Source organism: Rana temporaria, chromosome 11 (assembly GCF_905171775.1).
Source record: "Rana temporaria chromosome 11, aRanTem1.1, whole genome shotgun sequence".
In the NCBI taxonomy this organism is placed as follows: Eukaryota; Metazoa; Chordata; class Amphibia; order Anura; family Ranidae; genus Rana; species Rana temporaria.
Genome location: NC_053499.1, coordinates 153,305,746 through 153,367,772, shown reverse-complemented (window position 1 = coordinate 153,367,772; position 62,027 = coordinate 153,305,746). Strand labels below are relative to the sequence as shown.

At 47.4% G+C, this 62,027-nt stretch overlaps 1 protein-coding gene across 1 annotated transcript; it reads right to left on the bottom strand.

The window, feature by feature from the left end:
- Positions 1-2,458: 2,458 nt before the first annotated feature.
- On the bottom strand, positions 2,459-57,782 carry LOC120917891 (ninjurin-2-like). The gene is made up of 5 exons (XM_040329479.1): positions 57,707-57,782; positions 57,416-57,534; positions 47,321-47,473; positions 24,206-24,306; positions 2,459-2,905 (listed from the first exon to the last, which is right to left on the bottom strand). The coding sequence occupies exons 2-5, from the start codon at positions 57,530-57,532 to the stop codon at positions 2,755-2,757; spliced, it is 522 nt and encodes a 173-aa protein (XP_040185413.1). The 5' UTR covers positions 57,533-57,534; positions 57,707-57,782; the 3' UTR covers positions 2,459-2,754.
- Positions 57,783-62,027: the final 4,245 nt, after the last annotated feature.

Below are 62,027 nucleotides of genomic sequence, written 5' to 3'. Positions count from 1 at the left end.
CCACTGTATTGTGAAAGAGGATGTTACGCCGAGTAAATGAATACCTAACCTGGCTGTTACGCTTTAAAAATAGGTGACGTTATAGGTGACCTATAGGGGTAGATTCAGAGAGAAGATACGATGGCGTATCTCCAGCTACGCCGTCGTATCTCTGAGTCCGGCCGGTCGTATCTATGCGCCTGATTCATAGAATCAGTTACGCATAGATTTCCCTAAGATCCGACCGGCGTAAGTGTTTTACACCGTCGTATCTTAGGCTGCATATTTACGCTGGCCGCTAGGTGGCGCTTCCATAGATTTACGCGAGGAATATGAAAATGAGCTAGATACGCCGATTCAGAAACGTACGTCCGGCCGGCGCATTTTTTTTACGTCGTTTACGTTAGGCTTTTTTCGGCGTATAGTTACCCCTGCTATATGAGGCGTATCCTATGTTAAGTATGGCCGTCGTTCCCGCGTCAAGTTTTGAAAATGTAACGTCGTTTGCGTAAGTCGTTCGCAAATAGGGCTGGACGTAATTTACGTTCACGTCGAAAGCAATGACGATTTGCGGCGGAATTTCGAGCATGCGCACTGGGATTTTTTCACGAACGGCGCATGCGCCGTTCGTAAAAAACTTCAAATACGCAGGGTCACAGTTAATATACATAAAACACGCTCACATCATCCACATTTGAATTAGGCGTGCTTACGCCGACACAGATACGTTACGCCGCCGTAACTAAGGGCGCAAGTTGTTTCTGAATACAGAATTTTTTATTTTTTATTTTTATTTACACAGTCTCTTTAAAAAAAAAATCTGATCATGTTTATTGCTGTCACAAGGAATGTAAACATCCCTTGTGACACTAATAAGCGGTGACAGGTACTCTTTACTTCCGCGTACCCGGGCATGACGTCATAACATTGTGCCCGGACCTCCGACGGTCATAGAGATGACCGGTGACCAGGTGGTCACCGGAAATCTCTATCGTCGTGAGCCGGCCGATTCGTTCTCCGGGCCCCCAATGGCAGGGGAGAGCCCGGAGAAGCACCGAATGGCGGCGGGAGGGGGGGGGGTAGACTGCCCCTCTTGTTGCCTATAAGAACGATCAAGCGGCGGAACTGCTGCTATGATCATTCTTATGGTGCGCAGATTCGCCGGCTGAGAAGAAGGATAGATATCGCCACCTCAATACCAGGACGTCATATGACGGCGTGCGGTATTGAGGTGGTTAAACAAATTTATTTAAATAATGAATCAAAACAAAACAAAAACATTTTTTTCGTTGTGCACATGTCTAGTTGCAGTCACAAAGTGATTAAAGTGTTACTAAACCCAGGACCCTGCATTCGCTATATCTGGTCTCCCACAGTACACAGTACAAGGAAATGCAATTATTTTAGTAAATATAAAAACTACTAAATACCTTTTCTCATCAGCAGTATATAGCAGTCTTGTGACTTCTATCAGTGTCTGGTTAAAGCTTGTAGGAGGAGTTTTCATTCTGACTGTCCTATGAGGCTGCAGACATGGGCGTCCACTCCATAGGGCAAGGGGGGGGGGCAATTGACCCCCCATGGAAAATCGAGAAGATGTTGAAGAGTCTTGTGGCTGTGGGCTGTCTGAGCAGTCCCGGGCCGGATGTCACACAGACACAGCGAGCAGAGTGAAGCCACCTCCACCTCCAGTGTTTTTGCGTACACACGGAACCTGCTGTGCCCATGCCATGGTGATGGCTGATCTGAGGTACTGAATGGGATGGGGGGGGGGTCCGTCTGTGCTGAAGGGGGGGGTTTGTGCTGAATGGGGGTCCATCTATGCTGAAGGGGGGGTCTGTGCTTAATGGGGGACTGTGCTGAAGGGGGAGTCCATCTGTGCTGAATGGAGGGGTATGTGCAGAATGGGGGGTCTGTGCTGAAGGGGGGTCTGTGCTGAAGGGGGGGTCTATCTGTGCTGAAGGGGGGTCTGTACATTCTTTATGCTATATTTATATGGGCATTGAGTAAAGCTGAATTATCTCAAGAGCTATTTCGCACTGCCAGCTGGCTGCGCTACCATCATTTTAGCTGCGCTATTTGGTCACTAGCAGGGTGCTTTTAACCCCTGCTAGCATTTAAAGAAAGGGTTAAATGTGTATTGCCGCTGCGGAAGCGCCCCCCCCCCCCTGAAAAAAATTCCGTGGACGCCCATGGCTGCAGGACCCCTGACTCTCTGTCTGGACAGTGTTGATTGGCCCTGTGCTGATCACATACACCTTCCCAAGAGGGGAAAAAAAAAAACTCTCTAGCAATACACATCAAACTGAACATGTGCAGAGTGCCCCCAAGGCTCTGTTCTAGCAGAAAATGGATTGGGGACAGTGGAAAAAGGGGAGGATCAGAGAAGACAGGATCAAACAGCCTGTTTGCACAATGCAGAGGATTAACCCCTTAGGTTCCACAGTGAGTATAACAAGCGTATATAGACTGATTTTACTGTTGTAAACAGTCCTTTAAACTAGAAGTAGGAGCACAATTCTACAGTATTTTAAGATATGTTACTTATGTTACATTGTAGCAAAATTCATAATTATTCTGTTTAATGTCTTTCACGTCTTTGCCGTAGTCAGCACCGCGTCCATCTTGAGCCAGCAACTGCTTATCCCGCTCCTATTTTTATTTTTCCAGCAGCGACTTGATCTCAGCGTGAGGCCCGTAATTGTACTCGGCGAGGATTGTCCAAGACACTTCAGCCTTCCCGCAGACGTCTACGGCTCTCTGCGCGGCGCTCCGTTAACACTCGGCGGCGGCGGCTTCCAGGGTGAGAAAGCTGCGATCCTCAGGGGTCGAGTGAAGAGGAGAGAACCAGAACGCAGTGATGAACACATTGACAGCTGTGATAATGAGGATTAGCCCCGTCACAATGTTATTCAGAAGGTGCACTCTACAAGGAGGGAAAAGAGAGGCCGGATCAATGATCAAAGGCGCGGAGCAGAGAGAAAAACACGCTCTCTTCTCTAATTGTGATGATAACACAAGCCCCAGAGACAAGGAACTCACACTTATAAGCAAAAACAAGAAGCCTAATTGTGTCTAAGTTGGCAGTTTAGCAGTCAGGAAATAAATAAGTTTAGCCCGTCATTCCTGTGGAGGCTTTAACCACTTAAGGACCGGACCAATATGCAGCTAGATGACCCAAGGGGTTTTTACAATTCGGCACTGCGTCGCTTTAACAGACAATTGCGCGGTCGTGCGACGTGGCTCCCAAACAAAATTGACGTCCTTTTTTCCCCACAAATAGAGATTTCTTTTGGTGGTATTTGATCACCTCTGCGGTTTTTATTTTTTGCGCTATAAACAAAAATAGAGCGACAATTTTGAAAAAAATGCAACATTTTTTACTTTTTGCTGTAATAAATATCTCCCAAAAACATATCTAAAACATTTTTTTTTCCTCAGTTTAGGCCGATACGTATTCGTCTACCTATTTTTGGTAAAAAAAATCGCAATAAGCGTTTATCGATTGGTTTGCGCAAAATGTATAGCGTTTACAAAATAGGGGATAGTTTTATTGCATTTTTATTAATTTTTTTTTTTTTTACTACTAATGGCGGCGATCAGCGTTTTTTTTCGTGACTGCGACATTATGGCGGACACTTCGGACAATTTTGACACATTTTTGGGACCATTGTCATTTTCACAGCAAAAAATGCATTTAAATTGCATTCTTTATTTTGAAAATGACAGTTGCAGTTTGGGAGTTAACCACAGGGGGGCGCTGAACGTGTTTGGCTTCACCTAGTGTGAGTTTACAACAGTAGGGGGTGTGGCTGTAGGACTGACGTCATCGATTGTGTCTCCCCTATAAAGGGGATGACACGATCGATGCGCCGCCACAGTGAAGCACGGGGAAGCCGTGTTTACATACGGCTCTCCCCGTTCTTCAGCTCCAGGGAGCGATTATAAACGAATAGCCGCGCCGTCGTCCCGGATCGCTCCCCGAGGGGATCCGACCGCCGCATGTAGCGGGGGGGGGGGGGTCCCCCGATCGGACCCCCGATCCACGTCTAGGCAGGCACGTACAGGTACGTTGATGTGCCTGTCCGTGCCATTCTGCCAACGTATATCTACATGCGGCGGTCGGGAAGTGGTTAAGAAAAATTCCAACAGTCTGATAAAAGACGATTTCCTAGTCAACTGTCTTCACCAGAAATCAGGGCTCAATTGAACTACTGTCCTTTGTGGCAGGAGGCATGGGAAATAATCGGAGTGGCCAACATACCTGACGACATACTTGGGCAACAGCGGCCTAGGCCTACAGACCGCCAATGAATGGGAGGGTGACGCAACATTTTTGTCAATTAACAAAAAAATTTGCATAGCCCAGTGAAAATGCATGTATGTTTGTTCTGGCAAATTAGGCAAAAAAAATAACAAAAAAATTACGTAAATAGGCTATATCCAGAGCTGGTTGAATGTAAATCATTGATTAAAACCAGAAGATACTGCATTTGGCCACTAGATAGAGCTAGGTATTATAGTAAATTAATATGATACTTAGCTCCAGCTAGTGGCTAAACTTGGTATTTTTCATAAGTTTGCCCTCCCCTGGCATAGACTGATATTTTACAATTTTTTTTTATTAAAAATTCTTTATTTTTTTATAAAGAAATTTCATTCTGTGTAAAAGAGACAAAAAAACAAACATCCAGAGCTGTTCAGGTCCAGGTCCCCGCCCCATTTGAATTAGGCGGGCTTGCGCCGGACGGCTTTACGCTACGCTGCCGCAAGTTTACAGGCAAGTGCTTTGTGAATCAGGCACTTACGCTGAAAACTTGCGGCGGTGTAACATAAACGGGATACGTTACGCCGCGGCGCAGGTTCCTGAATCTGGCCCTATGAGATTAGAGCATGCAGCACAGACAAACATAAAAAAAATGGGTGGAACTCCACTTTAAAACCATTCGGGGGAAAGAATTGAGGAAAAGCATCTTGCTTAGTATGAAGATACTCTAAACATCTATACAGTGTGGACAGGAGGACCCAAGACACACAATTAACAAGCAAAGACTCTACACCAAGGTTTATGACCCCCTTAGAGTCCAACACAAAGGGGGAAAGAGTTGAGTCGGAATCCTTCGCCACGTATTGATCTAATCGGAGTTCTCCTATTCTGGAGTCGAGTCACATTCACAAAGAGCCCCCCCGGCCTCCTCTCCTAATGTCCCTACATCCTCAGGCACAACTGTGATCGCCCCATCCTAGGAATAGAACAAAGCCTAAAACATTAAGCCCATCGTGTTCCTCCACCCCGCAGATTTATACCAAACTCCTGAGGTTTATCCTTTCTAATCTTGATCTGTTTTTCCCGACCCTTTGCACACTAATGCTCGGAGACCAGCTGCTTTCATTCAACCTACAATACGGAGTTAAGCCTGAAACCGGTCAATGAAGAAGACTCATTACCCTGATATACGGGAAGGAGAAAAACGCAAAGTGCCCCATTGGCTGGGAAAGAAAAATAGGTTGTCTTGCGTGAGGAAAAATAGGTTGTCTTGCGTGAGGAAAGACGGTCACATTTGGTAATTACTCTCCCGCATTATTAAAGGCCGTACACCTTACAAAGCACCGGCCGTTACTCTTATTTAGGATTTAATTGCCCCTTGCATGGTGATAAGACCTTCATATACACATATTTTATAACTCCGTATTGTACCTTGCTCCGGCTCGCCAACAAATAACGATGGAAAAAAAAAAGAAAAGAAAAACTAGTAACAAATCTTCTGATGGTCTAATCTTTTCTTTGGCGAGCTTTACATTTACCGTTTGAGCCATGTACTAAATATTTCTAAGTATCTCTAAATCTGAGGACTCTTAATGTCCGCCGGAGTTTTGGTTCCCTGCAGGGAATGCAGACGGGCGGATTTGCTTTGAGATATCAACTTAGGGCCAGATTTACAGCGGACTTACGATGGCGTATCTCCACGTACGCCGTCGTAAGTCCGAATGTGAGCCGTCGTATCTATGCGCCTGATTCTTAGAATCAGTTCCGCATAGATTTGGCCAAGATACGAGCGGCGTAAGTCTCCTACGTCGTCGTATCTTGGGTGCAATATTTACGCTGGCCGCAAGGGGCGCTTCCGTAGATTTACGCGTCGAATATGTAAATTAGTGAGATACGCCGATTCACGAACGTACTTGCGGCCGCTACGCCGTTTACGCAAGGCTTACGTCTGGCGTAAAGTTACCCCTGCTATATGAGGCGTAGGTAATGCAAGGTATGGACGTCGGCAAGCGTATCTTTTTACGTCGTTTACGTAAGTCGTACGTGAATGGGGCTGTGCATAGGTTACGCTCACGTCACAGGCATTGGGCCTGGCGTATCTTATGGAGTGAAATCGACGTGATACTGAGCATGCGCGTGGTCTCCTTCCTGCGAGATGCAGGAAGGAGACCAAGCTGCTCATGGTCTAGATGGGGTAAGTGTGGGGCTAGTGGGCAGACGAGCGAGTGTGGGGGGGGGAGTTTGACTGAATGATTGACCGAATGGGGGGGGGGGCGGCTGGTGTCTTTTTTGCCGCCCCCAACTCCAAAAAAATGGAGCACCAGACACATAGACACCACCACATAGACATACTAGGACCAATTTAGACAGGAGCCAATTAACCTACCAGCAGGGGCGGACTGACCATTGAGGCACTCGGGGGCACTGCCCGAGGGCCCCATGCCAGTAGGGGGCCCCATCAGGGTTGCCAGGCTCAGTAAAACCAGGGACAATATGTAAAAATCTGTGTTTTTTTTACACCTGTCCCTGATATGTCTGAAACCGACATGCTTTTGATGTGAAAATCCCGAGATTTTAGCTGCCCCGCCTCTGCACTGCCTCCTGGCGTGGTGGCCATCTGTAAGCCCAGGGGCCCCATAATCTTCTATTGCCCGGGGGCCCCATGAGTTGTCAGTCTGCCCCTGCCTACCAGAATGTATTTGGGTGGAAACCCACGTAAGCATAGGGAGAACATGCAAACTGCATGCAGGCAGTGCCATGGTTGGGATTCAATGACCCCAGTGCTAAAGCAAGAGTGCTAACCACTAAGCCACTATGCTTTTCCTCTAACTGTGTCCTCATGTATGCCGCTGCCTATGTACTGCATATGGAATATTCAGCTTTAGAAAAAGAGGTTGTTGCAGAACAGCAAAACGTTAACATGCAGAGAACTCAATGGAGACACCTCTTTCTTACGCCTGTGCCATGAATCACCAATGCGGGGAAGCTGCACGTGGGTGGTCTGTCACCTTGATTGATAAGCTCTGCACTGCAAGCTCTGAGAGCCCAGTAAATGAAACGAAGAGCGAGCATTGCAAAGTCGATCTCAGCTACAGTGTACAAAGTTATATTGGAGATATTTATGGGATATAATAAGATGAATCAGTCCATCGTCAAGCAGCATGATCATTCAGCCTGCACAAGACGACGAGTCTCCGACAGCTGAAAGTCAACAGCACATGATGGAACGTATACAGGAGCACGAGTTCTTAATGCAGAGCAATTAGGTCGATGACCTCATCTGCTGAGCAGAACCGGAGAGTTGTGTAACAGTTATGTTTTAAGCCATTTTACATTTTAGGTAATATTCTGTAGATACAGTTTGCAGTACACGGTAGACATGTGCATGATGAAAAAATGTGTATTGTTTTGTTTTGATTCGTTAATTTAGTTACCGTATTTATCGGCGTATAACACGTGCCGGCGTATAACACGTGCCGGCGTATAACACGCACTCCAACTTTAAGAGGGAATTTTAGCAGCAATGTACAGCAAGCAATGGTAGTGTCCGAGATCCAGGGAGCACAATAGGTTAAGGTCTCAGGACTCAGAGAGCAGCTCCTATGTTCAAGGAGATACACAGTACCTTACAGGGGCGGACTGACCATTGAGTCACTCGGGCACTGCCCGAGGGCCCCATGCCACTAGGGGGCCCCATCCGGGTTGCCAGGCTCAGTAAAACCAGGGACAGTATGTAAAAATCTGTGTTTTTTTAGATCTGTCCCTGATATGTCCGAAAATGACATGCTTTTAATGTGAATATCCCAAGATTTTAGCTGCCCGCCTCTGCACTACCTCCTGGCGTGGTGGCCATCTGTAAGCCAGAGGGGCCCCATAATCTTCTATTGCCCGGGGGCCCCATGAGTTGTCAGTCCGCCCCTGGTACCTTAGGGCTTCTAGCTGTCAGCACTCGATGGTGGAGGGGAGGGAGCTGGAACTCTCAGATGCAGGCAGCGCTGACTGGGACTGTAGCGCGGCTTGGGGCTTCTATCCCCAAATGTTCAGCAGTCTGTGGTGAAGGGGAGGGTGAGTAAACCCTTAAACGTTGGCAGCGCTGGCCGAGACTGTAGCACGGCTAGGATGGGAACAAACACACGCCCACGCCATCTCCATTCCTCTATGGCGGGTGACGTCACACGTCTGTGACGCTGGCTGCCGTCGGAGGAGACAGGCAGCGCTATGGATGGACAGTGCCGTCATCTCCTCTCCACTCGGCTCTCACTCGGCTGTCACGTCACACGCGTACAGTCCCGCCTCCGCCATCGGCATTAGACCATCTCCTGTGATAAACAGAACACTGGTCCAATGCTGGTGGCGGAGGCGCGACTGTGAGTGTGTGACGTGACAGCCGAGTGAGAGCCGAGAGGAGATGACGGCTTGGTGATTTCTGGCGGGCGGGCGTCACCCTCCTTCCCCTCCGAGGTATGCTATCGGCGTATAACACGCACCCGCGATTTTCCCCTGATTTTATTGGCAAAAAAGTGCGTTCGGAATTTTAGAATTTACCAATTTTTTCGATTCGAAAACATTCGAATCGATACATTTTCGAATCGGTAGAAAATGAAAATGTTAGATTGTTTTTGGTTTGAATGCAGCAAACAAAAGAAACATCTTCGTCAAATGATTACAATGACTCTTAAAAACACCTTTTGGCTTTACAAAAACAGCATTATTTCCAAATGGTACTCTAATCACACAGGGTCTTTGACTTCAGCAATATGTGTAGTTTAAATTTCAACTGGAGTTCAATGTAAAATTCGATTCAAATTTCAGTCCAAATTTCCGTAATTCTGAATATTTCGTTATGTTATTTGGTGAATTCGGTAAAAATTGTTTATATTGTAATTTGGGTATTTGGACATATACAAATCTCCGAATAACGAAAATGTTGTCCAAACAATAATTCGGAGCGAAACAAACTGCACATGTCTAATACATGGCGTGGTTGAGTGTACATGCAATGATGGCGGTACGTCACACCTACTGTACATGGCACCCAGTGCCGCAGTATCTGCAGAGGGGGACCGATGCCACAACATACTGTGTAGGGTGTGCCTTGTGGCAGGAAGGGGTTACAATGCATTATGAGGGGGCACATTATGGCATAGTGCTAGTGTGGGGGGCAGAAACGTAACTAGAACCGTTAGGGCCCCGATGAAAGAAACTATGAAGGGCCCCCTTAACCGCTGAGGCCTTCTCCATTGGTCCAGGCTCCGTTCCCTCTCACACTAGGGTGACCACATTTCCAAACTACCATTCAGGGACACCCTCCCTTTCCAAAAATCAGCTTGTGCTGTAACGAATCACAGCACAGTGATTGGACACCAGAGGCGGGATTTATGATTTCTCCAATCACAAACAGGGGGCGGGGATTGTGCTCCTCCAGGCTTTCCAGGCCAGGACAAGTACTGTCATTGAGTAAAGCAGTGATGTGGCGGCATTTTTTGGGGGCATCAGATTGGCCCGGGGGGGGGGGGGGGTAGCTGTGTCAGTTTAATTCCGGGACACTGTATTGTCCTGGAATGAATGTGCCCTGGACAGACCTGCAAAATGTGGGACTGTCCCGGGACATGTGGTCACCCTAGGTCAAACCTGAGTGTGAGAGTGGGATTAATGGTGATCTGGGTAATAAAAAATTTGATTAAATAGTGGGTAAACATCCAACAACTGGGAATGGTTCTACGGAAAATGATAATTCCTATTGTTTAGGTGGGGTTTATTTTAAGATTCACAGTTGTTTTTACACAATCTAACAGCAGAAACCTATTTCTTGGGTTTATAAAAAATCTGTAGAAATATACACATCCATTGCGCTGGTATATTCCTAAACAATAGTCTCTTCTTTTGGCTCCTTGTCTACAAGAATTAAAAGTATCCTTAAAAAAAAAATGCGCCTTCACTGTTCATATTGAAAGTCGGTATGATTGGCATCCGGTGATGAAGAGATCACTGAGCTACAAGACTCAACTCAATATGACAAATATATGAAGGCTGTTATTGACCCGTCACCCGCAGAAGACTTCACTTCAGGATTGATGAAACGAATCAGGACAAGTTTAGTCCTAGAGGGCTCTAGACACACCGAGATCTCAGACCCACATTTATTTATGTAAATTTTCCTCATTAAGCTTTCAACTGAACTAATTACATGGTAATGGGATGACCACCCTGCTAAAGAAAGCTGCACGGAAGGTTAATATCAGACCCAGATGGCCAAAGGGGAACCTCCGCGGCACCATCAACCTTATCGCTCCTGATGATGGCTCAAGTCACCGGGGGGGGGGGGGGGGGGGGGTAAGTTTGAAGAGCATTTTTTTTTTTGAGATTAATGCCAAAGCTCTGAACAACAAGCTAAACATTTCAGGGTCTCATGTATCAACTAACTTCTATAAGGAACCAGGCATGTACTGGCCATTGGGACTACTGGGAGTTTCACGGTGGGCCGATGGCTCAGTGGGCTGGTCATGTGTAGTTCTGGAGCCGCTCCTCTCTGACAGTGAGTAAGCGCAATTTCACTCCCGTCAGGAGGAGCAGCTTCCGTCACTTGCTGGAGGGAGGATTAGGCTTTCTGCTCCCTCCAGCCAGCAGACTTTCCTTCTTCTCTCCCCTTATCACTTGTCACTTATCACATGACTGGGGAGAGTAAGAAAAGAAGCTGCCTTCAGAATTGTGAGTACACGTGGGAGGGTGAGGAGAGGGGGGACACTCTGAAGTAAGGGGCTGCTGATAGGACACTCTGATGTAAGGGGCTGCTGATGAGGACACTCTGATGTAAGGGGGTGCTGATGGGACACTCTGATGTAAGGGGGCTGGTGATGGGACACTCTGATGTAAGGGGCTGGTGATGAGGACACTCTGATGTAAGGGGGCTGCTGATGGGACACTCTGATGTAAGAGGCTGGTGATGGGACACTCTGATGTAAGGGGCTGCTGATGAGGACACTCTGATGTAAGGGGGCTGCTGATGGGACTCTCTGATGTAAGGGGGAGCTGATGGGACTCTCTGATGTAAGGGGGAGCTGATGGGACACTCTGATGTAAGGGGCAGCTGATGGGACACTCTGATGTAAGGGGCTGCTGATGGGACACTCTGATGTAAGGGGGTGCTGATGGGACACTCTGATGTAAGGGGCTGCTGATGAGGACACTCTGATGTAAGGGGGCTGGTGATGGGACACTCTGATGTAAGGGGCTGCTGATGGGACACTCTGATGTAAGGGGCTGCTGATGAGGACATTCTGATGTAAGGGTGCTGGTGATGGGACACTCTGATGTAAGGGGGCGCTGATGGGGGCACTCTGATGTAAGGGGGCTGCTGATGGGACACTCTGATGTAAGGGGGCTGGTGATGGGACACTCTGATGTAAGGGGGCTGGTGATGGGACACTCTGATGTAAGGGGGCTGCTGATGGGACACTCTGATGTAAGGGGGCTGGTGATGGGACACTCTGATGTAAGGGGGCTGGTGATGGGACACTCTGATGTAAGGGGGTGCTGATGGGACACTCTGATGTAAGGGGGCTGGTGATGGGACACTCTGATGTAAGGGGGCTGGTGATGGGACACTCTGATGTAAGGGGGTGCTGATGGGACACTCTGATGTAAGCGGGTGCTGATGGGACACTCTGATGTAAGGGGGTGCTGATGGGACACTCTGATGTAAGGGGGCTGGTGATGGGACACTCTGATGTAAGGGGGCTGGTGATGGGACATTCTCATGTAAGGGGCTGGTGATGGGACACTCTGATGCAAGGGGGCTGGTGATGGGACACTCTGATGTAAGAGGCTGGTGATGGGACACTTTGATGTAAGGAGCTGCTGATGGGACACTCTGATGTAAGGGGGCTGCTGATGGGACACTCTGATGTAAGGGGGCTGCTGATGGGACACTCTGATGTAAGGAGGCTGGCAGAGGTGGCTCTAGCCTTTGGGAGGCCTTAGGCAAAACTTGGCATGGGGCCCCACTCACACCCAAGATGGGGAAAAATAATTCAAGGACATGAGCCTCTTCCCCACAACCCTGGCCGGTGGTTGTGGGGGTCTGTGGGCAGGGGGCTTATCGGAATCTGGAAGTCCCCTTTAACAAGGCGGCCCCCAGATCCTGCTCTTTAATAACGAAGGGTCGGGGGCCACCCGGTGATGTCACTGGGTGAACCCGCCCCTTGTGACGACATTGACTGAAGGCATGCTGGGTTATTGACGTCACAAGGGGTGGTGTCACATGTCTGTTAGGGATGCTGGCGGCCCCCGCTCCTGAGTCGGGGCTAGTAATGCTGCCTGAGCACAGCAGCATTAAGGTCATCTGTCCCTCAAAACTGGGGTAATGCATTGGGCAAATAAGGTGGACGCGAGGCCCCTGTGAGTTCGAGGCCTAAGGCAAACGCCTAATTTGCCTAATTAAAGAGCCGCCTCTGGGCGCTGGTGATGGGACACTCTGATGTAAGGGGGCTGGTGATGGGACACTCTGATGTAAGGGGGCTTGTGATGGGACACTCTGATGTAAGGGGGTGCTGATGGGGACACTCTAAAGTAAGGGGCTGCTTATGGGACACTCTAATGTAAGGGGCTGCTGATGGGACTCTCTGATGTAAGGGGCTGCTGATGAGGTCACTCTGATGTAAGGGGGCCGGTGATGGGACACTCTGATGTAAGGGGCTGCTGATGAGGACACTCTGATGTAAGGGGCTGGTGATGGGACACTCTGATGTAAGGGGCTGCTTATGGGACACTCTGATGTAAGGGGCTGCTGATGGGACTCTCTGATGTAAGGGGCTGCTGATGAGGTCACTCTGATGTAAGGGGGCCGGTGATGGGACACTCTGATGTAAGGGGCTGCTGATGAGGACACTCTGATGTAAGGGGCTGCTGATGAGGACACTCTGATGTAAGGGGGTGCTGATGGGACACTCTGATGTAAGGGGGTGCTGATGAGGACACTCTGATGTAAGGGGAAGGTGATGAGGACACTCTGATGTAAGGGGGTGCTGATGGGACACTCTGATGTAAGGGGCTGCTGATGGGACACTCTGATGTAAGGGGGCCGGTGATGGGACACTCTGATGTAAGGGGGTGCTGATGAGGACACTCTGATGTAAGGGGCTGCTGATGAGGACACTCTGATGTAAGGGGGTGCTGATGGGACACTCTGATGTAAGGGGGTGCTGATGAGGACACTCTGATGTAAGGGGAAGGTGATGGGACACTCTGATGTAAGGGGCTGGTGATGAGGACACTCTGATGTAAGGGGAAGGTGATGGGACACTCTGATGTAAGAGGGCTGGTCCATGTAGCTTTAGGTACGAGGTCCAATCCTGTATATGGTCTCTGGGATTGGTTTGGTCTGCACTCTGTATTTCCTCCCCCGTTTATTATTCAGAGTACAGAGCTGAGTGATATGTTGCCACTTTAAAAATCTGTAATAATAAGTTCATCTGCACTGAACTTATGTCATGCTGTACTAAGCCGTACTATTGCCCTGATATTGCCAAGATAATTAGCTTCTTCCTGCCAGAGGGCAAAACCATTGAGTAGAAAAGAATCTATAAAACAATTATATATATATATATAGAAAGAAAAAAGCAAAAGCGCACCGGAGATGTAAAATGTAAAAAACGACCTCTGCGAAATGACCGCGTGGCTACATTGCCGGCGTCCTGTAGAGAGAAGGAACACACGCTGGGTCTTTAATTCACTGATACCTGTGAAAACGGTTTGCCTTGGGAAGTTGTTTATCGTTGTGTTTGATACAAGGTAACAAGCTAGGGAATGATACTGTCTATGCAAAACAAGAAAGATTTGAATATTCTCAGGAAGGTTTCGACAACGCGGAATGAAAGCGCTCTAGGTGGTCAAAAAAGCAAGCCTCGGAAATCTCTGCGAATCTCGCTTCCTACTTGCCAATCTTCTGCAGTTGGAAGATATACAAAAGCGGGGAAGGGAATGACTCATTTGATCAAATTAGCTGCCATCAACCGTCGCCGACTCGGGATATATTTAAAGCTGAACTCCGGGCACAAAAACTTGATTTAAAAAATATATTCTTCAATAGCCAAAGGGAATTTAAATCAGCTTTGTGTGCTCTAAATGCCTTGGCAAATCCAGATATTACCTGGTAACATCAGTGCCGAACCTGACCTCCCAGGGGCCCTAAGCAAAATTACATGTCACATTACAGTTAAAGCGGGGGTTCACCCTAAAAAATTTTTTTTTTCTACCATGTCATCCAGCATACTAGCGCGAGCTACAGTATGCCTCTATTTTATTTTTTTGCGCCGTACTCACAGTTTAATCCCGTAGTTAAGTTTCAGACTCCCCGCAAGGAGTAGGCGTTCCTACGCAGAGGGGAACATGATTGACGGCCAGCTATGGCGTGTCAGGCTTCCCGAAAATAGCCAAAATAGGACTTGGCTCTTCACGGCGCCTGCACAGTCAGCTCCTAGTCTGTGCGCAGGCGCCGTATAGCGCCGTGAAGAGCCGAGTCCTACTCCGGCTATTTTCGGGAAGCATGACGCGCCATAGCCGGCCGTCAATCATGTTCCCCTCTGCATAGGAATGCCCATACCCCGCGGGGAGTCTGAAACGTAACTACGGGATTAAACTGTGAGTACGGCGCAAAAAATAAATAAATAAAGGCATACTGTAGCTCACGCTAGTATGCTGGATTTCATGGTAGAAACTTGTTATTTAGGGTGAACCACCGCTTTAAGAAGCGGGGGGACTGCCAAAAAATGGCATGTCGGGGAGGGAGGGGGTGTTCTGCTGTCGGAAATGACATCTTGCATTAAAGTGAGAAGCGGCGGGTGCTGACTTCTTACCTCTTCTCCCATGCGGCCAGCGAGTTGAGAAGCAGGGTGAGGGGCCGAAAATGACTTTTCACCAGACGGGCCTCTAGTAATTTGGGGGGCCCTCCGCAGCTTTGCGGGGCCCTAAGCGGCTTGCATATTGAGCCTTTAGGGCGGATCGGCCCTGGGTAACATCATCACTGTGTTGTACATAGCCTGTGCAGAAAGCAGAGCTTAGAGGGGGGAGGGGCTAGCTGGCTCCACCTACTACAAGCTTCCTGCAGAAAACTACAGGAGACAAGACCAGTCACCCTGCGCAAGGAGAGAAAGCAGAGCTGTGGGAAGGGCCCAGCAGGATCCGCCCACTACAAGCTGCCTGCAGAAAACTATAGGAGGGGCGGAGACAAGACCAGTCACCCTGCACAAGAAGAGAGCAGAGCTGTGGGAGGGGCCCAGCAGGATCCGCCCACTACAAGCTGCCTGCAGAAAATTACAGGCGCTGTGATTGGCCACCTGAGAAAGGAGGGAAGAAGACATGGAGGACGGGCAGGAGACCGCCGCTGACCCGCTGTGAGACAGGTAAGTGCCGGGCAGCATCTGATGGGGCACAGTAGCAGCAATTGATGGGAACACTGGCAGCATCTGATGGGGCACATTAGCGGAAATTGATGGGCACACTGGCAGCATCTGATGGGGTACAGTAGCGGCAATTGATGGGAACACTTGCAGCATCTGATGGGGCACAGTAGCGGCAATTGATGGGCACACTGGCAGCATCTGATGGGGCACAGTAGCGGCAATTGATGGGCACACTGGCAGCATCTGATGGGGCACAGTAGTGGCAATTGATGGGCACACTGGCATCATCTGATTGGGCACAGTCACAGCAATTGATAAGCACACTGGCAGCATCCAATGGGGCACAGTAGCGGCAATTGATGGGCACACTGGCATCATCTGATGGGGCACAGTAACGGCAATTGATGGGCACACTGGCGTCATCTGATGGGGCACAGTAGCGGCAATTGATGGGCACAGTAGCGGCAATTGATGGGCACACTGGCAGCATCTTATGGGGCACAGTAGCGGCAATTGATGAGCACACTTGCAGCATCTGATGGGGCACAGTAGCGGCAATTGATGGGAACACTGGCAGCATCTGATGGGGCACAGTAGCGGCAATTGTTGGGCACACTGACATCATCTGATTGGGCACAGTAGCGGAAATTGATGGGCACACTGGCGTCATCTGATGGGGCACAGTAGCGGCAATTGATGGGCACACTGGCAGCATCTTATGGGGCACAGTAGCGGCAATTGATGGGCACACTGGCAGCATCTTATGGGGCACAGTAGCGGCAATTGATGAGCACACTTGCAGCATCTGATGGGGCACAGTAGCGGCAATTGATGGGAACACTGGCAGCATCTGATGGGGCACAGTAGCGGCAATTGTTGGGCACACTGACATCATCTGATTGGGCACAGTAGCGGAAATTGATGGGCACACTGGCGTCATCTGATGGGGCACAGTAGCGGCAATTGATGGGCACACTGGCAGCATCTTATGGGGCACAGTAGCGGCAATTGATGGGCACACTGGCAGCATCTGATGGGTTACAGTAGCGACACTTGATGGGCACACTTGTAGCATCTGATGGGGCACAGTAGCGGCAATTGATGGGCACACTGGCAGCATCTGATGGGGCACAGTAGTGGAAATTGATGGGCACACTGGCAGGGGGGGGCTGTTTGCAGGGGGGGCATACAACATTTTGCTATGGGGCCCTGTGATTTCTAGTTACGCCCCTGATTGGCAGATATGCAGCATGAACAAACTCTAACATAGGTGGACCGTTACTCTGATACTTCTCACTGAAATAAAAATTTAGCAGCAACAAGCGGCCGTTGTATGGGGCCTGTATCACGCTAAACGCGATTATCTTTCTGCGATGAATCTCCTATTTAATTACTCGCCGTTCTTTGCAAATCTAGCATGCCATCTGTCCAGGCGCTCGCTTTTTTGATGGCTAGAGCGGCCTTTCATTTCCACTGTACTTTGCCAAAACGCCACGGCATAAGTTAATGAATAAATAAACAATTACTAAGAAATTGTCAGGGCAGATCAGTCAGGGGCTCTTTAGGCAAAAACCAAATGCCTTTTAACTGGCACTGCGCTGTGCTATAATGGCTGCCTGAGAGCGGTCGCTCGATATTGCTGCAGTAAAAAGGATAAACAGGAATAATTGTCATTTAAAGGGTTAGTCCAGCCAGACGTGATATGTTAGTCATAGGTGGACCCTGGCGGAATGGGTAACTCGGTGGATCTTAATGTATCTTCCATATTCAATTTGGGAGATCTTACTGCTTCAATTCCTGACTTGTTCCTGTTCAGCTGGAAGTTTTGTGTGTCCCGCTCACCAATGTGTGTTCCCAGCTCTGCCTGTAACATTAATCATAATAGAAAATAGAAAGAAATCCAGCAGGGACGGTAGGGACCCCTCATAATGGGCACAGCAGGTGGGCAGACCTGGGAGCCTAGCCCAGGGATGGTGGGAACTCCTGATAATGGGAACAGCAGATGTGCAGACCCAGGAACTTAGCAGAGGGATGGTGGGGACCCTTCATAATGGGTCCAGCAGGTGTGCAGACCCGGGAACTCAGCGTGGAAATGTTGGAAACCCCTCTTAACCACTTAAGACCCAGACCTTTAGGCAGCTAAAGGACCTGGCCAGTTTTTGCGATTCGGCACTGCGTCGCTTTAACTGACAATTGCGTGGTCGTGCGACGTGGCTCCCAAACAAGCGATTTTTTTCATGACTGCGACATTATGGCGGACACTTCGGACAATTTTGACACATTTTTGGGACCATTGTCATTTTCACAGCAAAAAATGCATTAAAAATGCATTGTTTGTTGTGAAAATGACAATTGCAGTTTGGGAGTTAACCACAAGGGGGCGCTGAAGGGGTTAAGTGTGACCTCATTTGTGTTTCTAACTGTAGGGGGTGTGGCTGTAGGTGTGACGACATTGTTTGTGTTTCCCTTTAAAAGGGAACACACGATCGATGATGGCGCCACAGTGAAGAACGGGGAAGCTGTGCAGACCTGGGAACTCAGCACAGGGATGGTGGGAACCAGGGCCATCTTAATAGCATCATGGGCCCCTGGGAAAAGTAATGCTCTGGGGCCCCTACAATGATGACAGTGCAGGTAAACAGACATCAAGTAGGTAGGCGGCAGACTGCCTCCCCTGTTTATCTATCACTCTCAGTGCCATCATGGGCCCTCAATTCCGGGGCAGCATGGGCTCAAGGACCAGCTGCTTTGGGGAAAGTGCAGGGGCCCCCCCAATGCAGCTGGGGCCCATGGGCAGGGCCCAGGTGTGCCCTCTCATTAAGACAGCCCTGGTAGGAACACCTCATAATGGGTCCAGCAGGTGTGCAGACCTGGGAACTCAGCACAGGAATGATGGGAACACCTCATAATGGGTCCAGCAGGTGTGCAGAACTGGGAACTCAGCACAGGGATGGTGGGAACTCCTCATAAAGGGAACAGTAGGTGTGCAGACCCAGGAACTAAGTGTTGCTAACACACAGCAGAGTGAATAAGGAACGCACAGCGTTGCGCCCACCACTGTAATTCAGGCGCCCGGCGCTCGAAAAGGGCTCCTGAATAGGGGGTGTCAGCAGCGACCAATTAGAGAGCGGTGACAGGAGAGGGGGGCGGCGCACCTGCGCCCCTGACTCGCAGTAATGTGCACCTACCATGATGTATAAATCCTGAAGCATACCTTTAACTCGTCATCAGCAATTGCTCCTTAGTTATCAGAAACAATTGGCTGTATCGCTATATCGTTGTCTCGGCAGCTTCAGAGGAATGTATATAGTTATCCGTCAGCTCGTTAGCCTTGTCACAAATGACTCCTTGATTGATGGTTTAATTGGCTGCTGGCACTGGTAATTGGTTAATGAGCTTGGTATTGGGCTGTAATTAGGAATTCTATATATAGGTAATTGTGGCGTTGCCGTATCCTGTTGACCGGAGAAAGCTAACAAGTCATTGCGATTCCAGGTCAGGAAAGGTGCAATTATTCATCGGCTGTGCAGCAATGTTTATGAGTAATTGGGGCGAGCAGCAGAATTTTCATTGTAAATTCCCTCGGTGGCCTAAACCAAACAATGCCGCAGAGAGAAAGGGAAACAATCTTCTCCACCAAACACAGCTAGCTCTTAGCGAGAGCAAATAAATACATATTATATATGTCAACGATTTTTTTACTTGTTTAGCTACATTGACGCCCCCTGCCAACTTGCAGCATGCCTCTGAATTTGCTAGCAAATTTGACTTTAACAGGACGGGGGATCAGCAGAATTGGGACAGAGAGTAAGTGTAACTTATAGTTTACTAAACAGGTGCAAAAGTATAAGCAATAGTGGGAGAACACTGCCGGGCAAGTCTTCAGGAGCAACCGGATCAGCCAAGAGGGCTGGTAAGTGACACACAGTAAGAAGTACTGGGAGGCACACCTGGGAGGACTGGGATAGAGCAGTCTGAGATGGGTGCAGAGCCAGTCAGGAGGACTGTGGTGGCACAGGCAGTGGAAAGGGGCAGCTGCACCCAGGAGGGCTAGCAGGGCCTGAAGAGGTGGTACTGGGAGCAGTAGCCACATGAAGGATAGCTAGCACTAGGACTACCTTACCTTTTATTTTGCTACACCATAGGGGCTCGTGGTTCCTGCCTGCAAAGGGCATTTACTTGGGTCTGATTAACATGCTAATGTTAATATGCTAATGACATTTATTAAATATGTAGCACCCCCCTAGCTTTGCTAGAGTGCTAAAGGTGAGATTTTTGTTTACAGCAGGTCAATTTATGCAGGCAGCCAAGTGTTTTTTCCTTGGTTGGGCAGGGATCCCGGGAGAGCTGGATGACTCACAGGCAGTATCACTGAGACCTCCCCCCTATTTCTAGAATGTACTGGAACCTTCTAGAAAGATGGAAGGGGAAGTGAGGTGAAGCTGCCTGGAGTATTCTGAGGGCCCTGACCAATCCCATATCCCATGCTTGGGTTGGCAGGGGGCAGGCCCCCTTAAATACTCAGGGTCAGCCCAGCTGGAGAGGTGAGTTTGGGTGGAAGCTGGAGATGGAGTGTTAGGCTGTCATGGTCTTTGAGGGAGCTCCCCATTTGGGGGAGGGCGACCTTGGGCCTGAGCTCGGTGGTGGACAGGCCCCAACTTTGGTTGGCAGGGGGCAGGCCCCCTCAAATGCTCATGGTCAGCCCAGCTGGGGAGGAGTTGTGTTCGGGTGGAAGTTTGAGATTGAGTGTTAGGCTGTCGTGGTCTTTAAGGGAGCTCCCCAGTCTAAGGGGGAGGGTTACCTTGGGCCTGGGCTTGGGTGCCGACAGGACATGGGACCCTCTTTGAGACACACAGAGGTGTCCAGGCCAGAAGGCACTGGGGGCAAGGAGAGGACAGCGGGAGAACACTGCCGGGCAAGTCTCCAGGAGCAACAGGAACAGCCAAGAAGGCTGGTAAGTGACAAACAGTCAGAAGTACTGGGAGGCACGCCTGAGAGGACTGAGATGGAACAGTCTAGGATGGGTGCAGAACCAGTCAGGATGAATGTGGTGGCATGAGCAGTGGAAAAGGGCAGCTGCAGGTAGGAGGGCTGGCATGGTCTGAAGAGGTGGTACTGAGAGCAGTAGACACATGTATGATAGCTAGCACTAGGACTACCTTTAATTTTGCTACAACATAGGGGCCCGTGGTCCCTGCCTGCAAAGGGCATTTGCTTAGGTCTGACTGAGCCAGTGTCAGATCCTCACATCAGTACTAGCTGGTCCTGGGAGTGATAGTCTGCAAGTAAGTGCTGGAGGTTGAGGAGAAGATATTGTATCAACCAGAGTCTTTATAGTTCCTTACCAAGTTTCATCAAGTGAGCATCCCATATACACACTATCCCCATCCAAGTTCTAGTCCCCTAATTAAAAAAAACAAATACAAAAAACAAAGTTGCAAGGACTACTTCTTGACTCTTTGTGACTGGAAATTTGTGTGTCTGGCTGTGCAGGGTGGGAGACAAACTACATTCACCAGCGGCCCCTACGGGGGTAACGCTACAAATAAAACCATCATCCCTGGGTCAGGTGGAGTCAGAGAAGGTATGGAAATATCATTCTTGATGGGTGGGTGCCAGTTTGGAGAGGTGGGCATTCCAATGCAGGCTGTATTTGCATGCAGACCACCCTAGGTAATGCCCACATGGGGATGCTAAGTAGAATTGATCTGATTAGCTACTATCATATATACAGGTAATTCCTACGGATTTAGATTTGGCTTGCCATTGTGATCTCAACCAATCCGGGATAAATGCAAAAAAATTGTATATGTTTATAAAAATTGTATTACCTTGTCATTTTGATTTTTGTGTGTTGTTCTAAGAAGATTTTTTTCCGATTTTAGTGCCTGATAAATATATTCTCCTGAGGAAGCTACTACTCGTGGCGAAACATGTAGAGAAACATTCAGTTTGCATTTTTTTCAACTGTATTGTATAATTGGACTTTCAAATTCTCATTATGTAATTTTTAATTTTTAATAAATAATATTTTTTCATTATAACGTTGTTGTAATTTTGCACCTTGAATATCCCCCCCCCAAAAAAACTATTCTCTATACAGATGCTGAGTAGAAGCAGAACTTTCTTACAAGAAAGATTGCAGAATTATAAGTTCTGATTTATTCCTAAACTAGTGAGTTTTCTCAGCAGACTTTATCTAACAATACCCTCTACAGGTGGCTTATCCTGCCATTGATTTTTTTGCAGCGTTCAGCAAGGAAATTCATTGCACTGTCTAATATACGTCTAGCGACCGGAGGCGGCATCCGCGACTCTCCGTATGATCGATGATCGTATAAATAACGGCACAGCAAGCAAGAAGAAAATTACTTTCACGCAAACTTTACAATAACAACTTGAATGCTGATTGAGAGCAGATGAAAGCTTTCTCTTGAACAGCAGCTCAAAAAAAAAAAATCTCATAATTATCAAGATGATCTCGGTGGAAACATATGGCAACGTGGAGGGAAAAATAATTTCGCTTACCAAGACTTACATGGATAAAAAGTGATATAATTGCATTGTCTAATTTTGTTCCCTTGTTGCTAAAACCACAGGGGAGTGAGAAGAGAGGTGCGGGGCTGTCAGTCTGCGCTCTTATTAACCCCCCGCCGCGGCGAGACGTGAGAAGCCACCTAGCAGAGGCCACCGGAGATCGCACAACCAGCCGATTCCTAACGTGTGAGTTAGTGGAGGTAAAAATAAACTCTGCAGCGCCCATTGGTGGATCTACGAGGGCTGTGACGAAAGTGATGCAAAAGTGGGCATAACATTTTTTTTTACCACTTGACTATTTACCCCCCTTCCAAAGGTGTGCATTAGGGCAAGGGTAGGCAACCTCAGCCCTTCAGCTGTGGTGAAACTACAAATCCCATCATGTTTCTCCCTCTAGGAGTCATGCCTGTGATTGTCAGGGACTTGCAATGTCTCATGGGACTTGTAGTTTCAAAACAGCTGGAGGGCCGAGGTTGCCTACCCCCTGCATTAGGGTGTGCACCCAGGGGCGGAACTACCGCCATAGCGACCCACGCGGGCGCTATGGGGCCCACAGCCGAGTGGGCCCCGGTGAGGATGAGTGGCGGTGCGTCCTCTATCCTGCACCGCCCTAATCACCATAGATATAGGGTGACCACACTTCCAAACTACCATTCAGGGACACCCTCCCTTCCCAAAAATCAGCTTGTGCTGTAACGAATCACAGCACAGTGATTGGACACAAGAGGCGGTATTTATGATTTCTCCAATCACAAGCAGGGGGAGGGATTGTGCTCCTCCAGGCCAGGACAAGTACTGTCAGTGAGTAAAGCAGTGATGTGGTGGCCTTTTTTGGGGGCATCAGATTGGCCCAGGGGGGTGGCTGTGTCAGTTTCATTCCTGGACACTGTATTGTCCTGGAATGAATGTGCCCGGGACAGACCTGCACAATGCGGGACTGTCCCGCGCAATCCGGGACGCGTGGTCACCCCACATAGATAGATCCATGCATCCATCTCCAGGTGGAAGCTGGAGATGGAGTGTTATGCTGTCGTGGTCTTTGAGGGAGCTCCCCAGTCTGGGGGGGGGGGGGGGTTGGCGTTGGGCCTGAGCTCGGGTGTGGACAGCTCATTTGTCTCTCCCTTCCCGCAGCGCTCACCTCCTCTCCCTCCCCGCAGCGCTCAACTGGGGGGGAACAGAGAAGCAGGGGGAGGACCAGAGGAGCAGGGGGGATGACAGAGGAGCATGGGGGAGGGGACAGACATCTGACTCAACAGGTATGGCCTGGGAGTTTATCACTTCTGCCTAATCTTGTCCCATAAGGGGGGGCACCAAACTGATTTTTTGCCCGGGGGAAATAATGTCTAGCTTCCCCACTGGTACTGCCTAAAGGAGTACCAGTACCAGCCGTTCTACTCTAATAAAGTAGAATGGCTAGTGGCTAGTGAAGGGGTAAAGGGGGCTTGGGTGGCCGGGGGAGGTGCGGGAGTTGTCCGGCCCTGCCCTGTTGTCCCAGTCCAGCCCTGACTGATACCGATGATGGAGCACTATTTCTTTCAATGATATAAACAATTAGGCACTTTTTGGAGTTTGGAGAGCCCTGTTCTGTTGCATCCACATGAACTCAAAGTACTTTTCCCATTAGTAGTTGCGAAGCGAAATGAAGATATCACAATGAAAAAACACATAAATGTTGTGTAAAACAAATCACACAGTTATCTGCTCCTCACCTCTCTTTCAATTCTTAAGTGAAATTAATTTACAACTAAAAAAATTATTTCTCTCAGTGATACTTTTTTTTATTTTATCAACCCCGCAAGTCTTGGTATAAGTGGTGATTAACGATTATTGTTCCTGTCTGCTGACGTTTTTGTGGTAAAAAAAAAGTGGTAATTAATGTGGAATAAACATGTGAATTTTCTCCGATAAACCAATTTTCGCCCATCAAAAAATATCTTCACGTTGGTGGTTGACATGTAAAAATTCACACGATCATGTACCAGATATCGAGTTTAAATGCAGCGACAACCTTGGACCTGAGTACCTGTCACTGAGCCTTCTCTCTGGATCGTCACATTCTATGTTCCTGGATCCTTTGTAGATTAGGAGAGGGGCGACAATCAGCTGAAGGATGACGGAAATACACTATAAAGACATAAACAATATGAATACTATGGGCGGAAATTAACATCACTTTTTTTACAGTTAAGAAGTTACATAGTTACATAGTAAGTGAGGTTGAATCATAAAACCTATGTGTGTGATTATATGTCAGTATTATATTGTATATACCTGTATATTGTGGTCGTTCAGGTGCTTAGCTAATAGTTTCTTGAAACTATCAATGTGACCACCGCCTGTGTGTCAGGTCACCTGTGGCCAGATGACAGATGCACCCCGTTGGAGTCAGGAGTACACCACAAGGTAGTGAACCCTATGGCAGAGTGCTGCGGATGGAACACAGAATGGATATGGAAGGCAGGTCCACTGGAACACAAACAGGGATCCCACAGGAAGCTTGAGCCCAAGATTCCCCAGGGCGCGGAGTCTAAGATTCAGCAGGTATTCACCAGAGCCTCTAGTGGTGAGGATGGCCTTAGCTGCAACAGAATCCAGGTCGCGGCCCCCAGAGTCCCCCAGCTCACGCTCCGTAGGGCATAGAGGAGAGAGGGGAAGCAGTCACTCAGGGTACAAGAGATAGTGAGGGGTAAGCCAAGGTAAGGGCGACAAGCAGACAAGGATAAACAAAAGACAGGCCGAAGGTCAGGGTCACAAGCAAACAGGAATAGTCGGGGACAAGCCAAGATCGGTACACAGAGCTAAACGTAGCCCACGGCAAGCAGGAACACAATGCTTAACAAACAATGTTGATCAGCAAGGCAGACCTGCAGTGCACTGGTTATTAGCCCTCTGTTGGGTGTTCTTGCTATCCCATAGGGAGTTTCTTTTTGCCTTCCTTTTGACAACAGTTTACCAATCAGGAATTTAAAGAAAATCTTCAAAAGGGACACAGAAAGACACTTGGGAAAGTAGAAAGATGATGTTGAACCCACAAAGTTGTCCAATTGGTTTTGTTGTCTATAGTACTGTAAATTATATGGTTACTAGCAGTGGCGACTGGTGCTCAATATTTTAGGGGGAGCGGCAAACCAACGCCACACCCCCCTGTGTGGGAGACGGACAGCAAGGCGGCGATCCCCACACCCCTCCTGCGGGAGATGGATGGGAAGACAGCGATCCCTCAACTCCTCCCCCCCGCGTGCGGTAGACAGACAGAGGCCTCCTTATCTTAGGAAGTTGCTTCTCCTCCCGGCCAAACAGGAAACGGGTCCTGAGACTCCCTGGCAAATCGAGTCTCAGGACCCAATTCCTGATTGACCAGGAGGAGAAGCAGGAAGACAATAGGAAATATTAATTTGCTATTGTCACACAAGTGGGTGGGCTCGGAGGTGGGTAGGGGGAATGATGTTCGGAGGTGGGTAGGGGGTTGAACCAAGGAACAATGTTTGGAGGTGGGTAGGGGGTTGAACCAAGGAACGATGTTCAGAGGTGGGTAGGGGGGTTGAATCAAGGAACAATGTTCGGAGGTGGGTAGGGGGGTTGAACCAAGGAACGATGTTTGGAGGTGGGTAGGGAGTTGAACCAAGGAACTATGTTTGGAGATGGGTAGGGGGTTAAACCAAGGAACGATGTTCGGAGGTGGGTAGGTGGTTGAACAAAGGAATGATGTTCGGAGGTGGGTAGGGAATTGAACCAAGGAACGATGTTCGTAGGTGGGTAGGGCGTTGAACCAAGGAACGATGTTCGGAGGTGGGTAGGGAATTGAACCAAGGAATGATGTTTGATGGTGGGTAGGGAATTGAACCAAGGAATGATGTTCGGAGGTGGGTAGGGGGTTGAACCAAGGAACGATGTTCGTAGGTGGGTAGGGGGGTTGAACAAAGAAACAATGTTCGGAGGTGGGTAGGGCGTTGAACCAAGGAACGATGTTCAGAGGTGGGTCGGGGGTTGAACTAAGGAATGATGTTCGGAGGAAGGTTTGGGGGTGGAAGCAAGGGGTGAATCAGAAGGGGGAAGAACTTGCACTTATTCTCTGAGAAAAAAAAGCCCTGGGTATATACCTGTACACAGTGCTGGACTGGGATGTGGCCCTAGACTTCATCCAGACCGGACCACTTACATTTTGAGTGTCCCCATCAGCAGCCCCCTTACATCAGAGTATCCCATCAGCAGCCCCTTACATCAGAGTGTCCCATCAGCACCCCATTACATCAGAGTGTCCCATTACCAGCCCCCTTACATCAGAGTGTCCCATCACCAGCCCCTTACTTTAGAGTGTCCCCCCTCTCCTCCACCTCCCACGTGTACTCACAATTCTGAAGGCAGCTTCTCTTATTACTCTCCCCAGTCATGTGATAAGTGACAAGTGATAAGGGGAGAGAAGAAGGAAAGTCTGCTGGCTGGAGGGAGCAGAAAGCCTAATCCTCCCTCCAGCAAGTGACGGAAGCTGCTTCTCCTGACAGGAGTGAAGTTGCGATTACTCACTGTCAGAGAGGAACGGCTCCAGAACTGCACATGACCAGCCCACTGAGCCATCGGCCCACCGGGAAACTCCCAGTAGTCCCAATGGCCAGTACATGCCTGGTTACATTGGTCCAAAATTGGACCAATATAACTTTGTATAAACTACCCATACCTGGAATTCTTCTTTAAGTTCAACCTATCCCAATATAACCCGAAACCCGATCATAATAATTATCTCAATAGAGACTGCACCATGTCTCCAGTTACAAAGCTGTAATTAGAACTAAAATGATACACCGCACAATGCAATGTACGGAACCTTGTGCACCTAAAACATTTTCAGCCCTAATTATTCTGCAGAAAACTATTGATCTGTGATACGTATTTTTTTCACAGAGGATGCACAATTTGTCTATCCATGAGAAGGCTAGCGTGTTCCCGAAAAACATACACCAAAATTATTGTGTTGCCGGCACGCTTTGAAGCTGTACTAGACCGAATTCCGATGTGGACTATTAGACAATCCCGACTAACTGTAAAACCGAAAACGAGATGCAGACGGAGTTAAAGATTCCCTGGTGGTTTATTTAGAGTAGAAAGTTTTGTGCGTTCCGCCTTTTATATCACTGCATGGTTTCCGAGCTCAGAGCTATCACCGAACATATTGTATTACGTGATTGGCACTTGTCGATCATCCCTAATTATTCAGTTTTATGAAGGGACCTCTCAGTCTCAGCAACCTTGTAAGAGAATAATTAAGTTACACAATACCTTTTCTGTGAACAAAACACAGGTTTATTTATGGAACGAAAAACTTAGCACTGAATATATAGGCGCCATCCGTTTACCATTGTTGATTATTTGCTTGTATTTTAACAGTTAAAGCTGAACTCTGGGCATATATAAAAGATGCAAATTAATGCAGCTCTGTAATCATAAATACATCATTAAAAGTATTTTTTTTTTTTTTAAATGCAAGCAGCATAAGTACCTGAATTTGACATGATATCAGCCTCTGCCTGTTTCAGTAGGGCTAGCACGTGAAGAGGCAGCACAAAAAGCTAATCAGTTCATGTGTTGGCAAGGAGCATGCTGATAGGGTGCCCACGTGTCCCGGATTGCCCGGGACTGTCCCGCAATTGACATGTCTGTCCCGGGTCCCGGGCACCTTCATTCCGGGACAATACAGTGTCCCGGAATGAAATAGAGGACACAGCCACGCCCTACTAACTAGTAACTACATTTCCAGGGCTGGTTCCTAGGCAGGGGCGGACTGACAACTCATGGGGCCCCCGGGCAATAGAAGATTATGGGGCCCCTGGGCTTACAGATGGCCACCACGCCAGGAGGCAGTGGAGAGGCGGGGCAGCTAAAATATCAGGATTTTCACATCAAAAGCATGTCGGTTTCAGACATATCAGGGACAGATGTAATAAAAACATAGATTTATACATACTGTCCCTGGTTTTACTGGGCCTGGCAACCCTGATGGGGCCCCCTAGTGGCATGGGGCCCTCGGCAGTGCCCGAGTGACTCAATGGTCAGTCCGCCCCTGTTCCTAGGGCTAGCGCTGCCTGGCATCTTGCAACCAGTGACAATTTACTCTCAGACAGTGAGACCGGGAGCGAGGCCTGCACCTAGTGCAGCACTGCTGTTCCCACCCACCTCGGCACCTCCTCCTTCTCCGGCACCCATCGAAAGCAGCAGCGACTGGTGTGATCTTCACTCTCCAGATAGTGACGCCACTCCTTTCCTTCTACGCACGTGGCTCATGCAGAGGGAATGACAGCAGCACTGCATCTGGTGGCAGGCTATGGGTGGCAACCCTACATGCTGATAGGAGCATGCTCCTTGCCAACTCACAGGCTGGGGCGGGTCTGAGATTTAATACCCTGCTGCCTCTGACTGCTGGTCTCATTCAGATTTAGTGATGTCACTGCTGTTCTCCTAGCTGGAGGCTCGGCTCTGAGGAAGCAAAACCCTGCCTCTACCAAGATGGCCTCCTCCATAGGGTGCAGAACAAGGCATGGTAAGTCAGTGAAGGGGAAAGATCAGCTGCAGGGAAGCCACAGGCAATACTAGTGACTAGTCATTTGCCCTCTACCTGAAATTTTAGGGTATAGCTTCCAGAGCTCAGATTCTTTAACCTGTAATCGCCAACAGCACACAAATATGCTGCCTTCTAGGGGATGGGCCTTGGTGCAGAGCGACTGCACATTTGCATGCAGGGGCGGACTGACAACTCATGGGGCCCCCGGGCAATAGGAGATCTGGGGCCCCCTGTCCCCGACCATGTGTTCCCACCCGTACTCAAGCCACACCCACACAAATCATATTGTACTGCCCACACTACATGCGTTCGTCACAGAATTTCTCTACACTATGTTCAAAATAAAATGGTAATTATAGAATATAAAGAAAAATAAACTTATATTAAAGAAAGTGCAACAACGATACATTTCCAAAATGAAAGTGATTGTAAAGGCTCTCTTTTTTTTTTTTAAATAACAAACATGTCATACTTACCTCCACTGTTCAGTTCGTTTTGCACAGAGTGGCCCTGAACCTGGTCTTCTGGGGTCCCCGCGTGGTTCTCACGGCTCCTCTCCCAATCAGATAACCCCCTAGGAGAAGCGCTCTCCCGGGGGTTACCTTGAGGGACATTCTTCCCACTGACCCCCAATGCAAGGAACATTCTTCTGGTGACCACCAATGTAAGGAACATTCTTCTGGTGACCCCCAATGTAAGGAACATTCTTCTGGTGACCCCCAATGTAAGGAACATTCTTCTGGTGACCCCCAATGTAAGGAACATTCTTCTGGTGACCCCCAATGTAAGGAACATTCTTCTGGTGACCACCAATGCAAGGAACATTATTCGCACAGACCACCAATGCAAGGAACATTCTTTCTGGTGACCACCAACGTAAGGAACATTATTCGCACAGACCACCAATGTAAGGAGCATTCTTTCTGCTGACCACCTATGTAAGTAACATTATTCGCACAGATCACCAATGCAAGGAACAATTTTTTCTGGTGACCCCCAATGCAAGGAACATTCTTTCTGCTGACCACCAATGTAAGGAACATTATTCGCACAGACCACCAATGCAAGGAACAATTTTTTCTGGTGACCCCCAATGCAAGGAACATTCTTTCTGCTGACCACCAATGTAAGGAGCATTCTTTCTGCTGACCACCTATGTAAGAAACATTATTCGCACAGATCACCAATGTAAGGAACATTCTTTCTGCTCACCACCAATGTAAGAAACATTCTTTCTGGTGACCACCAATGTAAGAAACATTATTTCTGGTGACCACCAATGTAACGAACATTATTTGCACAGACCACCAATGCAAGGAACAATTTTTTCTGGTGACCACCAATGTAAGGAACATTCTTTCTGGGGACCACCAATGTAAGGAACATTATTCGCACAGACCACCAATGCAAGGAACAATTTTTTCTGGTGACCACCAATGCAAGGAATATTCTTTCTGGTGACCACCAATGCAAGGAATATTCTTTCTGGTGACCACTAATGTAAGGAACATTCTTCCCACTGATGGTTCTTTTTGTCCAAGTGTACAGATATATCAGTGTTGTATACAAGGAATAGCTCTCAATATACAGATATCAGTGTCAGAGAAAACACTCAGTGTATAGATGTCAGTTATACATAGGGAATAACACTTAGTGCTATTCCTTATGTGTTACACTGACATCTATACACTGAGTGTTTTCCCTGACACTGATATCTGTATATTGAGAGCTATTCCTTGTATACAACACTGATATATCTGTACACTTGGACACTCAGTGTACAGATATCAGTGTGTCAGGGAATAGCTCCTGGTAGATGGGCACTGGGGAAGAAGGAACACTTAGCCTGGCTGATGATCACAGACACTGACCTGCTGCCGCACACAACAAGGCAGGTCAGGTGACTGTCTCCGACATGATGACTGCACTGTGTCTTCCCTCTCCAGCCTCCAGCTCTCTCACTGGCTTTCCCCCGCGGCATGGATGTATACTGTGGCCCCGCCCCTCTGCTGAATTCCCTAGGAGGATAGGTGGCCAGAGCGCCTGTCATTGCAATAATCCTCATGGCTCCATGATCGCTCTGTAATCCTGGCCAGCACCTAGTCCTCTCATACAGCCTCATCATCTGCAGGCAGGGTTGACATCACTCACTACCTCTGCGGTGCACAAACTTTCCTAATCTTACATAATAAACTGTGGGCACATCCAGGGGCAGACTGAGCCAGCCCGGGCCCTCCCACCACCGGGGCCCTCGGGCACTGCCCGAATGACCGAATGGTCAGTCCGCCCCTGTTTGCATGCAATATTGCAAAAACAGCTGTGCCGAGAGTGCAACCGCTGCATGCTCCCTGCACAGTTGCCGCCTTACTTGCGATCGGGAGCTTTCCGATCATGTGACTGCCGTGACAGCCGATCACAGCGGTCACATCATCTTAAAGGGGTTTTAAAGGTTCATGTTTTTTCACCTTAATGCATCCTATGCATCACCTGGCAATCACCAGCCCCCCAGTTATACTTACCTGAGCCAGTTCACCTGCTCGGCGCATCCCCGGCCACCCCCCCAGCGACCTCTTTTCCAAAGAGACCTGGCATCGATTGGATAGATTGATAGCAGCGCAGCCATTGGCTATTTTTCCCGGAGAGTTTTCCTGTCGGGAAAACTACTAGGGAGCATACACACGGCCGGGATAAAAAGTCCTTTCCGTCCCCTTGCTTCGAGTGACAGGGTTTTTATATATCTCGTGCACTAGCTTGGACACATGCACATTCCTGTATGTTTATCATAATATAGGGGGTGATTCACAGTTCATTGTGAGAGGTAATGTATGTCACTCGAAGCAAGGGGACGGAAAGGACTTTTTATTTAGACAGGTATTTATCTGGAAGTCTGTTAATTTTCACTGAACAATAAAAGAGGATTGCTCAGAGCTGGATTAACTCTGTGTGGCAAGACTGGGCACAGATAATAGGAAATCGTATTCTCTACATTGTGACTGTAACGGTCACCACCGTTTGCTACCTTCTATCAACCCACGACAGCTTATCCGACACACAGACAAACCAGCCGGCACGATCCATATTCATTCCCCAGAAAATGAGACTGACCGCTCTATTCTCTGCTTCAAAATGTATGAACACTTTTAATGGTTATCTCTCAAGGTTATATACCGTTTTCAAGGCATGTTTCAGTGATTACAGGAACAATCAAACTCTCCACCCACACATCCCACCCTGGGGGGGCTTCAATACACCTTCAGGTGGCAAATTGCTAAACATTCCAGACATCTCGGCGCCGGTCTATAATTATCATTATCATTATCACTGCACCTGAGAAGTCACATTCCTTCATTAACAGAATCCAAACAAAACACCACCACACAATGAATTCCCCTCAATCCACATCTTTAGACAGACGGTCTGTCTCCGTCAGAAAGGTATTCACCTCTGAGCATCAATAGGCTTTAAACAGTGTTATCACACAATGAAAGGCCTTTCAAAAGCCAGCCTCATTTAACATGTCAACAGTCTACACAGAGAGATGAGTCATAGAATAAACCAACACTTTGCAATATCTCCTGCAATATGAGCTATCAGTAACGTCCCCTGTCCTGTAATTTAGGATATAATTTCTATTCTATGGCCCTATCGGACATAAGGTGACCCTAGACATAAGACTCCTTGGTGACGCCGGTACAGGAGTACCCCTTATCCTTCCAAAGTCTCTGTTTGTCATGGGTCATTCCGTTACAGTAACATACATTTTTTTTTGGGGGGGTTGACATCCACTTTAAGACCAGAAGAGCTTTTAGATGTTTATTTGGGCTCTGGCTGTATGGCCATGTTGGAGTATACCAGCTCTTGTTGGACATCTTCTTTTAGGAGATCACAGATCTGTTTTTATTATTATCTCAGTCTGTAGAGTGTTATTTTATTAGTACGTTTTCATATCAAATTAACGTTTTTTTCCGCTAGCTGCCAGGAATGCGCCGAATGTTTTGACAAGAAAGGACGGTCAGATCACAAAATCATAGCCAAATGCAGCTGGAAGACGAGGCATTAATTTTTATGTAAAGTACATATATACAGTCTCCTCCATCTCCTTCATCATGCCTGTTTTCTTTTCTTTAGATGAAACATGTATAGACAAGCAAATTAGTCGAGTGCACTAAATCAAAGTGGCAGCGCGGTTCCAAATGCGTGTGGCTTAAAGACTAAATAGCACAAGAGAAAAAAAAAACTAAAAAAAAAAAATGATACTGTGTAGAGCATTAAGCCAGGATCGGAGGATGGGGTGCCATCTGTTATTAGCAGCCACAATACATATTAGGCTTGACAGAGGAAAATCAAATATTATATGCACTTATGGAATAAGGAAACCACAGTGTAAGAGAGATTTGTCTTCGTCTTGGACAGGATGGGAAGAAGACGGTGGGGACTAGGGCAAGATAGTGAAAAGATAGTAAATGGTATATTAGAGAAACAAGGGAAACGTGTTGTGACAAGGGTGACAAGATGCCTTCACTGTAATAAGGGAGATATTGGAGGAACATGGGGCTAGATTCACATAGAGTTAGGCCGGCGTATCAGTAGATATGCCGACCTAACTCGGAATCTGCGCCGACCTAAGTTTAAGTGTATTCTCAAACAGAGATACACTTAAACCTATCTAAGTTACGACGGCTTGCGCCGTCCTATCTTAGGGTGCAATATTTAGGCTGACCGCTAGGTGGCGCTTCCATTGCGGTCGGCGTAGAATATGTAAATCACTAGATACGCCTATTCACGAACGTACGCCCGGCCGACGCAGTACAGATACGCCGTTTAAGTAACGCATTATCAGGCCTAAAGATATTCCATCAAATAGCTGGAATAGTAAAGTTAAGTATGGCCGCCGTTGCCGCGTCGAAATTCGAAAATTTTACCTCGTTTGCGTAAGTCGTCCGTGAATAGGGATTTACGTCATTTACGTCCACGTCGAGACCAATAGGCCCGTGGGGCGTACGTTGCCGCAATGCACACTGGGATATGTAGGCGGACGGCGAATGCGCCGTTCCAAAAAAACGTCAATCACGTCAGGTCAAACAAAATTAACATTAAACACGCCCCCTCAGCCTATTTTGAATTAGGCTCCCTTACGCCCGCCCGCTTTAGGCTACGCCGCCGTAACTTAGCAGGCAAGTACTATGTGAATCATGTACTTGCCTCGCTAACTTACGGCGGCGTAGTGTAAAGACGATACACTACGCCGCCGCAAAGTTAGGGCGGGCTATGTGAATCTAGCCCATGGACAACAATGGTTAAAAGATGGCTTAAATTTTGTAGGTGAGATATTAGAGGGACACGGGTAACACAGTCACAAGATGCCTTCACTGTAATAAGGGAGATATTGGAGGAACATGGACAACATAGTGCCAACTGCCAAGATAGCTTCAATGTAGTCAGGAACATGGACACCATAGTGCCAACTGCCAAGATAGCTTCAATGTAGTCAGGAACATGGACAACATAGTGCCAACTGCCAAGATAGCTTCAATGTAGTCAGGAACATGGACAACATAGTGCCAACTGCCAAGATAGCTTCAATGTAGTCAGGAACATGGACAACATAGTGCCAACTGCCAAGATAGCTTCAATGTTGTCAGGAACATGGACACCATAGTGCTAACTGCCAAGATAGCTTCAATGTAGTCAGGAACATGGACAACATAGTGCCAACTGCCAAGATAGCTTTAATGTAGTCAGGAACATGGACAACATAGTGCCAACTGCCAAGATAGCTTCAATGTAGTCAGGAACTTGGACAGCATAGTGCCAACTGCCAAGATAGCTTTAATGTAGTCAGGAACATGGACAACATAGTGCCAACTGCCAAGATAGCTTCAATGTAGTCAGGAACATGGACAACATAGTGCCAACTGCCAATATAGCTTCAATGTAGTCAGGAACATGGACAACATGGTGAAAAGATGGCTTCAAATTTGTAGGTGATATATTCGAGGGACACGGGTAGCACAGTGACCAGATGGCTTCATCGCACTAAGGAAGATATTAGAAGGGCATGGGCAACATAGTGACAAGATGGCTTCCATGTATTTAGGAAGATACTAGAAGGACACCGGCAACATGGGGACTAGGGATGAGCCCAAATTCGAAAGCCGTTTAAAAGTATACGGGAGAAATCAAAAGTGCTAATTAAAGGCTTATATTTACGTCGGCAGAATACCAAAGACAGGCATAAGTATGTACAGGTCCGTCCCCTTTAAGATGCCGCCGTGTGGTCGCTATCTCAGACCGTGGGTCCCGCGGGGAGATGCTTATGTAAACAAGCATCTCCCCGCTCTCTGCCGATTGACAATGACACTGATCTCCACTCCGTGTAATCAGCCTCACCAGCGCCCATCAAATGAAGCCTACCAGTGCCCATCAATGCAGCCTCACCAGCGCCCATCAAATGAAGCCTACCAGCGCTTATCAATGCAGCCCACCAGAGCCCATTTAATGCAGCCTACCAGTGCCCATCAATGCAGCCTCACCAGTGCCCATCAAATGAAGCTTCACCAGCACCCATGAAATGCAGCCTCACCAGCGCCCATCAAATGCAGCCTCACCAGTGCCCATCAAATGCAGCCTCACCAGCGCCTTTCAATGAATGTTTGCTTGCTTCCATTCATTCAGGAGTCAGGACACAGACACAGCCCTCCGCCGCCACTGTGCCTCTGACACTATGTGCGAACGGAGCGGCGGCTGCCTGCTGATGCTGAGACTTAGTTGTTTGCTGCAGAGAGAAGAGAGTAGAAACACCAGTGGCCGGGCACCCTGGCAGCAGTGAGCCCTAGACGGCTGCCTATTTTGCCCAGTGGTAGCACCGGCCCTGTCCGTCCCTACCTAGACCAAGCCCTGCTGTGCAGGGGAGTACAGGAAGCTAAAACAAAGACAGTTTCAGATCTTTACACTAGCTGTATTTTTTTCCCCCTCTGACCTCACAGACTTCACTGGGGTAGATTCAGGTAGATTTGCGCAGTTTTTACGGAGGCGCAGCGCACCGTTTTGCTGCTGCGCCTCCGCAAATTACCTGCGCTACCCTTGATTCACCCGGCGTAAGCGCGCGCAATTTAAATGATCCCGTAGGGGGCGGGAATCATTTAAATTAGGCGCGTTCCCGCGCCGAGCGTAGGGCGCATGCTCCGGCGGGAAACTTTCCCGACGTGCATTGCGGCAAATGACGTCGCAAGGACGTCATTTGCTTCAAAGTGAACGTGAATGGCGTCCAGCGCCATTCACAAATTCACTTACGCAAACGACGTAAAATTTAAACTTCTCGACGCGGGAACGACGGGTATACGTAGCATTGGCTGCCCCTGCTATTAGCAGGAGCAGCCTTACGCGAAACCCGACGGATGGAAACGACGTAAACTGCGTACGCAGGGCTCGTGTAAGGTTGTGAATCGGCGTTAGTATCTAGCGGCCATCGTAAGAATGCAGCCTGCGATACGATGGCATAAGAAGCCTTATGCCATTCATATCTTAGGCTGCAGTCGGCGTATCGAGGTTCCTGAATCAGGAGCATTCGATATGCCGGGGCAAGTAAGCAATTGCGCTGCGTCACTATGGTGACGCAGGCGCAATTGCTCTTTGAATCTACCCCATTGTTTTTATTGATAAGTGCCCGGAGTTCTGCCTAATTAATCAAAATGACCGCCGCAAGAACAAATTTATACTTACACCGTTACATTAATCTGAGCGCTGACGGGCGCCTGTTACTTTATGTAATTAGTGAAGTCCTGGTGTACGCAATGTTCTCCGTAATGGGTTCCCGGTAAAGTTTTATCTACGCTTCAATAGGCAGGAACTGTAGAATGGCAAAAACGCCAAAAAAAAAAAAAAAGGAGTAAAAAAAAAAAATAACTGCTGTCCGTAAATATTATCAAACGTTAAGCCCGTCAATAGAAATGCGTTTCTGATTTTGAGGGATCGTTCTTTTTTTTTTCCTGGGCAGGCAAACACTCCATCAGCCGGCTCTCCTCTTTAATGACGGCAAAGATTTAAAATTCCAATTGGGTACCAATATAACGGGCGTTTTATGGCAATGAAAGCGCAATCTATCTCTGGAAGGGTTTGGCAGACTGGAAATGAATGGAGGGGTCTCATGATATAATTCTTCGCAAAATTGAGTAACAGATTTTAATGTCCCATCTAAAGTCATTACACTATGTAACTATTATATTTACTGTCATTAACGCAAGCTCTATTTATGGCTAATTACATTAGCGCGGTGCCAGGGTGCCCTTTTTAATTTCACTGAGATTCCTTAAGTACGCCGACATAATTGATTTTGTAGTAAACCGGAATAATAAAATAGTCCCCCCCCCCCCCCCAACTTTAAAGCAAAATCTTTGTTTTATACTTTGGAACTGAGCTGTCTATCTACAGTGGGACCTCGGGTTGCGAGTAACGCGATTTACGAGCGTTTCGCATTACGAGTTTTTTTTTTTTTTAATCCTGACTCGCTTTGCGAACGTTGTCTCGCAAGGAGAGCAGGATTCAAACCTCTGGGGTGTGCAGTACAGCATTTGGACAGAGGTGCGGGGGCACCGGTGACGCTTGGAGACACTCAGAGCCGCTCTGAGACACTCGGAAAAACTCTGTTCCCGAGTGTCTCCGCGTGTCTCCGAGTGGTCTATGAGTGTCTCCCAGTGTTTCTGAGTGGCTCTTGTGCCACCGCACCTCTGGCCACATGCGGTACAGTATAGACAAGCAGTGTCTGTGGAATGGATTACCTGAGTTTCCATTATTTCCTATGGGGAAACTCGCTTTGATATAAGAGTGCTTTTGATTACATGCATTCTTCTAGAACAAATTATGCTTGTAATCCAAGGTATTACTGTATCTATCTATCTACCTATCTATCCCCTAAGAAGACCTCTGTCCCATTAGAAAAGATGGCGAGTTGGGGGCTGACTAGGTGAATGGAGCTCTGACAGTCTCCCATGGGAGGTAAGTACCGTTCCATCGTTCTTCGCTCACATCTACTTTTGCAAAGATGAAAAAATAGTTGTCTTTTCACGTATCCCTTCCGATGATGCGCTAGTGATGAGTTGTTAATGAATCTGTTAATAGCTTTGTGGTAATTAACAAGTGTTCTTAAGTGAGAACATTTAGAAGAGGCAAGAGATACATTTAACATGAGGTGGGCTCTGGGTTCTGATTGTGCGGCGTGAGAAAGACGGAACGCGCCAAACCGTACAGAGCGGTGGTTTTTAACCGCTTCCCGACCGAACGTTTACGTCGACATAATGGCATGGCTGCGCAAATGGGCATATTATATATATATATATATATATATATATATATATATATATATATATATATATATGTCCTCTTTCAATTGCAAGCTGTGTGGTCGCGTGCACGCTAACCGTGTTGCGCGGTCATGCGACGCGCCATCAACAAGGCGCTGCTACAGTCAGCTGACTTGGTGGCACCAAAAGGCAAAACTTGCATCCGGAAACACAACTCCAGCTGGTTTAATGACCAGCTGACGTTGCTAAAGCAACAGCGTAGAAGAGCAGAAGCGGCGTGGAAAAGGAGCTCTTCAGATAAAAACCACACTATTTACAAGACAATAACAAAGAAATACCACAAAGAAATCTTCACGGCCAAAAAAAAAAATCACTTCTCCAACATCATCGCAAATGCCCTAAACCGCCCCCGCGAACTCTTCAAGCTGGTTTCGCAGTCTATGAATCCAGCTTGTTTAGAGGCCCCCAATTCTGATTCACAAGAATTTTGCAACGAATTATCGGACTATTTCATTAATAAAATTGAAAAAATCCGTGAAAGCATTCAGCAAAATGGAATCGTCACTAACCCTTCCCCAAATCCCAAACCAAATACCCACTTAAATCCGCCACGACTACTAAAATTCACTCTAAAACCCATCTCCATCAATGCCACTAAAAACATCATCGGGACTCTGCGTAACAGCACATCGCCCAATGACATCATCCCCACTAAACTGCTGAAAGAAAGTGCCGATATATTGGCACCAGCTATCACGCAGCTCATAAACCAATCATTTAAGGAGGACACGGTGCCCCCCTTGCTGAAACAAGGTACAATAAAACCAATCCTAAAAAAAAACTCCCTTGACCCCAAAGACCCAAACAACCGGAGGCCCATAACAGGTCTAAATGTTTTCTCCAAGGTAATGGAGAAAGCAGTTGTACAACAGCTGCAACTGCATTTAGACACCCATAAATTACTGGACACGTTTCAATCAGGCTTCCGTCCGGGTTACGGAACAGAAACGGCGCTGCTCAAAATATGGGATGACGCTTTAGATGCCGCAGACGAAGGAGAATCTTGTCTCCTGATCCTGCTGGACTTAAGCGCGGCTTTTGACACTGTAGATAGGGTTGCCACCTCATCCCTTTAAAACAGAACACATATGAGTTACACAGGTTCTGTGGCTGATTAAGGTGGTAATTGAACTCAAGTGGTGCCTTATCTAAATTAAATCAGCCACAGAACCTGTGTAATTCATATGTGTTCTGTTTTAAAGGGATGAGGTGGCAACCCTAACTGTAGACCATGGACTACTACTAGCTAGGCTAGCTGAAGTGGCCGGAGTCACGGAAGGTGATTTACCCTGGTTCTCCTCCTTCTTGGAAAACCGATCACAAACAGTGAAACTGGGATCTTTCACTTCTGAAAAACGTAAGTAATGCACAGAAATATACTGCATTAAATGTGCAGTAACACACAGAAAAATATAGCATTAAATGGCACATAACACACTGAAATATAGAACGTTAAACATGCACTAATGCACAGAAATATACTGCGTTAAACGTGTACTAATGCACAGAAATATACTGCGTTAAACGTGTACTAATGCACAGAAATATACTGCTTTAAACGTGCAGTAACGCACAGAAATAGACCCCTGATATTTCACCAAAGCTCCCTAATGGGGCTCCTAAAATAAAAAAAAGGATCAAAAATAAAAACTACTGACACCGTCCACCACTCTGCTGACACCATCAGTATACTGTATATACACATGCACACACATGCAAATATGTTTGATCTTTGGGGTGCACACCCTAATGCAGTAAGCTGCTCACGCCTATGACTAGAGATATGCGGGGGACACGTTGGGTTTATAATTCATGAGTAGCTGGGTATGTAGAAGCTGTCAGCCCAGTGAATGCCAAAACAATATAAGAACGTACTAGTTGGCCGGTGATCTGCCAAGCTTGTTCCAGCTATGGTATTTGTTCCTCTTAACAGCTGATGATCAGCTGTTACGTTCAGCTATTTCCGTAGCCTGCTACTGCGCATGCCCGGAGTCTGCGCAGTCGGTTGTGGAACTTCTCAGATGGTCATCTTCTCCCCTCCTCCTCCCTCCCTGAGGCAGCTATGGGGCCTCCCCCGCCCGGGTGCTCGCTGACTGGTGCCCTGGATGGGCCGCTCTATTGTCAGTCAGTGAGCTCCTCCTGCTTCGTCAGCCCCATAGAGCCGCACACAGCCCCCCACCTCTCCGATGCCCAGGGATCCCGCATGCCGCGGACACAAAAAGCGCCGCGTGCACGCCTCTCAGCAGCTAGCTGACGATTCCGCCGGTGATCTGCCGAGCTGTGTTCCTCTTAACAGCTGACGATCAGCTGTTTCGTTCGGCTATTTCCGTAGCCTGCCCATAGCCTATTACTGCGCATGCCCGGAGTCTGCGCAGTTGGGTGTGGAACTTCCCATATGGTGGAACAAGGATGTTAAAGCGGGGGTTCACCCTTAGAGGGCACTTTTTCCCCTTAGATTCCTGCTCGTTTTCTCTAGGGGAATCGGCTATTTGTTTTAAAATATGAGCTGTACTTACCCGTTTACGAGATGCATCTTCTCCGCCGCTTCCGGGTATGGGCTGCGGGAATGGGCGTTCCTTCTTGATTGACAGTCTTCCGAGAGGCTTCCGACGGTCGCATCCATCGCGTCACGATTTTCCGAAAGAAGCCGAACGTCGGTGCGCAGGCGCAGTATAGAGCCGCACCGACGTTCGGCTTCTTTCGGCTACGAGTGACGCGATGGATGCGACCGTCGGAAGCCTCTCGGAAGACTGTCAATCAAGAAGGAACGCCCGCTCCCGAAGACCCATACCCGGAAGTGACGGAAGAAAATGCCTCTCGAAAACGGGTAAGTACGGATCATATTTTAATACAAATAGCCGATTCCCCTAGACACAACGAGCAGGAATCTAAGGGGAGAAAATTTTTTTTTTAATAAATGGGTGAACTCCCGCTTTAAGTCACCGGCCAACTGTACAAGATGAATTCCGAGACGAAAACAAGAGACGCTGATCGGGCAGACTGTATCCAGGTGTGCCGAATTGCAAAACGATCTACACCCCTAACTGACATAGTCCAAGAGGACCTGCCACCGCTCGCTCCTCCAGGGCCGTAGCGTTAATCTTAATTTAAGTTTTTATTTAGCCAGCACACACCATTACGCATTTGCTATTTGCACGGCTAGTCGCATCTAAAGACTCCGAGAAATATCTAGTTGCTAAATCATGCCCATGGGGAACAATGAGTAGATTATTTCAATGTACTTATGCCTTTCCACTAAGCCTTTCTAATTGTTTCTGCATTATGAGTACATGTGTAGAACCGGCAATCAACCATTGTCTAATTATGGAGTGAACTGTAAGTGATTTAGAACCCTCGCTTGATAACCTGTGTCATTTTACGTTCAAGCGCAGTAAATTCCCTTCCCCGCCACGACTGATTGAAGTGTTTATTTTACAGGCGGAGGGGACGATAGGCGGAAATCAGATGGTGGGATCAACTTATGTAGGTTTATTTGGTGGCACAATCAAATGTCTGGCTTCATCACCGATGGAAAATTATTTAGGAGATGCTACATTTTTATGCACTGCTATAAAACATGCTTTATGTTTTTATAGCTTGCCATTACAACAGCTCTCGTGAAATTACTTCTTTTTTTTTTCTCATTGCGTAGTGCCATGAAGATTTCCATGTTGTGCCGTGCAAATGTAGAGAGTCGAGATGACAGCTGGATTGTCAAGAAATTCTGAAAATGACAAACCAGTCTTTTCCAATAAACCAATGCAAACAGTAAACCCCTAGAAATGACATACTGTAGCTGTCTGGCTACAGCACAATAAGAAGGATTTTGATTTACAGCAGTTAGGCCAAATGAGAAATGTTCTCCAACTGGCTACTGATACTTTATCTCAAGCCCTGTACACACGGGCCAGAATCTCATCAGGAAAAAAAAACATTTAGGTAGATTCACAAAGAGTTAGGCCGGCTTATCTACAGATAAGCCGACCTAACTCTGAATCTAAGCCGACCTATGTTTAAGTGTATTCTCTTAGGCCCCGTACACATGAGAGGATATCCGCTGGAAACGGTCCGCCGGACCGTTTCTAGCGGATAAATCCTCTGGCGGATTTGGATCTGATGGCTGTACACACCATCAGATCGAAATCCGCGCGGAATACATCCGCGGTGGCGTGTCGCGCCGTCGCCGCGACGATGACGCGGCGACGTGCGTGCCGCTGGAAGGTAAATACTTCAACGCATGCGTCGAATCATTACGACGCATGCGAGGGTGGGGAGCGGACAGACTGATCCTGTGAGTCTGTACAGACGACTGGATTCCAGCGGATAGATTTTGTAGCATGCTACAAAATTTTTATCCGCTGGGAATCCGTCGGCTGGATTTTTATCCGCCGGGAAATGTCCGCTCGGACGTACAGACGACCGGATCTATCTGCTGGAACTGATCCGCGGATCAATCCCAGAGGATAGATCCGGTCGTCTGTACGAGGCCTAACAGAGATACACTTAAACATATCTAAGATAGGACGGCTTGCGCCGTCCTATCTTAGATTGCAATGTTTTGGCTTACCGTTAGGTGGCGCTTCCATAGATTATGTAAATGAGCATTTACGACGATTCCCGAACGGACGCCAGCCCGCCGCACTCGATTAACGTCGTTTCCGTAAGCGATAGGCCGCCTAAAGTTATTCCACCTATGAGGTGGAATAACAATGTTAAGTATGGCCGCCGTTCCCGCCGTGAGGTTCGAATTTTTTACGTCGTTTGCGCAAGTCGTCCGCGAATCGGAATTTACGTCGTTTATGTACACGTCGAAATCAATAGGTCCGTACGGCCTACTTAGCCGCAATGCGCACTGGGAAATGTAGTCGCCCGGCGCATGCGCAGTGTCAAAAAACGTCAGAAAACGTGAGGTCAAGCCTCATTTCCATACAACACGCCCCCCTCCAAGTCATTTGAATTAGGCGCGCTTACGCCCGCTCGTTTTAGGCTACGCCGCCGAAAATTAGCAGGTAAGTGGTTTAAGAATCACTACTGGCCTAACTAATTTATGGCGGTGTAGCCTAAAAAGACTAGGCTAGGCCGCCCTAAAGTTAGGCGCCCCTACGTGAATCTACCTTATTGTTTTTCCTGACGAGATTCTTGGCAAGAATCTCCTGCCGGCCGAGTGTACAGACACTCCATTCAAAAGAACCGCCGTTCTTTTGAATGGCACGAACGCGGTGACGTCATCGACTACGACGAGCATGCGCTCGTCACATTCGATGCCGTCGCCGCCATCTTGCTACACCCTACCTATGCCTCGGAAGCTACGTCAAAGTCATTTCGAGCATGCACAGGTTTCCATGGAGAGGTAAGTATACACACGCTCGGGTTTCTCGGCAGGAAAACACTGCCGAGAATCTCACGACGAGAAAATAGAGAACATGGCCCGGATTCACAAAGCACTTGCGCCAACGTATCTCGAGATACGCCGCGTAAGTGCAAATATGCGCCGTCGTATCTATGCGCCGGACTCAGAAACTAAGATACGCCTGAAAATAGGCTTCATCCAACCAATGTAACTTGCCTACGCCGGCGTAGAGTGGGCGCATATTTACGCTGGACGTATTTGGCTCTCCCATTGATTTTTCTCGATATTTTCTGCATATTCAATTGCTCATGTACTGTCCTCATACTAGCCAATTTGCACCAAAAACATATCTGAAGTATATAATTTAGGAATAATTAGGGGCACAAAGATGGGAGGGGGTTTGAGGAATGTTGGGTTGTGGTTTTCAAGGTTTGAAAGGTTTGCAATGCAAATGTACGTAATTCTTTGACAGCTGCCCAGGCCCTTTGTATTCTTCACATGCATTGCTCTAGGCCAACAATTTTTTGCTGCTTATGACACTATATCCGTATGGTAATTCTTCACTTCAAAGGTGCATTGCTAAAGTTCGATCAATAAATCTAGTCTTAAAAAGTCAGTGGGAAATTATTCAATTTGACAGCAAAAAAGAAAAAAAGATGAGCAGTTCACACAACTGTCCATGGCCAGTATAAAACGTAACTTTTATTTAGGAGTTAGGAATGAAAATGTATCTTTAAAGGGTTAGTTCACCTTTATCAAATAATACCCTACACAGTCCCTAAATACCATTACCTAACCCTAAACTAATCAGCTTTAAAAAATACTGTATGTTTTATTGGTATTTCCATATCTCTAAACCATCTTTACAATAAGTGAAGCCCAGAGGCGGTTCTAGGCTTTGTGCGGCCTTAGGCAAAACTTGACATGGGGTCCCACTCACGCCCATGATGGCAAAAATAATTCAAGGACAAGAGCCTCTTCCCCACAACCCTGGCCGGTGGTTGTGGGGGGTCTGCAGGCAGGGGGCTTACTGGAATCTAAAAGCCCACTTTAACAAGGCGGTCTCCAGATCCTGCTCTTTAATAACTAAGGGGCGGGGGCCACCCGGTGATGTCACCTGGTGAACCCGCCCCCTTGTGACGTCATTGACTGAGGGCATGCTGGGTCATTGACATCACAAGGGGTGGAGTCACCGATATTCACTGGTTGTTAGGGATGCTGGCTCCTGAGTCAGGGCTCTAAACACTGCCTGAGCACAGCAGCGTTAAGGTCCCCTGTCCCTCAAAACTGGGGTAATGCATTGGGCAAGTTAGGCGGCCCCGAGGCCTCTGTGAGTGCGAGGCCTTAAGCGACCGCCTAATTTGCCTAATTAAAGAGTGAAGCCTGCCCCAAGACCGCCTTACAGTTTTTCAAGCACTGTACTCCACATTATCACTTGGCAACATTCGTCCATCAACTGCCTAAAAATCATATAAAGAGGACGTTGGCAGAAACCGATGGTTAAATCCTGTTCAATCTTTGGGGGAATCTTTTGGTGGAATATAATTGTAACAGGAGTGACTTTTGGGCACAGATTGAGCCAGGAGATGGGGGACACATGTTGGATTGTTTTGGCGTGGACAGTGATCTACAGTATATTCCTTAATGCCTGCAAAGAATATTCTATGACTCATCTCTCTGTGAAGACTGTTAACATGTTAAATGAGGCTGGCTCTTGAAAAGCCTTCCATTGTGTGAGGCTGTTGAGATGCTAATTAAGACTGCTTCTGTGGATTGAAACTAAGAGTCAGACTGGCTCCTAGACCCTCTCATTATGTATACTGTGTTTATGTGTGGAATGTACTTGTCGGAGACGCAACGTCTGGGGGATAATTAACTCTGAATATCATTATGTAAAAGAATGTGATTGAAGCCCCTCATGGTGTGATGAGGGGGGGGGGGACAGTTTGATTGTTCCTGTACATTCTGTGACCTGTTGTACTGCATATAAACAAGCTAAGAAGCCATTAAAAGCCAGTTCATATTTTGACGCAGTAACAGAGCTTGTCAGTCTCGTTATTGAGGGAATTCTTATGGAATGGATCGGGTCTGCCTGTTGGTTGGAGTGTCGATAAGCTGTCTTGGATGGGATGGAAGGTCGTAAACGGTGGTGACCGTTACAATAATTATTGGGCTGCTTACTCCTCAATGTAAATTATCTTCCTTATGTGAGGAAAGCAATAATGGTTTCTCCATAAAAAGGGCCCACAACCCAAGTCCCCATATTGGTTTTGTTTTTTGTCCACCTGTGTGCGACCTGATATCATGCATGCACAGGTGACATTTTACATTATATTATATTGCTTTTGTTTAATATGTGTATGATATATTATTAATTTTTGTTTCTTTTTTATTTACACCAACAGTTGGATAATTTCTGTTTCTACAAATACAATAAAAGTGCCTTTGGGCGAAACTGTTGAAAATATGGACGCCACATCACTCTGTATATGGATATAGCATTTCATCGTCACTTGTTAGGTAGTAGGTGTAAACCTACGACTTTGAATGAACTGTATCCATTACTTTTAGAAAGTTGTTATCAATAAATACTTTTCTATTTTTTTACATGTTCTCTTTTGAGTGAGTTTTCGTATTTAGCACCCTTAAAATCCCATATCCTGTACATTAACTAATTTCTAATTCAGGGATTTTGGTGCCATATAGTTTATGATTACTTTCATGCTGGTTTCTGACCACTTCTATTGACTCCAAGTCCCAATATGTTTCACTGCAACTTCATCAGAAGAAAAGGAAAATATAGGTGCAAAACAAAATGTAGAGTGGACTCCAGTGGAGATAAAAGAAAAAAAAACAAAATTTTGACCCTCAGTCCTCAGCAGGTCCTACATTTCAAGGGGGTATTGACTATTGGATGAGATTACACAGTCTGCAATGTGTACCTATATCAACACGGGAGCAATACACATTAGAAATAAAACTTCTTTGGGCACAATGCCACATAGACATAGGCAATTTTATATTCTTTCAGCCTATTACCATATATTCGAGTATAAGCCGACCCGAATATAAGCCGAGGCACCTAATTTTACCACAAAACAACTGGGAAAACGTATTGACTTGAGTATGAGCCTATGGTGTCAATGTGCATGCCTCACTGTGCCCATGCCTCACTGTGTCCATGCCTCACTGTGCCCATGCCTCACTGTTTCCATGCCTCACTGTGCCCATGCCTCACTGTGCCCATGCCTCACTGTGCCCATGCCTCACTGTGTCCATGCCTCACTGTGTCCATGACTAGACTGACGTTAAACATGTGAGTCTATGGAAGGGGTGCCCAGCTTTTGAAAAATCAATGCTCTCCAGCCGTAGGTCCCCCAGACAACAAACTTTGCACACTTGTAGAGGAAGAGTGTGGGGTGCAGGGGACCTACGACCGGCCAATACCGGGTCCCCAAATTCTGGGAGATCAGGCGCAAAAAGGTAAATGGAGTAGAGGAGAAATGGGGCTACATGTGTGCCAAGTTCCAGTTCCAGAGGACCTACGACCGGCCCGTACCGGGTCCCCAAAGTCACCGAAGAAATGACTGTTTAACATGGGAGTCTATGGAAGGGGTGCCCGACTTTGAAAAATCGGTGCTCCCCGGCCGTGGGTCCCTCCGGACAACAAACTTTTCACACTTGTAGAGGAAGAGTGTGGGGTCCAGTGGAACTACAGCCGGCCAGTACAGGGTTCCCAAATTCCAGGAGATGAGGCCCAAAAAGGTGACTCGAGTATAAGCTGAGGGGGGCATTTTCAGCACCAAAAAAATGTATATATACAGTAATCTCGAAATTGTAAACGTTACTTAAAACAGACCATCAAAAAAGACTTACCAGTAGTGTAATGAGGAAATAGTAGAATGGCGTATCGGGCCCTTGCTGGAGCAAATGTTTCATTTGGGAGGCATTGGCTGTGAAGAGCGCCATATCCAGGAAACCCTGGGCCAGCGTCTTTGTCCTGGCGAAGGTATTGATGTTCCGTATCACCTGCAAGGATATCAGTGGGTTACACCAAGCGCCCGCCAGTAATTCAAGCTGAAGTCTATTTCTTATATTAGCAGAAGCTTTTGTACCCCGAGGTAGTTCATCATGTAAAAGCTTCACCAGCTGTTGTGTTCAAGTTGCGGAGATATATGGCGGCTCGGGGGACCCTGAACAATGCCAGGTGACTGAAGGGGAGTTGTTTCCGAACAGACCTTCAACGCCTTGTTTTATGGAAGGCACAGCGGCATCACTACTTGTGAGACTGTGATATATCCCAGGCCTTGTGTTCCGTTCTCGAAACTTGTACTATATTTTTTTGTCTGTTCAGGGAGGAAATAGATGTAACCACTAAGGAGATGTTCAGAATCAATCTTTCTGCAGGTAAAAAGCAAACGCTTAAGACGCTAGGACAATGTAGTCTTTTACTCCACCGAATGTCCTACTCAACAAATTAAAGGTACACCAGTCAAACGTTAAACTGTAAAGTCAAAACTTTTTTTTTTTTTATAAGTTTTGCATAGAACAAGTTTAATACCCCTATCCGGTGTGTATTGCTATCTGTATCTAGGGCTGTCTTTAAGGCAGGGCAAAATGGGCAGCTGCCCTGGGGAGCCACGTCGCAATTGTCAGTTAAAGCGACGCAGTGTCGAATCGCAAAAAAGTTTCCCGGTCACTGGGCAGCCAAATCCTCCGGGGCTGAAGTGGTTGATGGATGTAATAGTGTGCAGGGACGGGGACTTGGGACTCTATTTACAGCAACTTTTTTATATATTTTTTGGTGGAAAGTGTGTATATAACACCCCTGTGTATAAATGGTATTACTGTGATAATAAAGTGGAGGAATTTCTATCAGCTTTGCATCAGGACTAAGAATTTTTTAATTGCACCTCTATCACTCTCCTGTGCTTCACTTAGCAAGTAACTCTGACCTCCCATCTGAAAATGCGCTAATTATTCCGCCGTGGTAATAAGCAAAATCTGAATTCGCAATGGGGAAAAAAATGAATATTTCAAGAAGCTGTACAATGTGAGATGTGAGAACAAGAGTTGTGATACTTAACAGTTTACAGAGCTGATTACTATTATTCAAAAAAGATGATGGCATCCGCACATGATATGAAAAGGCCTACAAGTCAAATTTTGTCGGTATTTTAGCTTTTTTGTTAAAATAAATAAATATCTGAGATCAATAATACCTTGTTTTTGTATGATTATATATGGTGTTATAATACTGCACTTACAACATAACCATTTAACCACTTAATCCCCGGACCAATATGCAGGTAAAGGACCGGGCCCCTTTTTGCGATTCGGCACTACGCCGCTTTAACTGACAATTGCGCGGTCGTGCGACGTGGCTCCCAAACAAAATTGACGTCCTTTTTTTCCCACAAATAGAGCTTTCTTTTGGTGGTATTTGATCACCTCTGCGGTTTTTATTTTTTGCGCTATAAACAAAAATAGAGCGACATTTTTGAAAAAAATGCAATATTTTTTGCTATAATAAATATCCCCAAAAAAGATATAAAAAAACGTTTTTTTTTCCTCAGTTTAGACCGATACGTATTCTTCTACCTATTTTTGGTAAAAAAAATCGTAATAAGCGTTTAACGATTGGTTTGCGCAAAATTTATAGCGTTTACAAAAAAGGGGAAAGTTTCATGGCATTTTAATTAATAATTTTTTTTTTACTACTAATGGCGGCGATCAGCGTTTTTTTCGGTGACTGTGACATTATGGCGGACACATCGGACAATTTTGACACATTTTTGGGACCATTGGCATTTTCACAGCGAAAAGTGCTATAAAAATGAACTGTTTAAAAAAAAATGACAATTGCAGTTTAGGAGTTAACCACTAGGGGGCGCTGTAGTGGTTATGTGTGACCTCATGTGCGTTTATAACTGTAGGGGGGCAGGGCTGGACTTGTGACATCACTGATCGTCTTTCCCTATATCAGGGAACAGACGATCAGTGCCACTGCCACTGTGAAGCTGTGTTTACACTCACCTCTCCCCGTTCTTCAGCACGTGTGACCGATCGCAGGACCCCGGCGGCAATCGGGTCCGCGGGTCCCGCGGCCACAGTCACGGAGCTTCGGACAGGGTCGCGGGCGCTCGCACGCGACCCATGGCTGGGCACTTAAAGAGGACGTACAGGTACGTGATTGTGCCCAGCCGTGCCATTCTGCCGACGTATATGTGCAGGAGGCGTTCCTTAAGTGATTAACCGTAATCAGCCTTTAATTTTTTTTTTACCAATTATTCCGACTGTGGTTGACATAGACCAGGGGTGCCCAAACTTGTCAGTGCTCTTGTCAGTTGCCAGCGGAGAGAGCAAGCGGGATGGGGAACCGCAGCACCCGCTACACGAGCTCCGCCTCTGAAAACAGACAAGGAGGAGGGAGGGGAGCACTTTGGAGCTTCGGTGCCCCCACCTCTGCGGCGCCCGGGTGCGGAGCACCCCGTGCACTCTGCCTAGGATCGGCCCTGATAGTAATAATAATCCTCAAACCTGAAACTTCAAAGTTCCCAATTTTTGGTAAAAGAGCGAATTATTTGTGAGCAGTGGGGACGACACTTCCGGCTTCTTTAGCGGCTCAATGCGCAGCCCAGTTCTGCTTTCTCCAGCGGCTTTTGTCGCTCTCTTTAAAATTGACATCAAAGCCCCATCAGCCATATTTATATGGGAAATTAAATTCATATCTGTTGCCGGCTAAACCTCTTTTTATTTATTTTTTCCCTTTAATTTACCCCCACGCTTTAAATAAATTCTATGTCACTCCACTGTACATTTTTATTTTATTTATTTTTTTCAAATTTCCATTTCAAGAGCGCGACGCTCTGCATCAAAAAAGTTTCGCTTAGAAGTGACTTTTTTTCCCCCGAATAAATCTGACGAATGTGACAAAATAATTATTTGAAGCTATTGTTATGCGCAACACAAAGATACCTGGCATCATAAATAAGCATTAAAAATGGCTCCGGCTTCTAAGTGATTACCATCATTTTGCATAATGTATTTTTTTTCTTCCCCGCCGCCATTGACTTGCCGGGATTGAAAAAGGGGGCCGGAGATGTAATCGCGAGGAGCCGCTGAACGCTCTATACGTTGAATCACTCCTGTAAGAAAGATGAAGCCGCGGCCGTTGGAAGCTTTATGAAAACTGCGCGGGGTTGTGTTTAATGTGATCCCGGCGTCATTTATTAAAAGGGATTGCGGCAGGCAATTTTGTATCCCGGGGACTGCCTGCTACCCTTTATTATAGACTGGATTATTAAAGAATAATCGCTTTATATGGTGACAGATTGCGAGGCGCCAAAGAGAGACAGTCACCATCTGAACATTCAGCCTGGCACATGGTACTGATGTCTGAACTAGGGATGCACCCATACCATCTATTTATTATTTTACGGGTGCCAATACTTTTTTTTATAAGTACCGTATATACTCGAGTATAAGCCGACCCGAAAATAAGCTGTGAAAACGTATTGACTCCAGTATAAGCCTAGAGTGTCCATCTGCATGCCTCACTGTGTCCATGTGCATGCCTCACTGTGTCCATGTGCATGCCTCACTGTGCCCATGCCTCACTGTGTCCATGCCTCACTGTGCCCATGCCTCCTCACTGTGCCCATGCCTCACTGTGTCCATGCCTCACTGTGCCCATCCCTCACTATGTAATGCCTCACTGTGCCTCACTGTGTCTATGCCTCACTCTGGCCATGCCTCACTGTGCCCATGTGCATGCCTTACTGTGTCCATGTACATGCCTCACTGTGTCCATGTGCATGCCTCACTGTGTCCATCCCTCACTATGTAATGCCTCACTGTGCCTCACTGTGTCTATGCCTCACTGTGGCCATGCCTCACTGTGCCCATGTGCATGCCTCACTGTGTCCATGTGCATGCCTCACTGTGTCCATGCCTCACTGTGCCCATGCCTCACTGTGCCCATGCCTCACTGTGTCCATCCCTCACTATGTAATGCCTCACTGTGCCTCACTGTTCCCATGCCTCACTGTGCCCATGCTTCACTGTGCCCATGGCTCACTGCGCCTCACTGTGCCCATGCCTCACTGTGCCCATGCCTCACTGTGTCCATGACTAGACTTACATTTGCAAACAGAAAAATTCTCCTGCGCTCTGGTATTTCCTGCTATAGGGTAACGTGGTCCAATTACAGGGTATATTCAGCGGTCTTGCAGCCCTCCTCAGAATCATGGGAATTCACAAGGCTAAAAAAGAGAAAAGAAAGGAGGGCGCACCGACCTAGTGTGATACCGTATAAAAGGGGTTTTATTACATATATTAAAATAAGAAAGCCAGTATGGTGGCCTGAGTTTATGGGAGGAGCCCGGAGGGTATTTAAGCGGCCCACTCACACATGCTCTTTGTCGGTTCAGTGTGCGGTACTACACGTCACTGGGCCGACTCTTCCCAGCTCACCTCATGTCCGTGAATCTGCCCATTCAATCGCATTCGACACCCTCCCACCCAGGGCCGCTGTTAGGAATCATGGGGCCCCGTGCAGCCTACCAGACAGGCCCCCCCCCCCCCCACACACACCCGGCGGTATTCTATACAATTTTTTCACAAAAAAAAAAATTCTTAATGGACACACATGCCACCCCGATTCCCCCTCCTAGTACAAATCTTCCCGGCCTGCACAATTCCCCCAATCCCTCCTATTTGCCCCAAATTCCCTCATCGGCTCCTGGTACACAATCACCCGCATCTTCCCTCCCAGCACAAATCTTCTTTCTTCAATCCCTCTCCTAGGATACATTCCCACAAATCCCTCCTCCTAGCTCAACCTCCTCTCGGGGCAGGGGAAGGAGCTCAGCGGCGGCTGGCCAGGTTCATTATCCCTCCATGTCTCTCACCCAGCAGCTAAAAGCTGGCGGGAGAGGGGGGAAAAACCTGGGTGAGAGACACGGAGGGCATTGTTCTCCACCAGCCCTCCTGCTGTCTGGGCCCCTCTGTGTGCCGGGGCCCCCTACAGGAGGGCTGGTGGGGCCCCCCCTATCAGCGGCCCTGCTCCCACCCTTCCCTTTTTCAGGGCACTTCTCAGCATATCCTTGTTCAATAAACTACCCATTACTTACCTTGGGTATGCCCCCTTTTCTTGGCATACTGACCAGACCACCAAGGCCCACTTCAGGTCTATTTATGTTGTAAGTCTTGTCGCGTGTTTATGTGATCCACATCACTCCCGGTCAGAGGGTAACGACCATAAACAATGGTTATACTCACAAAATGAGTTGTAAACAGCGCTTTGACAAACAGTACAACTGGTATACAGCAACGCCAGAAGAACACGGTGACAATACGGATCAAGTGGTATCTGACCGGTGGTCGGTGTGCCCTCCTTTCTTTTCTCTTTTTTAGACTTACATTTAACATTGGAGTATATAGAAGGAGGAAAACTTCCTGACTGAGTGACGCGGGAGGTCATATAACGGTCTTGTGCTGCTGGGGACTGTTCTAAAGTTGCAGACAACAATAAAATGTTGCTAATTCATTCTCTATCTCATTCAAGCTTCATTTATTTAACAACACATTACAAAGTGATAATCCCGACACTTTTCCATTGCGTGAAAACAGCGATGGTAATGTGTGGCTGTGTGTGACAGGTCCTCTTGAAGCGCAGGGTGGCGCGTCCTGGGAAAAGTCTGTGGTCGCCTCGATGCTAATGGCGTATTTACGCCGCTGGCCGGGGGCCTGGGGCAGTCTATCATCTCCACTGAACTGTGCCTGGGATGAGATGATGGAAGCAGGCCCGGGGGCAGAGATATTTATATACCAATAAACCCGACTACAATCTGTTCTTTGTTTAATGTAAACTAACCGGCGGGGAGAAGAGCGCTAATGCACAATGAGCCGATTACTGGAATGTACTCTGCGCTTTATGTACTTCCAAGTGTCATTTCACCGCATACCGGCCTTTCCAGAGACTTCTGCACACTGCTGTCCGGTGACGCCGTCATGTGACCCAACTTACGCCACAGGTGCAAGGCTTTCCAAACCTGACCGGGGGAAGTTTGAATTGGGAATCAACCTGCACATGGTTTCCTACACACCAGCTGAAATATCAGCTAAGGCTAGCAGTCGGAGTGCTTGTATTGCAGTGGATGGTGTCAGTAGGTCAGTGGATGGTGTCAGTAGGTCAGTGGATGGTGTCAGTAGGGCAGTGGATGGTGTCAGTAGGTCAGTGGATGGTGTCAGTAGGTCAGTGGATGGTGTCAGTAGGGCAGTGGATGGTGTCAGTAGAGCAGTGGATGATGTCAGTAGGGCAGTGGATGGTGTCAGTAGGGAAGTGGATGGTGTCAGTAGGGAAGTGGATGGTGTCAGTAGGGAAGTGGATGGTGTCAGTTGGACAGAGGAAGGTGTCCATATTCTATTAATTGTATTATTATTATATTTTTTTAATTTTACAATATTATTTGTATTACTTTTTTTTACAATTTTATAGGAGCCCGGTTGAGGTGCTTTGGTCAAATATCAGGAGTCTAAACAGCCCCTGATATTTCACTTTTGAGACAAAGAATGGGACTGAGGACGAGAATCCCTTTCTCCGCAGCCTCAGTGCACTGGACAGTGGATGAATGGGAAGTCTCTGTGCTACCGTGCTTCCTGTTCATTTACAAACTGAAGCATGTTGAACACAGTTGATAAAGGAGCAATCTGTACCAATCACTCACTCACTGTGTTCATTCAGAAAAGGAAATTACATATTTACCAGCCCCTTCCCCCGTTCTCCATTCTGAAAAATCCCCTGGTGTGCCTGCAGCAGCTAGTGGGTGAGTAGAGGAGGAAAGCCGGCAGCACTGGGGGAGGGGGGAGAAGGGCCTGGGCAGCAGGGGTAATCATTGCACACATGTCTAAAGTCTAAAATAAAATAAGATGTATAATGAAATCAGAAATGTTTTAGAGGAGCCAAAGAGGGATAAATACAGTATAAGCAGATCAAACTTTAGTTTTAAAATATTAATAATTATTTCATTTTTTGCAGATCCTCATTTGAGTCGTATTAATGAAATATGTCGCTATAGGAGCTTCTATCAGAAGTACAGAGGAACAGCTTGTTACTGGGCGGCGGCGCTCTTGGACCGATGACCCGGCGATGACACATCGGAACAATTAGGTCTATTGTAGATTAAACTTTGATGAAAGCGACAAGGTTAAAGCTTTCCATAGACCTTTCCTGTCACATGGAATTATCGCAAATCTTTGCTAATTCACTTCTCTGAGGGTCACCGATGCATCTACAGAGTGACGGGGATTCCTTTCCGCTAGAACTCATCTGATCCTTCCATAGGAAATGTTCCTTTTTAATTAGTTAATTAAAATTTCCTCCAACTGATTCCCATTTCCATTATACACAATGGCCCAGATTCACATACATTGGCGCATATTTATGCCGGCGTAGCGTATCTTTTTTAGGCTACGCCGGCGCAGCGCGGAGAGGCATGCACTGCATTCACAAAGCCATGCTCACCAAGATGAGCCAGCGTAGCGTATTTTCGAAGGCGCGGGCCAGCGTAAGTGTAAGTGGGTGTGACCCCATGCAAATGATGGTCCGAGCCTGGCGCAGTGGTTTACGCCCAGTATATCGCAAACGGCGCATGCGCCGTGACATGGACGTATGTCCCGTACCCCTCTGCGCATGCTCACAACTATGCCCGGCATAACCCCTAAGATACGCCGTCCCACCGCCTACGCCCAGAGCATAAATACGCCCAGACATGCGCCCGTCGAGCGCAAAAGTACACCAGCAGCTTATCTTCCGTGGTGCAGGTACTTTTGTATTCTAAGTGATGTCTGCTCCTGTGACTGAGAGGGAAAGGAGGAAAAATGTTTTTTCGCCTCAGAGGGCGATCCTGATCTCTGCCATCTCAAGGTACGATGTGTACCTCCATGGCGCTCAGAGTGGCATGACCAGTAAGGGCAGGAAGGAAGAGATCCTCCAGGAGGTCACCCTGGAGGCCAATGCCATTGGCCATGAGAGAAGGACCACCAAGGACATCTCAAAGAAAATCAATGACCTGCGTCCTCAGGTCAGAGCTAAGCTGGCCAAGGTGAGGAGGTACGCCAGGGGCACGGGAGGTGGACCAGCCAGTACTGTCAGACTGACTGCCGATGAGGAGGTGATCGCCAGATGTCTGGAGAGGGAGCAAGTGGAGGGCCTGGAGGGCTTTGACTCCGTGACTCGTGAATCGGCGTATCTCCCTCATTTGTAGATTTGAATACAAAATCAATGGGAGCGGCAAATGCGTCCAGCGTAAATATGTGCCCAGGATACGCCGGCGTAGACAAGTTACGTCGGTCGGATGGAGCCTATTTTCAGGCGTATCTAGTTTTGTCGAGATACGTCGGCGCAAGTGCCTTGTGAATCCGGGCCTATCTATCTATCTATCTATCTATCTATCTATCTATCTACCCTAAAGAATACAATGGCGGTCATTGCAACTTTTTATCTCACACAGTATTTGCGCAGCAATTTTTTAAACGTGTTTCATGCTTAAAAAAACAAACAAAACTGTAAAGTTAACCCAATTTTTTTGCATAATGTGAAAGATAAAGTTACACCGAGTAAATAGACACCTAACATGTCACGCTTCAAAATTGCACACGCTCGTGGAATGGCGCCAAAACTTCGGTACTTAAAAATCCCCATAGGCGACGCTTACATTTTTTTTACTGGCTACATTATTTGAGTTACAGAGGAGGTCTAGGGCTAGAATTAATGAATTATTGATCTCGCTCTAACGTTCGCAGCGTCACCTCACATGTGTGGTTTGAACAACGCTAGGCTGGGAAGCCTAAAATAATAATAACATTTTAAAAAAATAAGATCACCGCTTCACAGCCGAGGCGGCGCCATTTTTTTGAATGCAGAGGCCAGGCGTGACGTCATAACATCACGCCCGGCCTCCGACGATCATAGAGACTCCGGCGACCATCTGGTCCGCCAGAAATCTCTGTGATCATCATCCGGGGCCGGCGGATCCCGCCTCCGTCTCACCGATCTCACAGGTGAGTCGGTAGAAGCACCGGAGGACGGCGGAAGGAGGGGGACGTCCCCTTCTGCTGCCCCGTAAGAACGATTAACCGCCGGAACAGCCGCTATGATCGTTCTTATGGTGCAGGGAATCGCCGGCTGAAACCGGCATTATCTGAGTGATGCCTGTAGCTGCACCCATCATTCAGATATCCCACCACAAAGCCCAGGACGTCATATGACGTACCCTGGGTGCCAAGTGGTTAATGCAAAACGAATCCATTAAAGTGGAGTTTTTCATCCATTAAATCAGTAGTTTTAAAAAAATGTCATTAGTCCTTTAAGAAAAAAAAATGTTTTTTTAGATGCCTTCAAAGTGTTGTTGCTAGGCAGAATAGTTAATCTTCCCACTTCCTGCACCTAGGCGCATAAGCTTCCTAACCTACACCGCACAGACTCCTGGGAATGTAGTGGGTGTAAATTTTCCAGGAGTCTGTGCACTCCCCAGTCTCAAAGAATCATGTGACTTGGACAGTACAGGTGCTGAAACCTGATCTGAAACCTAATACACTGCTTGTGCAGCACTGAGCAAGTGCGAGATGTGCAAGGCTGAAATCCAGGAAGTCATACAGTCTGGCTTCATGATGCCCACACTTAAGATGGCCCCAGTCAATTTCTATTTTATAAAGTGTCTAAATGCTGTAACAACCTAACAAAACGGACCTTAGTTTACAGACTAACTTTACTAGAATACATTAAGCTTGTGTATTACAGGGGTATTTATATTTAAAAAGTGAAATTGTGGCCGGAACTCCGCTTTAAAACTTAATTCACAAAGCTTTAACACAAGGATAAGGATCATTTTTTTAACCACATGACTCTCCTTTTCGAAATCCCATCGCCGTTCATTAAAAAATACAAATGAGGAAGTTTCCACTTACATTAATCGGGATTTCATCGCGAGGACCTGGTTGGAAAAGCGGATCTTCGTCGCTGGACTCGCGGCTGTCATCTTCGGAAAGTCTCCTGTGCATCGCTCGGTGAAAAATTGAGGTCATGGCTACGACAAAAAAAAAAAAAAGAACAATAAAAAAAAAAAAAGATGAGAACTAAAAAAAATAAAGTCTTGGGAAGTTCAGCAGGTAGCTGTTTGTTGTGCTGGATGCGCAGAGTAATAAAACGCACTCAATCTAGGTCGATTCACACTCAGTATTACACCCACGATCTCTCACCTTGCCTTTCAGCTCTGTTTCAGCTGAATTCTGCCTTCTCGTTGTATCGGCTGTGTGATTCCACTTTTTTTTTTTTTTTTTGGCTTTATTCACAGTGGCTGCGTGCTGATGCTGTCATGTTCTGGCTGTTTCTGCTTTTAGCTGTATAGTACATTTCAACTTACAGAAAAAAAAACAAAAAAAAACTATTAAGGGTTTTGTTTACCGATCTCTAAAGGGGGTCAAAGCAGCCCTACACTACTGTATAGTAAACGCCAAAACATTTAGCTTAGTGTATTACATTTTTATTTATTTTATTGTATTTTTCCTTTGTGAGTTTTCTTTTTTCTTATACACTTTTAGCCAGATTCAGTAAGAGTTAGGCCGGCGTATCAGTAGATACGCCGACCTAACTCTGAATTTGCGCTGTCCTAAGTTTAAGTGTATTCTCAAACAGAGATACACTTAAACCTATCTAAGATACGACGGCTTGCGCCGTCCTATCTTAGGGTGCAATATTGAGGCTGGCCGCTAGGTGGCGCTTCCATTGCGGTCGGCGTAGAAGATGTAAATCACTAGATACGCCTATTCACGAAGGCGCGCCCAGCCGACGCAGTACAGATACGCCGTTTACGCAACGCATTATCAGGCCTAAAGATATTCCATCAAATAGCTGGAATAGTAATGTTATGGCCGCCGTTCCCGCGTCGAAATTCGAAAATTTTACGTCGTTTGCGTAAGTCGTCCGTGAATAGTGATTTACGTCATTTACGTCCACGTCGAAACCAATAGGCCCGTGCGGCGTACGTTTCCGCAATGCACACTGGGATATGTAGGCGGGCGGTGCATGCGGCGTTACAAAAAAACGTCAATCACGTCAGGTCAAAAAAATTTACATTAAACACGCCCCCTCGGCCTATTTTGAATTAGGTGCCCTTACGCCCGCCCGCTTTAGGCTACGCCGCCGTAACTTAGCAGGCAAGTACTATGTGAATCATGTACTTGCCTCGCTAACTTACGGCGGCGTAGTGTAAACACGATACGCTACGCTGCCGCAAAGTTAGGACGCCCTTTGTGAATCTACTCCGCTATTTTCAAAAGTATTGGGACGCCTGCCTTTACACGCACATGAACTTTAATGGCATCCCAGTCTTAGTCCGTAGGGTTCAATATTGCAGCTATAACAACTTCAACTCTTCTGGAAAAGCTGTCCACAAGGTTTAGGCAGGGCCGTCTTACTGAGCAGGCACGACTGGGCACAGACCAGGGGACCGCCGTTCACCTGGGGCCCCAGAGCTGGAAAAATTGCGTGTGGGTGGCTCCGCCGCTCCGTAACGTAAATGAGAGAGTGGGTGGCTCAGCCGATCCGCGGGCAGCTCCGTGGATGAGAGAGTGGGTGGCTCTGCCACTCCGTGGGCGGCTCTGTGGATGAGAGAGCGGGCGGCTGGGCGGCTCGTGGATGAATAGACAGCTGGCCAATCAGGGAGCCGGCAGACGGGGGAGCAGAGAGATGACATTGTCTCTCTGCTGCCTGTCTAGTTACCTGCTGCCTGACTTGACCACCTTAGCAGGAAAGTGACACAGCAAGTGACAATCCGCAACATGTGGCAAGTGATAATCTGCAAAGTGTGGCGGGTGATGTGGCAAGTGACAATCTGTGACGTGACAGTCTGCACCGCGAGGCAAGTGACAATCCGTAACGCGTGGCAGGTGACGTTGCAAGTGACACGCTGAATCTGGAGGCAGGTGACTGGTGACTAAGTGACACGCTGAATCTGGAGGCAGGTGATGGTGGCAAGTAACACGCTGAATCTGGTGGCAGGGGACGGGTGGCTAAGTGACACGCTAAATCTGGAGGCAGGTGACTAGGGTTGCCACCTCATCCCTTTAAAAAGGAACACATATTAATTACACAGGTTCTGTGGCTGATTAAGGTGGTAATTAAACTCACTTGGTGTCTTATCTGTATTAAATTAGCCTCAGAATCTGTGTAATTCAGATGTGTTCCTTTTTAAAGGGATGAGGTGGCAACCCTACAGGTGACGGTGGCAAGTGACATGCTGAAGTAGAAACATTGTAATTTCATTGTTGAGAGTAGGTGCGTAAATTGGAGCAGGCTTGTAGGGGCCCCATAGCATTACTTTGCCCAGGGGCCCATGGGGCCCATGATGCTATTAAGATGGCCCTGGGATTAGGAGTGTGTCTATGGGAATGTTTGACAATTCTTCCAGAAGTGCATTTCTGAAGTCAGGCACTTATGTTGGATGAGAAGGCCTGGCTCACAGTCTCCACTCTAATTCATCCCAAAGGTGTTCTATCGGGTTGAGGAAAGGCCAGTCAAGTTCTTCTACCTCAAACTCACTCATCCATGTCTTTATGGACCTTGCTTTGTGCACTGGTGCGCAGTAATGTTGGAACAGGAAGGGGCCGTCCCCAAACTGTTCCCACAAAATTGGGAGAATTATATTTTGTCCAAAATGTCTTGGTATCCTGACGCCTTAAGAGAGTTCCCTTCACTGGAACTAAGGGGCCAAACTCAACCCCTGAAAAACAACTCCACACCAAAATCCCCCCTCCACCAAATTATTTGCACCAGTGCACAAACCAAGGTCCATAAAGACAATGGATGAGCGAGTGAATTTCTGCTTGAAGCTTGTAGCTCTAAAATGCTAAACAAGCCAAATCCCATTCATTTTTCCCCCTCCAGGCTGGAAAGCATGAGATCGGGAAAACAAATTCCCCAATCTCATGCTTTCAGCCACGATTGCGGCTTTGATAACTTCCGGGTACCCGGGAGTGACGTCATAACGTCGTGCCCGGACCTCCGACGGTCATAGAGATGACCGGTGACCATGTGGTCACCGGAAATCTCTATGCTCTTCATTCGGTTCAGCCGATTCGTTCTCTGGGCCTCCGATGGCACAGGAGGGCCCGGAGAAGCACCAAATGGTGCCGAGAGGGGGGGACGTCGCCTATTCTTATAGGCAACGTCCCCCCCTCTCGCCACCATTTGGTGCTTCTCCGGGCCCTCCCGTGCCATCGATCAAGCGGCGGAACCGACGCTATGATAATTTTTTTTTTTTTTTTAAGTGTATTTTGTGCGTGTACTCGAGAGAGGATCCGGACTGTAGGAGTTGGGAGTAGGCAGGCCTCCCCCAGAGGCAATCTGCCACCTTTCTCCATGCCCCGGGTGGCAATGGTGGGTGTGTGAGGTGGTCCTCCCACACAGCCCGCCCTACCTGCTCCACTTTGAAGCCCAACGGGGCAGAGGGACTCCCTATAAGGGAGTGAGAGGATTTGCCTGCTCAAACAGCCCCGTTAGTCCTTCGCCCCTCTCTTTTTTAGAGACCGCGTGGTCAAAGTGCGTGCATGTTAACCCAATTTCAAGTGCGTGTAAGTGTGGTGTTTTTTTTGTGGGAGGGGGGTGGGCGTACTAAGGGCAGGCTTATCTCGCATAGCACACCCACCGGGAGCCGGGCTGAGACCACCAAACTCAATTCACATGTAGCCGAGACCGGGATCCGAACCCCTAGCTGCAGAGGTGAATGGCTTGTCAGCGCAGTGCCAATCGCGTTGAGCCACCGCAGCTCCCTTCTATGATCATTCTTATGGTGCGCAGAATCGCCGCCTGAAAAGAAGGATATCTGAATGATGCCTGTAGCTGCACCCATCATTCAGATATCCCAACTGAAAGTCACGGACGTCATATGACGTCAAATACGTCACATGACGTCCTACGGTACGGAAGTGGTTACGAGCTGTAATTCCTAAACCCTTCCTTCGATTTGGATGTACATACCCTCAAATTAAACCTGAGAGTGTGAACTTCCAGCCCATATCCATTATAGAACTATAGCTTGAATATGTTTTGGTAAATACCTTAAAAAATCTAAAATTGTGCCTGTGTCCAAATATTTATGGACCTCTCTGTATAATTATCTTTAATACTGTAGATTACATTTAAAAGCTCAATCGACATAATCCTTGAACTCCTCGTGTCCTTTTCCTTATTTGCTTTTCCCAGCAATAGCTGAATATTATGTTCTTAGCATTTTCCTGGGCGACGCGGCGAACATGAGCAATGAAACAGATTGGAACGAAACGTCTTTCTGCACAAGCTTATGGTAATGCGGCTTGTTGCAATTTTTGCTGCCGAGACAGGCCCGGTCATGACTGAGCAGATACATCATTACCTTTTGTAAACAGACGGCTCCTCACGCCATCGAGCAGAATCAATACGAGATAAAAATCTCCCTCACTACAATGGAAACGGACAGGCATCGCGCGCCTCCGCGGGGGTCCAGCACGGACGCAGTGAGTGACATGTCGCCGCGCTTGTGAA

What these genes read in the sequence shown, in the direction of transcription:
- LOC120917891 (XM_040329479.1), bottom strand. Translation starts at nt 57,532, where the DNA reads ATGACCTCAATTTTTCACCGAGCGATGCACAGGAGACTTTCCGAAGAT. An exon ending in ATTTCCTCATTACACTACTG is followed by an intron (nt 24,307 to 47,320) that starts GTAAGTCTTTTT and finishes ATGTCTTTATAG; the next exon opens with TGTATTTCCGTCATCCTTCA. An exon ending in GAGAGAAGGCTCAGTGACAG is followed by an intron (nt 2,906 to 24,205) that starts GTACTCAGGTCC and finishes CCCTCCTTGTAG; the next exon opens with AGTGCACCTTCTGAATAACA.